General features: G+C 45.0%; 2 protein-coding genes and 2 non-coding genes across 4 annotated transcripts; 1 reads left to right on the forward strand and 3 right to left on the reverse strand.

The window, feature by feature from the left end:
• Nucleotides 1-4,582: 4,582 nt before the first annotated feature.
• TRNAV-AAC (transfer RNA valine (anticodon AAC)) lies at nucleotides 4,583-4,655 on the forward strand. Its single transcript has one exon. It is a non-coding gene; the product is annotated as a tRNA-Val (tRNA).
• A 19,375-nt stretch (nucleotides 4,656-24,030) lies between these two features.
• LOC142202718 (hepatic lectin-like) lies at nucleotides 24,031-39,315 on the reverse strand. Its single transcript, XM_075272994.1, has 8 exons — nucleotides 38,978-39,315; nucleotides 34,253-34,344; nucleotides 30,464-30,574; nucleotides 29,455-29,514; nucleotides 27,522-27,569; nucleotides 26,169-26,311; nucleotides 24,778-24,899; nucleotides 24,031-24,160 (listed from the first exon to the last, which is right to left on the reverse strand). The coding sequence occupies exons 1-8, from the start codon at nucleotides 39,313-39,315 to the stop codon at nucleotides 24,031-24,033; spliced, it is 1,044 nt and encodes a 347-aa protein (XP_075129095.1).
• A 5,011-nt stretch (nucleotides 39,316-44,326) lies between these two features.
• Nucleotides 44,327-61,089, reverse strand: LOC142202512 (hepatic lectin-like). Its single transcript, XM_075272660.1, has 7 exons — nucleotides 60,947-61,089; nucleotides 58,013-58,117; nucleotides 56,339-56,398; nucleotides 53,518-53,565; nucleotides 50,987-51,129; nucleotides 49,287-49,408; nucleotides 44,327-45,683 (listed from the first exon to the last, which is right to left on the reverse strand). Exons 1-7 carry the CDS (start codon nucleotides 61,008-61,010, stop codon nucleotides 45,551-45,553), a joined length of 675 nt encoding a protein of 224 aa, XP_075128761.1. The 5' UTR covers nucleotides 61,011-61,089; the 3' UTR covers nucleotides 44,327-45,550.
• Nucleotides 61,090-70,757: 9,668 nt separating this feature from the next.
• On the reverse strand, nucleotides 70,758-70,830 carry TRNAM-CAU (transfer RNA methionine (anticodon CAU)). The gene has a single exon. It is a non-coding gene; the product is annotated as a tRNA-Met (tRNA).
• Nucleotides 70,831-71,231: the final 401 nt, after the last annotated feature.

A 71,231-nucleotide genomic window follows, 5' to 3' on the forward strand; every position in this document is an offset into this window, starting at 1 on the left:
GAGACGCGTATCTAATTCTCTGGCTTGTGGTACTGTGTGCAGAGGCATGTATCTAATCCTCCAAAGTGTGATACTGTGTGCACACACGTATCTAATCCTCCCCTGTGTGGTACTGTGTGAAGAGGCGCGTATCTAATCCTACTGCATGTGGTACTGTGTGCAGACGCGTGTATCTAATTCTATGGCGTGTACAACTGTGTGCAGACGCGCGTATCTAATCCTCTGGAGTGTGGAACTGTGTGTAGACGTGTGTATCTAATCCTACGGCATGTGGTACTCTGTGCAGACGTGTGTATCTAATCCTACGGCGTGTACAACTGTGTGCAGACGCGCGTATCTAATCCTCTGGAGTGTGGAACTGTGTGTAGACGTGTGTATCTAATCCTACGGCATGTGGTACTCTGTGCAGACGTGTGTATCTAATCCTATGGCGTGTACAACTGTGTGCAGACGCGCGTATCTAATCCTCTGGAGTGTGGAACTGTGTGTAGACGCGCATATCTAATTCTACGGCATGTGGTACTGTGTGCAGACGCGTGTATCTAATCCTATGGCGTGTACAACTGTGTGAAGACACGTGTATCTAATCCTCCCCTGTGTGGTATTGTGTGAAGAGGTGCATATCTAATCCTTCAGTGTGTGAAACTGTGTGTAGAAGCATGTATCCAATCCCCCGGCATGTGGTACTGTGTGCAGACGTGCGTATATAATCCTATGGCATGTGGTACTGTGTGTAGACACGCGTATCTAATCCTCCCCCATGTGGTTCTGTGTGCTGAGACGCGTATCTAATTCTCTGGCTTGTGGTATTGTGTGCAGAGACATGTATCTAATCCTCCAAAGTGTGGTACTGTGTGCACACACACATATCTAATCCTCCCCTGTGTGGTATTGTGTGAAGAGGCGCGTATCTAATCCTTCGGCGTGTGGAACTGTGTGTAGACGCGCGTATGTAATCCTACGGCATGTGGTACTGTGTGCAGACGTGTGTATCTAATCCTATGGCGTGTACAACTGTGTGAAGACACGTGTATCTAATCCTCCCCTGTGTGGTATTGTGTGAAGAGGTGCGTATCTAATCCTTCAGTGTGTGGAACTGTGTGTAGACGCATGTATCCAATCCCCCAGCATGTGGTACTGTGTGCAGACGCGCGTATATAATCCTATGGCATGTGGTACTGTGTGTAGACGCGCGTATCTAATCCTCCCCCATGTGGTACTGTGTGCTGAGACGCGTATCTAATTCTCTGGATTGTGGTAGTGTGTGCAGAGGCATGTATCTAATCCTCCAAAGTGTGGTACTGTGTGCAGACACACGTATCTAATCTTTCCCTGTGTGGTATTGTGTGTAGACGCGTGTATCTAATCCTAAGGCATGTGGTACTCTGTGCAGATGTGTGTATCTAATCCTATGGCGTGTACAAATGTGTGCAGACGCGCGTATCTAATCCTCTGGAGTGTGGAACTGTGTGTAGACGCTTGTATCTAATCCTTCGGTATGTGGAACTGTGTGCACTTAAAATTAGCGGAGAGAAAAGTTTGTACAAGTAGGACTTTCCTTCCGCAGTTTTTTACGTTACCCCAGCAGACCCCATTATAGTCGCATGTAACTGCTTTTTAAGCGGATAGGGCTTCCATGTTTCGGGTCCATAAGAGGACCCAAAGGACTCAAACTCGGACACTAGCATCATAGGAGGCTTATTGTGCATTACTGTTTTATGAGGTGTTTCTGTATGCTATCGACCTAATGTGTGAGGTAACATCTTATTTCCTTCATCATCCTTCAGAAGAATATAGAATTTATAATTAGGGTATATTGACAGCTTTTTTTTCTTATGTGTGTGTAAAAAAAACTAAAACAAAAATACCAATTACATGTGTTCACATTAGCATCACAGATCGTCCGATATCGGTGCCAGTGTTGCTGCTTTTGTTTTCAAAAGATGAAGTCTTGAGGGACTTCAATTTGAGTTTAACCCTTGCACCTAGTGGCGTAACTAGGAATGGCGGGGCCCCGTGGCAAACCTTTGACATGGGACCCCCCCACGACCGACGCCGAAGACCCTGACCAACCCCCCCCCCCCCCGTGATTACTGTGTGCACTATTATGCCCCATAGCTGCCCCTGCACACAACATTATACCCCATAGTGGCCCCTTCACCCAGTATTATGCCCCATAGTGGCCCCTGGACACAACATTATCCCCATAGTGGCCCCTTCACTCAGTATTATGCCGCACAGTGGCCCCATCACCCAATATTATGCCCCATAGTGGCCCCATCACCCAGTATTATGCCCCATAGTGGCCCCATCATCCAGTATTATGCTCCATTGTGGACACCCATTAACAATTATTATACTCTGGGGTCTTTTCAGACCCCAGAGTATAATAATCGGAGACCGAGAGGGGGATACAAACATAAACACTGTTACTTACCTATCCCTGCGCTCTGCGCTGTCGGCTATCTTCAATGACGTCCCGGTCATGTGACGTTTGAGATGTCACACAAGTAGGCCCCGAAGCCTTCGCGGAGCGTGGAGAGGTAAGTAACACTGTTTGTTATGTTCGCTTACTTCTCCCGGGCCTCCGATCATTATACTCGGGGGTCTGAAAAGACCCCTGAGTATAATAATGATGTTTGCGGGGCCCGGTGTCACTTACCGATCCCAGCCCTTGCCATGATCGGTTAATAAGTAGGGCCGGTAACGGCCTATTTAAAAAAGAACAACGCAGCGGTAGCAGCTGTCGCCGGGCCCGTAATGTCCCAGGCCCTGTGGCAGCTGCCTCCGCTGCTTCCCCGGTAGTTACGCCACTGCTTGCACCACAAAACCTATGGAAAAATCGAAACTCGCCATTCAGAAATGTACAACTTTTTTATTTGTGCTTAGGCTTAGGCCCGATGGGACGATCCATAGCGCTAAAGTGCTTTGGGAAAAACCACGGCGCTTTCACAGATTTTTACTTTGCAGACTTTCTGTTACAATTATATCGAGAGGGAAGCTGTTGGCGTTTCCGTAGATATAATTGACATGATGCTATTTCCAAAACCGTGCCAGTTTTGGAAATCGCAGCGTGTTCGCGCTGCAGTTTTTACCGCAGACTGGGCATGGGATTCTCATGAATCCCATCCACTTTGCAGTTACTGTAAAACATCGCGATTTAGGTTGAAGCCCCAGGTTGCAGAAACGCAGCTTTTTTTTTTTTTTTGCAGATTTTGTTGCGTTTTTTTTTAAGTCAAAGCTAAGAGTGGCTACAAAAGGAATAGGAAATATATAGGAAGTTCTTACACTTTTACTTTCTGCTCAATTCAGTCCTGACTGTGGATCAAAAAACCGCAACAAAGAAAAGCTGTTTCCACAACATCGGCCCTCAGACATAGGCAGATTTTGCTGTGTGTTTTTTTGAGCCAAAACCAGGAGTGGATTGAGCAGAAGGGAGAAGTATAAGAACTTTTATATATCTCCCATCCCTTTTGTAGCCATTTTTGGTTTTGGCTCAAAAAACCGCAGCAAAATCTGTAACAAAAAAAGTTGCGTTTCCACAACATAGGTAGCAATTTGAGTTTCTTTGTTTTTATTTTTACAGAGAAAGCTGTAGTTTGTACTCGTATAATTTAAAGATCATATATGTCAGCTGTTAAATGTTATTGAGAGGCGGAACACATAAGTGAAAAAAAAATTGCAGCATGTCAATTATACCTACAAAAACTGGTGTTTTCCTTATAGGTATAGTAAATGCAGAAAGTCTGCAGAGGAAAACGCTGCGGACTTTGGGAGCCTTCACACAGAGTAAACGCTCCGCTCATTCTGAACGTAAACTCGTTCAGAATGAGCGGCGTTAAAACAGATTCCATTGATTTCTACGGGTGCCGGCATACACACGTATCACATTGAAATCAATGGGAGGCTTTTTTCCCTATTGCTTTCAATGTGATACGCGCGTATGCCGGCACCCGTAGAAATCAATGGGATCTGTTTTAACGCCGCTCATTCTGAACGCGTTTACGTTCAGAATGTGCGGAGCGTATACTCCGTGTGAAGGCTCCCTTTCTGTGAAAAATGCTGTGGGGAAAAACGCAATGCGTTTTCACAGCATTTTTTTTTTTTTTTTAGCTGCAGCTCACTATGTGGGACCTTAGACTTTCCTACCCCACAAAGAAAAACTGGAGGTTTTCTCCTTCTCCACATTCAACCTGAGTGCAGCCTGCCAGAATGTGGGCGGGACTAGTGGCGGTCTCATTCACTTCAATGGGACAGCACTGCAGTACCTACATTCTCTGATACGGTCTGTACAGCGAGTGAGCAGCACAGCTACTAGTAATCCGCTGGGGTCCTGGATGTCGGATCTCTGCAAATATTATATTAATAACCATCAGTAGTAGAAAGTGGATAATCCCTTTAACCAGATTGTATGAGGGATCAAGTTACATTTAATCTTTAGCTTCTGGGTGTTGAAAAAGCAGGAAAGAAAACTACCTGTACAGTATTATTTTTTGAAAAACTCTAATCTTTGCTAAATTAATACCTTTATTACAGGTAATGTCATAGGAACTCTAAAGAGGTCGAAAGATTGTTAGTAGGAGTTTCTGTAGTGTAGTGGTTATCACGTTCGCCTAACACGCGAAAGGTCCCCGGTTCGAAACCGGGCAGAAACACACTTTTTTTTTTTTTTTTTTTTAAACATTTCATGATTTTCCAAAACTATTACTATTATCTTTATTATTTTTTTATGATTATTATGTTTATTACATTATCTTTTTTTAGTCTAATCCAGAAAAGCTAGCAGTAGCTAAATCACAGAAAATGGCGGTCTAGCTTTTAGCAAAAGACATAAACCTCATTAATAGAGATGAGCGAGTACTATTTGAAGCTCCCTATTTTGAATAGCACGCACCCATAGGAATGAATGGACGCAGCCAGCACGCAGGGGGTTTAAGCGGCCGGCCGCTTCCATTTATTCCTAAGGGTGAGTGCTATTCGAAACGGCTGTTTCGAATAGTACTCGTTCATTTCTACTCATTAACATTCCCCTCATTTGAGGTTCATACCATAAGACTTTTTCGCCCACTTTTCTTACTCATAGCCGTAATATACCGTCCACCTGGCTCACTCTACCAATTCCTAGATCACTTCGCTTCTTGGCTTCCCCTCTTTTTATCCAGTGAAATTCCTACCCTCATTAGGAGTGACTTTAACATCCCCTTTAACCCCTTCCCGACATGCGCCGTAATAGTACGGCGCGTGTCGGGTCTGTAACTATGGCGACCGCCCGGGAGCCGGGCGGCCGTCATATCCGCCGGGTGTCTACTGCTTTAAGCAGTAGACAACCGGCTCTGATGCCTCCGATTGGTCCCCGGACCGATCGGAGGCATTAACCCCTCCGGCGCTGCTGTCAAAGGCGCCGGAGGCGCCATTTTCCCGGCGGCGCATGGGCGCCGCCATTTTGGCAGGGATCGCCGGCTCCTGGAGCATGCTCCAGGGCCGACCCCCTGTTGCCATGACAGCTGGGAGCCTTGATAAAGGCTCCCAGCCGGTCTGCAAATTCTCTCTTTTGCAGACTGGTGTATACAGCCTGCAAAAGAGATGATGATTTTTTGCAATGCATTGCAATGCATTAGCATTGTAATGCATTGCATTAGTGATCAGACCCCCTGGGGTTCAACACCCCTAGGGGGTCTAATAAATGCAAAAAAAAAAATAAAAAAAAAATATAAAAAAATATAAAAAGTATTAAAAGTTCAAATCACCCCCCTTTCCCTAGAACAAATATAAAAGTAGTTAAAAACTGTGAAACATATACATGTTAGGTATCCCCGCGTCCGAAATCGCCCGCTCTACAAAGCTATAAAAATATTTTTCCTGTTCGGTAAACGCCGTAGCAGGAAAAATAGTCAAAAGTGCCAAACCGCCGTTTTTTCACTGTTTTAATTCTGATAAAAATTTGAATAAAAAGTGATCAAAGCAATAACATTTCCCGAAAATGGTAGAACTAAAAAGTACACCCAGCCCCGCAAAAAAAGACGCCCTATACATCCCCGTACACGCACGTATAAAAAAGTTACGGCCGTCGGAATATGGCGACTTTTAGAAAAAAAAATTTATAACACCGTTTTGGAATTTTTTTTAGGGGTCAAAATGTAAATAAAACCATATAAATTTGGTATCCCTGGAACTGTACTGAAACACAGAATACAGGGGACATGTCATTTTGGCTGCACAGTGAACGCCGTAAAACCAAAGCCTGTAAGAAAGTCGCAGAAATGCATTTTTTCTTCAAATCCACCCCATTCTGAATTTTTTTCCTGCTTCCCAGTACATTATATAGAATAATTAATGGTGGAATCATGAAGAAAAAATTGTCCCGCAAAAATTAAGACCTCATATGGCTCTGGGAGCGGAGAAATAAAAAAGTTATGGGGTTTAGAAGGAGGGGAGTCAAAAACGAAAAACGAAAATCAAAAAATGCCATCGGCGGGAAGGGGTTAATACCCATCTGCCAGCTGCCTCACAGTTTCTCTCAATAACCACTTCTTTTGATATTTCGTAACTTTCCCCTTCCGCCACACATGTAGGTGGCAACACAATTAATCTTGTCTTCCATCGACTCTTCACAGTTTCTAAATTTAAACCAAAATATATAAAAAATCAAGCGTGGCCGCGCTAGTTAGGAATGTAACATGTATTGAACAGTCCACATATGAGTCCTTGTGGATTCCACAGTAGGTTCACTTGTCTTACGCCTTTTTGGTACGTAATCAAGTAATGGTCACCGGATATATCGGGCAGTGTCGTGGGCTTACGAAGTGTATCACTGAAAAGTTTGTTTGTTCTTGAATATGCAAAATAAGCTGCTCTTGTTTGTTTGTGGAACTAATGTTATCCTGTTATGTGTGTAATATTTGCATTTTTAAACTAGATTTGATGAAGGGGTGGTGCTTGTGAAGTATCAAAGAACCCCGAAATGTGTTATCTTAAATAAACTGCTTTGTTGATATATCAGCGTACCAGTATCTCATTTCACCGAAAGGAGCGTGCAATCGGTTCTCCTAGTTAAGGGTGTATCCCTCAAATACTTTCCTGTGAGTTTCTAAATTTACTAACTCTTCTCTGCCCCTCTCTGATCATAACCTTCTGTCTCTCACCTCTCCTTCGCAGGATACACGTACCCATCATACATATAGGAACTTACTAGCTATACCCGCGACTTCGTCCGCGTCCCCCTGACCTTTGCACGAACTACCTGCAGCGCGGGCCGTGGTCCCCCACGCCCCTTTCCTTGCATCCGGCGCGGGCCCCTCCCACACCAGCGGGACCCCCGGCCCCGCTGCTGGCCCCCCATCCTACCTCTTACCCCACTCCTATGGACTCGGCCAGCTCCCTCTCCAACCATCTCCCCGTCCCCAGCTCCATCTACAACCGCCCCAACTCCCTCCCCAGCTTCTTCTCCAACCCCCCCAGCTTCTTCTCCAACTTCCCCCAGCTCCTTCACCAACCCCCCCCAGCTCCTTCAACCCCCCCAGCTCCCTCACCAACCCCCCCATCTCCTTCACCAACTCCCCCAGCTCCTTCACCAACCCCCCAAGCTTCTTCACCGATCCTACAGCTCCTTCTCCGACCCCCCAGTTCCTTCTCCGACCCCACCTCCCAGCTCCGTCTCCGCCCCCCATCTCAGTCTCCGCCCCCGCAGCTCCGTCTCCGAACCCCAGCTCCGTCTCCGACCCCCCCCCCAGCCCCCCATCTCTGTCTACGATCCCCTGGCCCCCCCCCCCAGCTCCATCTACACTTACGCAGGCCACGCCCACATCGCACCGCAAGCCTATGGGGCCGCGGTGCTGGCTCTCTATACCGCCCACACACTGGCATGGACCAATTGGAGTGTCGTGTAAGTTGCTGCGCTGACGTCATGGCAGGGCTGAGAGCAGAGTTGGGGACTACTTTGGACGGGTGCGGTGGCGATTTGGGGTGAGTGACCCACTTTTAAAGTAGCCTATGTATCCTTCCTGGCCAATATGTAGCGGTGGGTGAAATTTCAGAAAAAAACGTTATCATGATTGGGGAACAAACATCCAAACTCACAAACATCTAAACATCCAAACACACAAACTTTCACATTTATAATATTAGTAGGATGTGCTGTTAACACCCAGCACCTCTCAGATACTCTACAGTCCTCTCTGTCCCCCATCTCTTCACTTTCCTGCCCCAATCTGGTGACCAGTCATTATAATGAAATCCTTAAAAGTGCATTGGATGAGATGGCTCCCCCCTCCAATCGAAAAGTTTGACGCATGATGCAGCAACCGTGGAACACGCCACAGACATGTTTTCTTCAGTGGTGCTTCTAGGATTTCTGAACATCTGTGGAAAAAAAATCACGTACACCAGCAGATTTCCTCTACTTAAAATCTATGCTTAAAACCTATAGTTCTACCCGTCACCTCCCTAAACAAGCCTATTCCACCACTCACATCTCTTCTCTCTCCTGTAACCTTAAAAGGCTCTTCAAAACTTTCCACTCCTTACTCACTCCCAAGGTGCAGGCGCTATTCACAGACCTTAGTGCTGAAGATCCGGCCACTTATTTTCATGACAAAATTGATAAAATAACTGCCCAATCCCCAGGTGATATTGATCCCTCCTCTTTCAAACATGCTGTCATAACTCTGCTATTGAAGAAATCCTCCCTTGATCCATCCTGTGTTGCTAGCTATCGACCCGTCTCTAACCTCCCCTTCATCTCCAAAATCTAGGAACGCTTGGTCTATTCTCGTTTAATCCGCTATCTCTCTGCTAACTCTCTTCTTGACCCCTTACAATCTGGTTTCCGCGCTCTGCACTCTACTGAAACGGCTCTCACAGAAGTCTCCAATGATCTCCTAACAGCTAAATTCAATGGTGACTTCTATCTTCTTACTCTTCTGGATTTCTTGGTTATATTTGACACTGTTGACCACCAACTCCTCCTCACTATGCTCCGCTCAGTCGGCCTCAATGACACTGCACTCTCCTGGTTCTCCTCTTATCTCTCAGACCGCACTTTCAGCGTATCATTTGCGGGCTCGGTTTCTTCCCCTCTTTCCCTTGCTGTTGGGGTTCCTCAGGGCTCGGTCCTCGGCCCCCTGCTCTTTTCACTCTACACAGCCCCCATTGGACAAACCATCACCAGATTTGGCTTCCGGCACCATCTTTATGCTAATGACACCCAATTATACACATCTTCCCATGACATCACCCCTGCACTCATACAGAACACCAGCGACTGTCTCTCTACTGTCTGTAATATCTTGTCTTCGCTCTATCTGAAACTAAATCTCTCAAAGACTGAACTACTACTGTTTCCACCAGCTAATAGATCTGTCCCTGATATATCCATTGCAGTCTCAGGCCTTACTATAACTCCTAGGCCGTATGCCCGCTGCCTCAGGGTTATGTTTGACTTAAACCTTTCCTTCACCCCCCATATTCAATCACTCGCATGTTCATGTCATCTCCACCTCAAAAACATCTCCAGAATACACCCTTTCCTTACCAGAAATACACTAAAGACACTTATTGTCTCTCTGATTCATTCTCACCTTGACTACTGTAACTCCTTACTAATCGGTCTTCCCCTCACTAAACTCTCCCCTCTACAATCTATTCTGAATACAGCGGCCAGATCTATCATTTTATACAGAAATTCACAGCATTCCCATTGGTTCCAAGGTTGTCTGATAGGGTTTCATCCCACTCACTTAGGAAAATATTTCAGGCTCTCAAGTTTACATGCAGTTTGTTTTTATTCTACGCAAAATCGTAAAATATTCTATCCACAATAGGTGAAAAGTTTTTCGGCTCTTTTTTATGAGCCTTCATCAGACCAGATTGCCGTAGGAAAGAGGAAACCAAAGGTAAGGGAAGAGCTATAGTTGTAATGAGTGATAACATCACTGAAAATGTCATCACTCATTACTACTGTAGCCCTTGTTAAAGGGGTATTCCCACGTCGCATACTCACCAGTCTTTACTGCTGTAAAATCTTCTTTCTTCCTGGTTTCTTGCATCATTTGATAGGCGGGCTTTCACATGCAACCGGCCGTTTAGCTCCGTCCCCAAATTCCCGTGTAGCTCCGCCCACCCATATTGGACTATGAAGTACAGGCAGCAGCAACTCCATTCTGTGTTACATACAGAGACTGCTTGTCTCTGCCATAATGAACACAATTGAATTAGCTAGCCTGATAACTGGGAGAACAGAAGAAATGAAAGCAGCTCCTCTTCCCTATCTGAGTGCAGGACCTAGGTCACATGGTGTAGACACAGGAATAGCTAGATACACAGGCTCGCTCCCTGCACTTAGCCCCTCCTCCCTCCCCCCTGAGAACAGGCAGCTACATCACTTGACTGTTGAGCAGATAAGTCAAGGGCTGTGTCAACAATGAATCCTATTAATATTATAAATGTGAAAGTTTGTGAGTTTGGATGTTTGTGGGTTTGTGTGTTTGGATGTTTGGATGTTTGTTCCTCAATCACGCAAAACCCGCTCGACCGATTTGGCTGAAATTTTCCAGAAACATAGTCACTACACTCGATTGCGCAATAGGCTACTGTTCGTCACAACAGCGCACATACGTTTGTGCCAGGACCCCCACAAAACCCAAACTCACACCACCATCTCTGCAATCTCACACACTTTGGACCATAGCAAGCCACAAAATTCATATTGCCCTCTACAGCCTCGCCCTTAACCCCACACAATCTCATATACATATACTTTACCACTTTGCCCCTCCCCTTAACGATACTCCAGGAGGCTCTCTTTAACGCTCCGGAGCAGCCATGTTTGCCGACCCCCACCGCTCTGACAATCCGCGACACCGCCCACCCATGTCAATACCCCTAGGAAGTCTAATAAATGCAAAAAAAAAGTTTAAAAAAAAAGTAAAAAAAATATAAAAACAAATAAAAAGGATTAAAAATTCAAATCACCCCCCTTTCCCTAGAACACATATAAAAGTAGTTAAAAACTGTGAAACACATACATGTTAGATATCCCCGCGTCCGAAATCGCCCGCTCTACAAAGCTATACAAATATTTTTCCTGTTCGGTAAACGCCATAGCGGGAAAAATGGTCAAAAGTGCCAAACCGCCGTTTTTTCACTCTTTTGATTCTGATAAAAATTTAAATAAAAAGTGATCAAAGCAATAACATTTCCCGAAAATAGTAGAACTAAAAAGTACACCCAACCCCGCAAAAAAAGACGCCCTATACACCCCCGTACACGGACGTATAAAAAAATTACGGCTGTCGGAATATGACGACTTTTCAAAAAAAAAAAGTTTGAACATAGTTTTGGATTTTTTTAAGGGGTCAAAATGTAAATAAAACCATATAAATTTGGTACCCCCGGAATCGTAACAAAACACAGAATACAGGGGACATGTCATTTTGGTTGCACAGTGAACGCCGTAATACCAAAGCCCCTAAGAAAGTCGCAGAAATGCATTTTTTTTTTGTCAAATCCACCTCATTCAGAATTTTTTCCCTGCTTCCCAGTACATTATCCTATCCTATTAATATTATAAATGTGAAAGTTTGTGAGTTTGTGGGTTTGTGGGTTTGTGTGTTTGGATGTTTGCATGTTCGGATGTTTGTTCCTCAATCACGGAAAAACCGCTCCACCGATTTGGCTGAAATTTTCCACAAACATAGTTAATACACCCGATTAAACAATAGGCTACTTTTCGTCACAATAGCGCACATACGTTTTTCCCAGGACCCCCACAAAACCCAAACTCACACCACTATCTCTGCAATCTCACACACTTTGGACCCCGATTTGGCTGAAATTTTCCACAAACATAGTCCCTACACTCGATTGCGCAATAGGCTACTTTTCGTCACAATAGCTCACATACGTATTTCCCAGGACCCTTTGGATGTTCGGATGTTTGGCGGTCAATCACGCAAAAACCGCTCTACCGATTTGGCTGAAATTTTCCACAAACATAGATAATACACCCGATTAAACAATAGGCTACTTTTCGTCACAATAGCGCACATACGTTTGTGCCAGGACCCCCACAAAACCCAAACTCACACCACCATCTCTGCAATCTCACACACTTTGGACCATAGCAAGCCACAAAATTCATATTGCCCTCTACAGCCTCGCCCCTAACCCCACACAATCACATATACATATACTTTACCACTTTGCCCCTCACCTTAACGATTCTCTAGGAGGCGCTCTTTAACGCTCCGGAGCAGCCATGTTTGCCCCCACCACTCTGACAATCCGTGACACCGCCCACCCATGTCAATTCCCCTAGGCGGTCTAATAAATGCAAAAAAAAAAAAGTTTAAAAAAAGTAAAAAAAATATAAAAAAATAAATAAAAAGGATGAAAAATTCAAATCACCCCCCTTTCCCTAGAACACATATAAAAGTAGTTAAAAACTGTGAAATACATACATGTTAGGTATCCGCGCGTCCTAAATCGCCCACTCTACAAAGTTATACAAATATTTTTCCTGTTCGGTAAACGCCGTAGCGGGAAAAATGGTCAAAAGTGCCAAACTGCCATTTTTTCACTGTTTTGATTCTGCTAAAAATTTGAATAAAAAGTGATCAAAGCAATAACATTTCCCAAAAATTGTAGAACTACAAAGTACACCCGTTCCCGCAAAAAAAGACGCCCTATAAATCCCCGTACACGCAAGTATAAAAAAGTTACGGCTGTCGGAATATGACGAGTTTTCAAAAAATAATTTTTTAACACAGTTTTGGATTTTTTTTAAGGGGTCAAAATGTAAATAAAACCATATAAATTTGGTATCCCCGGAATCGTAACGAAACACAGAATACAAGGGACATGTCATTTTGGTTGCACAGTGAACGCCGTAAAACCAAAGCCCGTAAGAAAGTCGCAGAAATGCATTTTTTCTTCAAATCCACCCCATTTTGAATTTTTTCCCTGCTTCCCAGTACATTATATAGAATAAATAATGGTGGCATCATGAAGAAAAATTTGTCCTGCAAAAATTAAGACCTCATATGGCTCTGAGAGCGGAGAAATAAAAAAGTTATGGGGTTTAGAAGGAGGGGAGTCAAAAACGAAAATAAAAAAATCGGCGGGAAAGGGTTAACTTCAAATACCTCTGTCCCAAAGTCACTATGTAAAGTTTCTCACAACACCGTATATATAGCAGCTGAAATACAAATTAACTTCAACACAAAAGTCTCACATATTCTCAGAATTACAGCAACAACAAGATACAAACTTACATTTCATATCCCATCCCTTATACACAGTACGAAAACCTTACCCCCGCCTGTATATACCCACTTCTACAATCACCGCAGACGAAGTCGCGGGTACCAGCTAGTATACAATAATTAATGGTGGCATCATGAAGAAAAATTTGTCCCAAGAAAAATTAAGACCTCATATGACTCTGGGAGCGGAGAAATAAAAAAGTTATGGGGTTTAGAAGGAGGGGAGTCAAAAATGAAAAACCAAAATCAAAAAATGTCATCGACGGGAAGGGGTTAACTTCAAATCCCTCTGTCCCAAAGTCACTATGTAACGTTTCTCACAACACCGTATATATAGCAGCTCAAATACAAATTACATCCAACACAAAAGTCTCACGTATTCTCTGAATTACAGCAAAAACAAGATACAAAGTTACATTTCATATCCCATCCCTTATACATAGTACGAAAACCTTACCCGCGCCTGTATATACCCACTGCTACAATCACCGCAGACGAAGTCGCGGGTACCAGCTAGTTGGGAATAAAGTAAGATAGTGGACAAACAAAGCAGTTTTGCTGAAGCAGTGTATTTAGGAAAAGTCTTGCATCCACATTAACCAGCTGTATAGATAGGATCCTTGTGATGGGACAACCCCTTTAAGTCCAAACAGCTTTTTTTTGAGCATTCCTCAACTTCCCCAGTCTTTTGCTCCTGTTCCAACTTTTTTGCAACTTGCTTCAGGCATCAAATTCAAAATGAGTGAATATTTGCAAAAAACAATAAAGTTTATCAGTTTGGACAATAAATATCTTGTCTAGGTAGTGTATTCAATTGAATGTAGTTTGAAAAGGATTCTCAAATTATCGTATTCTGTTTTTCTTGTTTTACACAACGTTCCAACTTCATTGGAATTGTGGTTGCTCTTGCTATCTCAAGTTTTAGGCCTTAGCCTTGTCATACTACCTCTACCTGTCATTTGTTATCTGTTGGCCTTAGTACTGCTGTTGAGAACTCTCCATTTAGTATGCAGGTGTTTTTGCTCTTATTTCTTTGTCCCAGGGCGGCCCCTTGACATGCTAGTTATGTATTACATAGCCTATTGCACTTATTTGTTCCCCCTAATTTCTTTTGGGGGTTTCCATGTCCCCCTCACAACTTAGGTGCTCCAGGGTTTACTGAACTCCACTTGATCCCAGAGTGTACATCCTGGTTCTGGGGTTACTGGCACTGTGTTTTTTCCTGTTAATGTTTTTCTCTCCTTACAAAGCTGGTCATTTTCGGTTTATGGTTCCCGCCTAGTCCTATCTCTGATTGTCTGACCTATAATGTCCTCTCTAGACACAAACTGTTTAGCCCTCACTTGAGCCTCATGCGTAAGATTATCACAAATAATGTCAGGGGATTGAAATCCCTCTCTGAAGCATTGTAAGACGTTTCTCCGATATGAAAAGCTGAAACCTGATATTCCCCATACGTCCAACACAGCAGCACAACAGATGGGGGGGTATTCCTGCCCCTGCGTGCAATCAGGACAGGTGGAACTTTTACTCAATCAAAGAACCTCCCCTATAAGAGGTCACCAGACCTCCCCCTCCTCGTGTTTTTTTCTGTCCTGCGGACAGGGACAGGTGGTGAGGAGGCCTGTGGCCTCCTCCAGGATCAGAAGAAGGTGGCTGTTAGCTCCTTCTTCTTTCCCTTTCTTTCCTTCTCTTTCTTTCCTTCTGAGAGAAAGATTTAGGTTTTGTCTTACCTGCTTTGCAGGGTGTCTGATGGTTCAGCTGTGCACAGCTCATTCACTGCCCAATAAGGTAAGCTGAGTCCTAGCTTTCCTCTGTGTTTTCTGAAAACTAAAAGCACTTATTTCTATTGCAATGGCCTGTCTGTGTTACAGTCAGGCATGGAATTTGTGTGGAGCCTTGCTTCCCTTCATGCTTAGTGCATAGTGTGAGCACTTATTTCTATTGCAGTAGCCTGTATGTACCTGTCTGTGTTACAGTCTGGCATGGAATTTGTGTGGGAGCCTTGCTTCCCTTCATGCTTAGTGCATAGTGTGAGCACTTATTTCTATTGCAATGGCCTGTCTGTGTTACAGTCAGGCATGGAATTTGGGTGGAGCCTTTGCTCCATTCATGCATAGTGCATAGTGTAGCACTTATGTCTATTGCAGTAGCCTGTATGTACCTGTCTGTGTTACAGTCAGGCATGGAATTTGTGTGGAGCCTTGCTTCCCTTCATGCTTAGTGCATAGTGTGAGCACTTATGTCTATTGCAGTGGTGTGTATGTACCTGTCTGTGTTACAGTCTGGCATGGAATTTGTGTGGGAGCCTTGCTTCCCTTCATGCTTAGTGCATAGTGTGAGCACTTATTTCTATTGCAATGGCCTGTCTGTGTTACAGTCAGGCATGGAATTTGGGTGGAGCCTTTGCTCCATTCATGCATAGTGCATAGTGTAGCACTTATGTCTATTGCAGTGGTGTGTATGTACCTGTCTGTGTTACAGTCAGGCATGGAATTTGTGTGGAGCCTTTGCTCCCTTCATGCTTAGTGCATAGTGTGAGCACTTATGTCTATTACTGTGGCCTGTAGGTGCCTGGCTGTGTTACAGTTCACAGGCATGGAATTTGTGTGTCAGCTTCTGCTCCCTTTATGCTTAGTGCATAGTTGTGCATGTCTATTGCGATGCCCTGTGCGATTGTTATGGCTTTACCGCACCTATCTGGCCGGGTCTTCCCGCTGCCCTAAAGCGCAGCTAATGGGAACTGCAGCCTATGAGATGGCAGTGAGTTATCCAGCAACTCCCACAGCTCTGGTGAGGTAAGCTAAGGTGCACCAAGACTACTTTTGTGAGTGAACAAGTCCCTTTTAAAAAAAAAAAAAAAAAAAAAAAAGGGGGAGTTTTTTTCGTGTTGCTGTCTGTAAGGAAACAGACTTTTATGTTAAGTGCACCGGGTCTAGAGTTCTATACTGTACGTACTCTACCCGAAGGCTAGATCTGCCTTCTCCATCTGTGCCATCTGCCTGTGGGCTGCCTGACTAATGCCTACTGTGTCGGCGTCACTACAAATTTGATCATTGGGGTCCTCCCCCAAGAGTCGATATGGCTGTCTCTAAATTATCGAGGCGCACGTTAGTGCCATCAGAAGATGGCTCATATCTCCAGGAGGCGATATACAGGCGTGCAGAGGGTTCCCTGCACCGAATTTATACTGCAGCATCTGCGCAGGCCTCCGTGGGAGTTCAACAGGAGAAGTCGTTCAGTTCCTGCGAGGTAATAGATATACTCTGTGTAGAGATATCTATACAGGTGTTCCCTGTGATGATCTTCTGGCGTTCCTATCCTCCACCTCCGTAGCAGTGGATTATTTGGCAGAAGCAGGTTTGTATCAAGTGAAGATTGCGGCGAAGGCTATCTCATTAGCCACGGCCGCAAAACGCCCCCTGTGGATGAAGCCCTGGAGGGCAGATAGTACTTCCAAATACAACTTGTGCGCACTTCCATTTGAGCCGGGCAGGCTCTTTTGGAAAGAGCTGGATACCATTATGGAGGTATAAATTGACACACCATCCGAGAGCCTGAGAAGGAGAAAACTACCTTCTGACGTCTACTCCCCCCTCCCCTTGTATCCGCTTTGCCAGTGGAAGGTCGACTTTCCCACTTCTCGGCGGCGTGGAGCCGTCACATTCAGGACCCATGGGGCCTCCAGCTCGTGTATTCGAGCTACAAAATAAAGTTCACATCTCACCCACCCGACAAATTTGTGTAAACCCGCGTTTTGTGTTCAAAAGCAGATCCTTCTGGAGAACGCTGTTCAGGGATACCTGGACAAAGGCGCTCTAGAGCCAGTGCCTGGCAGAGCAATCGACCGGATTTTACTCTCCAGTGTTTTTGGGACCCAAAACATCGGGAGTCAGAGAATGGTGGTCGATTTAAGATTTCTCAACCAATACGTCCTCAAGACCCATTTCCGGAAGGGAACTATCAGGTCAGTGACACCTTTTCTGCACCGAGGAGACAGGTTTGTCACCCTAGATTTAAGGGACGCATATTTACACGTCCCGATATTTCCGCCACACAGAAGGTTCTTGAGGATCGGGGTTGTGCTGAACGGTACTCTGTGTCATCTGCAGTTCACAGCTCTTCCGTTCGGAATATCCTCGCCCCCCCCACACCTTTACAAAGGTCGTGGCCCCGGTCGTTGCAGCTCTTCGGCTCCAAGGTATATTCATCATACCGTACCTAGACGATTGGCTGTTAAAGGCCCACTCAACAGAGGTTCTCGCGGCCCACCTAAGGATCACTATCGCCTTCCTAGAAGAGTTAGGCGGGCTGATCAATGGTCAAAACTCGGCAGTCGTCCCCACCACCAGAATCCAGTTCTTGGGTTCATTGTGGACTCTCAGAGGATGGAGATATCTCTCCCTCACAGTCAGAAGGAGTAGATTTGTCGGGCGTTGCAACATCTGGCGGATACGCGGGAGGTTCGGGTAAGAACCTCAATGAAGGTCCTAGGTTTAATGTCAGCAGCTGCAGATGCAGTTCCATGGGCACTAGAGCATATGCGTCCACTACAGAGCGAGATCCTCAAGGTTTGGAGCCGCAGCCCCTCAGGGCTGAAGAAGCCTATCCAGTTGTCCATCAGTACCCGTCGATCACTGCAATGGTGGTCCCTATTGAAGGACGGGATGTCCACGGTCCAGCCCGACTGGACCCTGTTGACAACGGATGCCTCCTTCCATGGCTGGGGAGCGCATCGGGGGGAGACCCTGGCACAAGGGACATGGAGCCGACTGGAGACTGCTCAGTCATCGAATTGGCGCGAGTCTGCGCAGTGTATTGAACCCTGCTATACTTCACCCAGGATCTACGCGGCAAGGCGGTCAGAGTCAGGACGGACAACGTCACGGTGGTCCTCTACCTGAACAAGCAGGGAGGGATGAGGTCCCCTCCCTCTTCAAGCTAACAGATCAGATTTTTTTCCTGGGCTGAGGAAAATCTAAGCCACCTCAGTGCGGTGCACATAAGGGGACATCTGAATGTGCTGGCAGACCAGCTCAGCAGGGGAGAAGCAGTGTCGGGCGAGTGGTCCCTCAACCAGGAGGTCTTTCGTCAGTTGACTCGGATGAGGGGTCTCCCCGAGGTGGATCTGATGGCCACCCAGTACAATGCCAAGGTGGAGAGGGTCTGTTCCCTCTACCAGGAGGACAACCCCTTGGCAGTAGATGCCCTATCAATACCTTGGAGGTTCAGGCTGGCATACATCTTCCCTCCACTTCCCATGGTTTCGAAGGTATTGGCCAAGATCAGTCAAGACCAGGTATGGGTGATTGCCATCATACCGTTCTGGCCAAAAAGGGCATGATTTACCCACCTCATACAGATGAGTCGAGGGAATTACTGGAGGCTTCCACTTCTTCACAACCTGGTAACCCGAAACAAGTGGCTATGCCAGGACCTGAAGAGGTTCAACCTGACAGCCTGGAGGTTGACCGCACCCTATACGGACATGGGGGATTGTCACAGGCCATGCGGACAACACTGGCCTGCTCAAGGGCAGATTCTATGAATAGAAGCTACATGAGGATTGGCAGAATTTACCAGCAATGGTGCACAGAGAATCAACGTGCAATACCAGTTATGGAGACGGTATTGGAGTTTTGGTAAAGCGGGCTGGAGAAAGCCCTCACCCCGGTGACATTAAAAGTGCATGTAGCTGCCCTTTCAGCCGTATTAGGGATAAGATTGTCTCAAGATTCGTTGGTAAGTTAATCCTTAAGAGGGGCCGGTGGCTCCGACCCGCAATCCAAGTCCTAATCCCCCAATGGGATTTAGCTACGGTACTGCAGGGGCTCTGTGGGCCCCCCTTTGAACCACTACAAGACATAGGACTAAAGTTCCTCTTCTGCAAAGTGGAATTCCTCTTAGTCGTCACATCAGCTAAGCGTACTGGAGAACTGCAGGCTTTAGCAGCCTCTGAGCCGTATTTACTATTCTTCCAGACAGGGTACAATTAAGATATCTCCCGGGATTTATTCCAAAAAGTCCCGTCGACCCAGAAAACCTTTCTGGTAAGTCTTTTCAGAAAATACAAGGGGTGTAGAGCCTTGAAGGCAACATTGGCGAGATGGATCAAGGAGGCCATCTCTCAAGCATTCAGTACTCAGGGCCTACTTCCGCCTGAGTTTTAAGGGCACATTCTAGTTGTGCAGTTGCCACGACATGTGGGGAGAGATATTCCATCTCCCTGGACCAGATTTGTGCGGCAGCGACCTGGAGTTCTCACTTAACTTTTGTGAGACATGATAGGTTGGACGATTTTAGCGCGGAGGCGGCTGCCTTCGGTCGCTCGGTATTGACATCAGTTTGTCAGGAAGTCCCACCCTAGGGGGGGGTTTCTTGCTACCTCCCCATCTGTTGTGCTGCTGTGTTGGACGTATGGGGAATGGAGGATTATGTAGATAATCTGTTTTCCCATAGTCCAAACAGCAGCACAAAGCTCCCTCCCTGTATGTTTGGCTTGTTAATTTTCTGAAGGGTTTGGAAATCTCTACTTTAGAACTAACACGAGGAGGGGGAGGTCTGGTGACCTCTTATAGGGGAGGTTCTTTGATTGAGTAAAAGTTCCACCTGTCCTGATTGCACGCAGGGGCAGGAATACCCCCCCATCTGTTGTGCTGCTGTTTGGACTATGGGAAAACAGATTATCTACATAATCCTCCATTCTCTGTATTAAAGAATCGCGTTTCACCCCCCACCTTATTGCCTAAGTACTTTCACTCACGTTATACACCGGTTAGCCATGATCCCAATCAATCTAAACATAGTGGAGTGTCAATCTTTCCTAGAATTTTTGTTCCCTTACAGGCTGATAACACGATTGTGGATCCTCAGGGGAAACACTACATGCTCCATTACCGCCTTTATGGCCACCACTTATGCCTTGTTAACTCCTATGCACCCACTGAATCCCATGTAGCCTTCTTTCATGAGTTGTTTGCATTGTTAGACCAATTAGATTTCTCTAAAATAATCTGGTGTGAGGAGTTTAATTTCACTGTTAATGCTATCATAGGTCGCTCCTCCCCTTCTGCCCACAAACTTTCCGCTCTGCCCGAAAATCCATTTATGTCACAGACGCTTGGCATTACAACACACACTCTTAGGGCGGGTTCACACCAGCGCCTGGTCTCCGCTTTAGCCAATCCAACAGGTTTCCATCTTCTGCCCTGAGAAACTGGACAGGGGATGGAAACCCAGCCGTCAGTTTTCAAACCCATTCACTTGAACGTGTTTGCAAAGTGACCGCCCGTGTGCATCTTCTGCCTCTTCGCGGCAAAACCGATTTTTTTAACCAGACACAAAGTCGGACATGCAACACTTTGTGTCCGGTTAAAAAAAAAAACGTTTTCTCCGCGGAGAGGCAGAAGACGCATACGGGCGGTCACTTTGCAAACACATTCAAGTGTATGGGTTTGAAAACTGACCGCCCGGTTTCCGTCTCCTGCCCAGTTTCTCGAGGCAGAAGACGGAAACCCGCCGGAGACTGGGCGCTGGTGTGAACCTGTCTTTTCAGCAAATGGTGGAACGGGCTTTTTATTTTTTGTTTTTCACAGTGTTCAGAAAATTGTTTTACATCACAATGCCATATTTCATGGTAAGGTACAAATTATTTTTGCCATGCACATCAACATGCATTCAATGTTTCTGTCTAGTCTTGGCCTTCGTCAAGCTTGATTTTAGGTTGGATGGAGGCAATGTGATAAGCTCAGCAGAAACCACTCTAAGGGTGCATTCACACTACGTAAACGGCAGCTTATTCTGAACGTAAAACACGTATAAAGCAGTTCCATTCATTTCTATGGGAGCCGGCATATGAGCGCTCCCCATAGAAATGAATGGGCTGCTTTTTTCACTACGAGCAGTCCCATTGAAGTGACGCTGGGTTCACACCTGCGTTCATGTCTCCGTTCTATGGTTTCCGTCTTCTGCATGGCAGAAGACGGAAACCATAGACCGGGTCCGGCCGTGCGCGGCGGTGAGCGTTTTAGGCTCTCCACCGCGAAACCGGATTTTTTTATCCGGACACAGAGTACTGCATGTCCAACTCTGTGTTCGGATTATAAAACCCGGTTTCGCGGCGGAGAGCGCAAAACGCTCACCGCCGCACACGGCCGGACATCTCTCTCACCCATTCAAATGAATGGGTGAGAGAGACTCCTGCAGGTTTCCGTCTCCTGCCTCTGTTTTAGGCAGGAAACGGAAACCTGAACTACGGAGAGGGCGACGCAGATGTGAACGAGCCCTGAATGGGAAGTGCTGGCGTGTACGGCTCGGCATGAGCAGAGCTAGCCGTACACGTGTTTTACGTTCAGAATAAGCTGCCGTATACGTAGTGTGAATGCACCCTAAGGGCTTGTTCACACGGGGCAAGAGGGGGTGGATTCGGACGCTGTCCCGTCCCCCATGTGAACTAGCCCTAACACAAACAGGCCTGTCTCCACAACAGTCAGACACAAACACACCTCAAAAAGGTAATGGGTTAAAAGAGCAACACAAAGTAGCCTTAAATTTAACAATTTAATACCCAGAGGGTTCAGTGCCGTATATAGACAAGACAAGCAAATATGACAAAATAACATAAAATTGCAAGCAGCCCTGAAATAAATTCGATCAAAACATAATAATAGATCTTGGGAATCTGCTGCTGGAAATGGGCACACCCAGCTCTTTCAGTTGACTCCGCAGATGTGACATAAGTTGAAAGGGATCATAGTCTCTTATGCCTTGTTTTTAGCCACACCTTCATGCCAGGGTGCTCCCCTCCCCCTACTCCCAGAGGAAGGGAATGAACAACTTTATCTAGGAAAGAGGAATTTCTTTCTTTACCTTGGAGTGCTGTATCACCTCCTCTTTCTCTCTTTGTATCTACTTGACCAGAACGTTGTAAAACCATAAAGACATCTGGTTGTGCACAGCCAGAGAAAAGCAATTTCCTCTCTGACCCCGCTCCCCCTTATATACACACAAACCATTGAGATTGATAACACAAACATAAACACATCATTCACTAATTCAGGCATATATATATGATCAATATGAATAATAACACATACTATAATACATATAGTTCATTACAATAGAGTGCCATACCCTTCATGTATAATATAGAAACACCGAGAAAGACCTCCAAGAAAGCCTGTCAGTGCTGGAAAAATTCAGCACCACATGGGCCCTACCCATCAACCAGAAGAAGACCAAAATCATGGTATTCCAGAAGAAGGGCCACAATAAAGCCTCCACCACCTCACAATTCACACTGAACGGCTCCACACTGGAGAAAACCAACAGCTACACCTACCTGGGGCTGGAGCTCAGCCAATCAGGAAGCTTCAAAGCAGCAATAGAAACCCTGAAAGCAAAAGCCTGCAGAACCTTCTACGCCATCAGAAGACAACTGTACCACCTCAAACCACCGGTGAGGGTCTGGATGAAGATATTTGACGCTGTCATCTCCCCGATCCTTCTCTATGGCAGTGAGGTTTGGGGCCCAGCCACCTACCCAGACCAGTCAAAATGGGATTCCAGCCCAACAGAGAACTTCCACCTGGAGTTCTGCAAATACCTGCTCCATGTCCATCGCAACACCACCAACATAGCCTGCAGGGCAGAGCTAGGCAGACTCCCCCTATGGCTCACCATACAGAAGAGGGCGCTAGCTTTCCAGGCACACATCCAGGTGAGCAAGTCCGACTCCTACCACCACCAAGCCTGGCTAAGCCACCTGAGCAAACCAGACATTCACCAACCAAACAGCAGCCAACAACCAAACCAAAAACACCAACAGATGATAACCAAGGCCGAAATAAAGGCGACCACAGAGGCAAATAGAGAGCGGTACATTGAAGAATGGAGAAACGAAATAAATAACTCCAAGAAACTCACCGTGTACCAATCCCTACAAAGGGACTACACCATGGCCACCTACCTGGAGAGAATACGCCACCCCAAGCACAGACAGACCCTGAGCCGATACAGACTGAGCGCCCACAACCTAGAGATAGAGACGGGGCGATACAGACAGACGTACAAGCCACGGGAGAAGAGACTGTGCCAGCACTGTGACCAGGGGGCCCTAGAAGACGAGACCCACTTCCTGCTACACTGCACCAAATACTCAGCTATGAGGGCCGCCTACTACCAAAGACTCTCTGCCCACATGCCAGACTTCATATCTGCAGACGAGAAGAGGAAACTCTACATCCTACTGGGAGAAGAAGAGGCCACTGTGGAGATCGCTGCCCAATACGTGTCCAGCTGTCACCAAATAAGAGGAAGATGAGACTCCACGGACTGTTATATTTATCCCAAAACACCCGCCCCACCCACCCCCACCCCCACCTCCCCATATAGCAGCCACCAACGAAGAGGAAGATGAGACTCCATGGACTGTTATATTTATCCCAAAACACCCGCCCCACCCACCCCCACCCCCAACTCCCCATATAGCAGTCACCAACGAAGAGGAAGATGAGACTCCATGGACTGTTATAACCGAACCCCCCCCCCCATACCCACCACCCACCCAACCCAACTCCCCCCCCCACCCACCCACTTTACTAGCTTTGGCAATGCCAAATACCTATTCGGACGTGCCAATAAAGCATTTTTTGATTTGATTTGATTTGATTTGAATATAAGCATTTAAGACATAAATCATGCAGGGATAAATGACGTACAGAACATAATTTATAGGGAGAGCTGTGCTGGGTTCTGGATTTGTAAGACAAGCTCAGAGTTTCTTCTCACAGATTCCATAAGCTTCACTATCACAGGGAGCATCATTCCACTCTCCGGAGCTCCAGAAGTGACCACAGTGTTCATTATCCTGATAATTATTTGGCTCTCCTTTTTTCCAATGCCTGAAAAGAAATTTAACTTAATCAAATATGTTGCTTTACTGATTTATGCCATTCCAGGGGTTCTCCAGGCAAAAAATGTTTTTCCAAAAATGTCTGTAAGTACTATTAATAAGTTTCCTTTTAGCAGAGTTTTGAGTGATTTCTGGGTTTCTCTGTGAGCTCCTGGCATCTTCTGCATTTGTTTACTTGGGCATCTTCCGGTTCTGTTTTCCTACAACTACCTTGATGTATTTTGGTTTACTCAGAGCTACCTCCCTCCCTCTCTTTCTCCCTCACCCTCTCTGTTTTCCTAGCTAGCCTGCCAACTACACCTTCAGCAGCCATCTTTAATCTCCTAGTTCTCACTCACTCAATAACCTTCTCCTTTGGCTTTAATATTGTAATCACCTCTGTAAATCATCATTACAGTCACACAGAGAAAGCTTTAGGACAACAATGAATTCTTTGTTGTTTTTTCAACCTTTGGTAAAAATGGGAGTCGATCGAATGCTACTCGCTCACCTCTGGTAGAGACTCTATTACATAAATGTCTTTTCTCTTTCAGTAAGATGGCAGGATGTACATTTTCTAGTGCGTTACGTATTTTTAATGGTTTATACTTACTTTGGGGTACTTACTTGTAAGAAGTTTCGAAATTTGTTCCATCGACCCATATCCATGTTCCTTCATCTTCCATATCATGGAGTCCAATCCAATACCATTTGGATGAAGAAGCACCAGAATAAGATGAAAGGAAAATCTTTAAAAAAAAGAACGCAGTTAAGAACAAAGGCCAACCATAGAGATGGGCGAATCGGTTTGAAACGAACTGGATTCAATCTAAATATTCCAAACTGTTTTTAATTAACAAGTGTGATTTTGTTCATATCAGTTATTTCGGTTTGGCTATTACATTATTTGTGAGATTCTAAACAGTTTTGTTCAGACCAAACACGTCTGAATCAGAACAGCTATTATTACAAGTATAATGAGGAGAGGTCCAGAAGAGGTGATCAAATGTAAAAAACAAAACAAAACAGTATTACTCACCTCTCCTGTGTTCTGGCGCTTCTGACTGACATCAGGAACCACTGAGAACTGGGATTGGGCCTCAGCGTCATGTGACATGGTGACACATAGATGCCAGGTTCACAACACTGCGTGACAAAAGTGACCGCTGAGGCACAATCACAGACCTCAGTGGTCCCTGACGAACTTCAGAAGTGCAAAAGACAGCAGGGAGTCGTGTCGGAACCCAGGAGACCATTATTACTATTGTTTATTTATATAGCACCATTAATTCCATGGTGCTTTACATTTGGGGGTTACATACAATACACAGAATATACAGGTAGATATAATACTAACAATGACCGACTGGGACAGTGTGGTAGAGGGCCCTGCCCGCGAGGGCTTACAATCTATGGGGGAAGGGGGTAGAGACAGAGGGAGAGGGGGAGATAGTTCAGATGGTGGTGCGGTGATAGTGTTATTGGAGGTTGTATGGACCATGTGACATATGTCTGAGCCTTCTGCTGAAGAAATGCATCAGGGACTCTATACCAGAAAATTAGTGAATATAGGTTAATGAATTGCCCCCATAGAGCCCATCTCTGAGGTGATGTGAATGATGACTAGTGGCGATACTGGCATTTGGAAGATCCCCAATGATCCCTAGAACTGGGAACTAGAATTGTTATGGTCTATCCATAAGTATAGCCTATAAAATCCATATTCCTGGACAATGGAAGCTGAGCTGTCCCATTGATCAGATATTTCTGGGCTATCCTGAGGATGGGCCATTAATTCCATATTCCTGGAGTTTGCGCCTAACAAACTTCACAACCAGGTAAGCAGATTGTATAGATTCAATCTACTGACTTCAATGATAGAAAACCAGAAGACTGATGAGTAATGACTAATCTGAACTACTTTGGTTCTCTGTGCTGTTTTAGCTATGGGATCCATCATTGCATAAGTTCACCATTTACTATTCTACATAGCAATCCATTTTGTACCATTTTCTCACCTGTTCCCGGTCACTGGTGACTACAGCTAGATCCGCTTCTTTTGCAAGACATGTACTTCTGGTTTTGGACCATTCATCTTTAACTATGGTAAGGTAGTAGCAGCTGGTATCAAACTTCTTCCATCCGGCCTCACACGTCTTCTCTAAAACCAAGATAACATTAGATTTACATGTTGAAGGATTTTCTCTTGCCCTTGCAGTCGGTGGGATTGTGTATAGATGGGAGGCCTATGTTCAGGAGCCTCATTTCTTGGCCATAACGAAGGGTGGATCTGGAGGACCTATCTAATCCTGCATTACACAGACAACCCATTGGGTTGACTTGTTGGTGATTAGATCCAAAATGAAGCCTACTATCAAGTTTTTTCTCACAGATTACAGAGGGACTCTTTGTAATTTTCTTATTGTTGAGTGACCCTTTTAGTAGTTAACAACAGACTGGGACCAAAATCTTCAGAAGGTTTGGCAAGGAGAAGCGCTCACCGAATTGGATAACGATATGTTTATTAAGGCACAACGCATTTCAGGCACTTAGGTCCTTTATCAAGTGCAATAAATCACCTTCCCAGAGCAGCCGGGAATCCTAATGGCTCCCAGTTCAGGCTCCTTTTAGTAGTTATGCTCTAGAGTGAGAAACCCTTTTATAGACTTGGACTAGTTAAACGGACCCTGGCACATTCATACATTACAAGGTCAGTCCGTTGATTTCAATGGTTAATACCTTCACATTTTTGGTATGCTTCTTGTGGGGGAACTTGCACATGATAAGGGCTGGACTACACGCTTTATTGAAGACTGACTGAGACTGGGGCACCGACACTATGGCACTTGTCATCAGAACCATAGCTACTGTACAAGTATGTTCATGCAGCAAAAATTGTTCATGAAAATGAGCCATTTGGAGCACTGATAGTGTCTCCGGTGCTCCAGGGTTCTCCGGTTCCCTGCATTTTGACTGGTTGCCTCTCTACTGTTCATATTAGAAGGACAAGGCCAGGCAGAGATGGTGAAATCTTGTCTTGCCCTGTATTCTTGCGGTTGTGTCGTGATTTGCAATTTCGGCACGTACACTACACCTGCTCCATCCTGAAGCAAGAGGAGAGGTTGCGGACGCAAAATAACGCGGCGTATACGATCCTAACTCCCATTGAAATAAATGGGAGCGTTTACAGCGCGCAAACTCTCACACACCGTATACGTGCCATATCATGGGGCACGTTACATCGTGTGAACGCACCCTAAGTGAGCAGAACTCCGAATTGGTACATTTTGTATTTTTGGCCCGATAATTAGCATTTACGAATTTCACTTTAAAACATTCCCTGATGTCATTTCACTTGTTGACTTACTTACTTTTTACTGACATATGTAGATCATCCATATTTGAAGAAAGGTTTTTTACTGCAATGAAAAAAATACTGTAGTTAGGATATTATTGACACGAAGAGCACTGCACAGTGCTGGAACGTTTTTTAAAGCTTTCACAACAATCCAACTCTTTGTATCATTTAATAGGCACCGCACCAATGATTCCAGCACAGTTGGAAATTTTTCTCTAGTCCCCACCACTCCTGATCAATCAGTGCAGTTAGTTTTGATGCCTGATAATAAGGCTCCGTACTGTTGGAGAAGGCTAGCTCCGCCCACCTGATAATACAGAGACTAAATAGCATATCAAGCACCAAAACTAACTGCACTGATTGCTTGGGAACCGTGGGGAGCTTCAGAAAAAAATCCAACTGTTCCTAGCACCTGATGAAAAGAACAGAAGTACATGAAGGTGGTGAAAGGTTCTCTTTAATGGAGCTCTATGAATATTATAACTATGGATGATGTTGAAATCAAAGTTAAACTGCAATCCTTTTGGTAAAGTCTTTTATAGTACATGACACATGACTGAGTGGATGTCCTACTACAGATTTTACACACATCCTTAGGCTAGGGCTACCCGGTGACTATGGCTGTGTTGCATTACTAAATATCACTGGGTCGCCCAGTGACTCTTTAACTAATGTCAATGAATGGAGTTACGCTGGGGCCCCTAGCCTGCCACAACTTTTGGTGGTGAAAAATTTTGAGCAATGTTGGAGTCACAGCATGTCACGATCACAGAACATTGGGTAGGTTACAATGTCCACTAGGTCGGGTCACAAGTGACAGCTGTAGTCTACAGGATTGTGTGCAACTCAAGGAGTACATTTATTATGCCTTGTATGCCAGTTTTCTGGTATAGAAGACCTATAAAGGCTTCTATAAACTATGCACTGCCTTCCCCACTTTTCCTGTCGGCTTTATCATCATTTACACCAAAAATCTTGCGTGAATGATTGGGGAAATGCGCGGCCTGATAGAGGGTGTGCGTCACTTATGAGGAGGCATACATCTCATCATATATAAAGCACGGGCTACGGGGCTATGAAGATTGATGTTAGTTACCCAGTCTTCATAAATGTGTCGTATTGGATTTGGATTGCAGGTTTAACATAGTTACACTTAGTACTACACCCATTCACATGGGGAAAATGGTGAAGAATTTGTTGTGGAATTACAAGGCTGAAAAAAAAGGCTCCCCATTGACTTCAATGGGTTCCTTTTTCTGCAGAGGGAGGCTTTTTTTTTTCAGCGCTGAAATTCCATACCAAATTCCTCTCCATTTTCCTCCATGTAAATGGACCCTAAGGCTAGGTTTACACAATGCTTTTTTTCTCTTAGGAACCGCATGTAAATTTTGATTGCAATTATGAGTAACAAATTTCTACTATGCCAGAGGTTTTTAGTTTAATGGCCATTAAAACAGAGACTTTAGTTTAAATCTGCTGGGCCCCAATGGAAAATATGTAATTGGGTCCCTATGTACCTTGTGCCATTTAGAGCTAGTTCACACAGGGGACGGTATGACGCATCTTGGTCCCGATTATGATGCAGGAAGCCAAAATGCGCGTGCCACGACTGTCGCAGCTTCCAACAGTCACAGCTTCCCCCTCTGGGATAGGGTCAAATGAATGGGCCTAGTCTGGAGGGTGCTGCCGCGAGGCGGACGCTGGGGCTGAATCAGCCGCAGAGTCTGCCTGAAGAAAGGGCAGCTCGCTTCTTTTTTCCGCTAGTTGGAACATGCCGCTCACGGAAAAAAGTAAGCTAGCAGTCTATATAGACCTCTACTGTGAGGGAGCGGATTATGACGTGGATTCAGTGCCAAAATCTGCCCCCTGTTGCCCTGTGTGAAGAGCCCTTACAATAGCATTTATAGTAGATCCCATGTGCTCCAGTCATCATTACATCACCTTACCTTTCCCCCTAAAGTCGTTCATCTCTTTTAACGAGAGGAATTGCTTACTGGATACATTGGCTATTAAAAAAAAAAAAGGAACATTAGTTATAGATACATATACGTGATTCCTAGCTTTGGAAACTTCTTACATCCATCCTCAGTGATCCCCCTACTCAAAGTAAAATTATGCCAATGTCTATGCCATTGCATGAACCAAGACTGAAAATACTACAGGGGCAGTTCATGCAGCTGCTATGGCGAGTCCCAGGTCTGGTTGACACTGCTTCCTTTGCTACTTTGTGGGAAGAACTTGTGCAGAACAAACCTATAGAGCAGGGGTAGGCAACCTTCAGCACTCCAGCTGTTGGAAAACTACAACTCCCATGGAAGTGAATGGAGTATGATGGAGTTGGAGTTTCACAGTAGCTGGAGTGCTGAAGGTTAGTGATACCTGCTATAGAGGAACTGCAATATTTCACAGCAAGTGGATGAGGAATTGGACCCTTTTGTCTAAACTTTGGAAAACCAGTCGCCATCTTGTCTTTGCATACTGTACACTAAACAGCCTGCCATATGGGTGACACTTAAGGGCCTTTTCACATTTGAGTTGATTTTCAAATGGATTCCTCCATGTGAATTAACTCTTAGGCATCACTATAATTCTGATCTGGTCAAAGTACTAAAATTGAAGACACAACCACAATTTTACCATTATTCCCAGATGACTCCCATCAAAATCTACTGAATCAGAAGTTGTGACATTAAAAAGGTTGTCCTGTTATGGACACTTATTCCCTATCAAAGTCCTTCTAAGGCCTCCATGTGGATTGTAATTTCCTGCACCCACATAGATGTGAATAGAGCGCCAGTCAGCAACTGTACTGGAGCTCCATTCACAAGAGGCCACTATGGGACCTGGCGAAGAGGCCCCCAATGATGGGACAATTATCATCTTTTCTGTGGTTTGGGGATAAGTGTCCATAATGGGACAACCCCCTTGAAATGACAATAATAGGAAGAATATTACCTCCAGAAAATACTGTAATAAAAAGAGCCAGGATGAGAACATACAACAGGGCCAGTAGTCCATAAGGAATCCATTCAGTTTTTGGTGTGAAAGAATAAAACCTGCTTCTTCCTGTAATAAATGAAGACTTACATTAGGCAATCTTCATACTGTATGGTATATAACATGCTGGTGGCAGTTGGCTATGCACTGGGGGAGGTGGTAGACTCCCTTTAAGGTTTACATTTATTGATAGGATGCTCCTATTTATACAATGAGACGTCTTTCCAACAAATATGGGTTTTTATTCCCATTTAAAAGGTGCAGTGCAAGATACACAGTCCACAAAGACTGCATGTCCGACTTTGTGTCCAGCTTAAAAAACCGGTTTCACCACGGAGAGGCAGAAGACGCACAGAGGTGGTCACTTTGCAAACCCATTCAAGTGAATGGGTTTGAAAACTGACCGCTGGGTTTCCGTCCACTGTCTAGTTTCTCGGGGCAGAAGATGGAAACCCACCCAATTGGCTAAAGCGGAGACCGGGTGCAGGTGTGAGCCCGCCCTCACTCGCTATAAAAACGGTAGCAGCAGGTGTTAGTACTATAATGCTGCCCCATGTAAACCTTACCAGGAGCCATGTTGTCTCAATACCCATAGCCTTAAGAAAGGCTATTCTTCTCCTACCTTTAGATTTCTTGAACGCGCCGCCTTTTGGTAGAAATCCCGGTTTTCATCTGTATGCAAATGAGTTACATTACAGCAATGGGGGCGGGCCCCAGCACTCAAACAGCACTGGGGGCATCCTCATTGCTGCGAGAGAAATCTCCAGCGCCGCCTCCATCTTCTTTAGGAACGGCCTCTCTGTGCCTCTTCTTCCAGAGCTGGGTTCAAACTTCTAGGCCTTGGGCAGAGCAGACTGCGCATGCCCAAGCCACAAAAAAAATGGCCGCTTACTTACTAAAGCGGAGACTGGGTGCAGGTGTGAACCTGCCCTCACTCGCCATAAAAACGGTAGCAACAGGTTTTAGTACTATAATGCTGCCCCATGTAAACCATACCAGGAGCCATGTTGTCACAATACAGATGATCTACAGGAGTCTCAGGTGTCAAACACCTGCAGATTCAATATTAAAGGGATTCTACCATTAAAATCACATTTTTTCTCAATCACACGTAGGAATAGCCTTAACAAAAGGCTATTCTTCTCCTAACTTTAGATTTCTTCTACGTCTTTCGGTAGAAATCCCCGTTTCCATCTGTATGCAAATGAGTTCTCTCGCAGCACTGGGGGCGGGCCCCAGCGCTCAAACAGCACTGGGGGCATCCCCATTGCTGCGAGAGAAATCTCCAGCGCCGCCTCCATCTTCTTCAGGAACGGCCTCTCTTCCAGAGCTGAGTTCAAACTTCTAGGCCTTGGGCAGAGCAGACTGCGCACGCCCAGGCCACAATAAAAATGGCTGCTTACACAGTAAGTAAGCGGCCATTTTCTTGTGGCCTGTGGGCATGTGCAGTCGGCTCTGCCCGAGGCGTAGAAGTTTGAACCCAGCTCTGGAAGAAGACGCGCAGAGAGGCCATTCCTGAAGAAGATGTAGGGGGCGCTGGAGATTTCTCTCGCAGCATTGGAGACGCCCCCAGTGCTGTTTAAGCGCTGCGGCCCGTCCCCAGTGCTGCAAGAGGACTCATTTGCATACAGACGAAAAACCGGGATTTCTACCAAGCGGCAGCGCGGAGAAGACATCTAAAGGAAGGAGAAGCCTTTCTTAAGGCTACCTTATTCCTACGTGTGATCAAGAAAGAATCCCTTTAATCGCCTATCTTAAGGATGGACATTCAATAGTAGAATCTGGATAACAACTTTAAACAAGTCAGAAATAAAGCTTGAATACCAATTTGGCAAGATAGTGGACTGAATCCCTATTTCTGCATCGGGTTGTAGACAATATGTAGTACAGATAGGGAGCAACACATTCTATTTAATAATTGTAGATGACATTGCAATATACAGGATGTATTAGAAGTAGAGAGTAGTTCAGTATATGACATAAATGGAGATAGTATTTAGTATATATCAGTACGGTACATGTCATATAGGTAGAGTTTTCTTAGGGTGATCCAGTTTCCACCAATATTCCAAAAACATACAGGGGTGAATTTATATTTTAGTCCTGTTTGGGATAGTAAGTCATGACCATGTCTGTAAAGGATTTAGCAGTATGGTACATGTAGTTCTAGAAGAGAATTCTACAGTAAATGAAGCACAGGTAATAAGACAGACATAGAGCAGTACAGGTAGTACAAGCAGAGAACAATACAGTACATACAACACAAGTATATAGAATGGGTAGGACAGGTAGATGGTAGCATGGTACATGTGGTACAGTAGAGAACAGCATAGTGCACATGGTACAAGTACAGAACAATTCAGTATACAGCACGTGTAAACATGGCCGTTTTAACCCATTGATGGGCCTAGTGCAAAGGTTACATAAGTGCCCCCCACCCAATCACCACTTGCTATTATACCCACCTGTAACTTAGCAAAAACTTGGATTTTATATGGTGACATTCAATGGATTACAATGTGTTATCTGACTGATGGGACTTTTCCACCTGATAGAAATGTTTTATACGTCATCTCTAGTGATAATCGGTATTGCTATTATTTTATTGTGTAACTGATATCGCTAGAGAGGTGGTCACTCTATAAAGATCAGGTATGGGCAGGTGAGGGACAGTGAAAAATGTAAACGTTATTGATGACTATGTTTACATTGTGCAATTCTTTTGGCGTTGTGACCTGGACGATGGTAAACGTCTGGGTCACAGCGCCAATAAACTTCCCAGTCATCTTGAGTTCAAAGGAGTATTACATAAGAGTACTACTGGGATTATGATCAGAGGGGTATTACATTATCTAATATATATGTAACAATCAGAGAGAAAAAGTATAGTATGCTCTATGATTGATAGGAGAGGAGATAATGTGGACAGAAGTCCTCACTACCCCTCCCCCTGGGGTCACATACAGGTTACGCTATATTCACACCAGCATTGGGGTTTCCATTTGTGGGGTCTGCTTGGATTTTTCCACCAGAAAAGAACAGAAAAATATGGAGAGAAAAGTCCTGCATAGGTAGTCCTGTATAAGTAGATAGCATAGGACAGTGATGGCGAACATTTTAGATACCAAGTGCCCAAACTGTAACCCAAAACCCACTAATTTATCACAAAGTGCCAACACAGCAATTTAACCTTAATAATGTGTAGATCCACAATTAAAGACCTGCAAAATATGGTCATACGAATGGGGCTTTATAGAGCTTTCTGCTCCACTGTGACCCCCACACAGTACAATCAGCTCCACAGTGACCCCCACACAGTACAATTTGCTCCACAGATGGGTGCCCAAAGAGAGGGCTCTGAGTGCTACCACTGGCACCCGTGCCATAGGTTCGTCATTACGAGCATAGGACATGTGGTATAATCAGAGGACAGTGCAGATGTGTTTATCCAGTGACTATTTCATCAGATGAAAGTACAACTCATCACGCAAAGAATAAGCCCTCACATAGAATATGTAGGTTGGAAAATAAAAAAGTTATGAATTTTAGAAGGAGGGAAAATATGAAAAAAGTCGCCAAGCAATAACATACAAACTACCCTGCATCCTTATGGGGTTAAGACCATGTTTTGAGTTTACAGTATATAGTCTCTGCTGCTTACTAACAATCGTCAGTCACTGACCTGAATAATATAAAATGGCATTAAACCACCAAATACTGAAGAAATACAGTTGTAAAGAATTTTACCTGGATGTCTTTCATGAAGGGTTTCATAAAGTATCTCACGACTGATGTTGTTCTCGGAGTCCATTTTCAGGAATGAATTGCTGACTATAAATCTGTGGTTTTGAGATTAGATTTGTTGTAATGTGGAGGAAGTGCCTGGGTTAAAAAACATGACTGTCCCTATCTTCTGCCAGATAAGTGCACCTCTTAAGTGTCCAGTAACTGTACACATCACGTGAGTATCTTCTGTGGAATTTCTTTAGAATTGGTCCTACAATGTGGGTGGAGGATCACAAGTGGGAACAGCTTTGCAAATGTACTTGTTGACATCCAGTACACACCTACATACTGTATATGGGTTTTTAGTTTAATAATTTTTTATTGCAATATTTTTTTTAGCTAAAAGTTCATGAGCCCTAAGGCAAGAGTTCAGCTTGTTCCTCCCTTCTTCCTTACCACAACCCGACTGCCACCCTCTTGTACCATCTATGTAATAGTATACAATATAGGATTTCTCATCTGAGCTCCTTATACATTAGACTGCTATTATGCCCAGCACAGGGGTGTAACTACCAGAGTAGCAGCGGTAGCGGCTGCCACAGGGCCCGGGACATTAGGGGGCCCGGCGAGCCCTTGATGTATTTTTTTCTTTAATAGCCCGTTACCTGGTTGAGTAACCACAGCAGGTAACAAGCCCTAATTAGTTACCAATCCACGCTTCTGCTCATGGCCACCTGCGTGTCTCCTTCTGCGAAGGCAGCTGTGAACAAGAGTGGGATCGGTAAGTGAGGCTGCGGACCCGTGAACCCCACAAACACTGCTATCATTATACACGAGGGGTCTTTTCAGACTCCCAAGTATAATAATTATTGGGTATGGGGAAGTGACTGTTACTTACCTCTCCTGCGTTCTGGCAGGCTTCGGGCCTGTTAGGTGACATCACAGACGTCATGTGGCCAAGGCCAGCATCATTATGCATCACAATACTGGCCTGGGTCAGGTGACATCTAGTCCAACATTGAAGATGGACAAAATCATTTGGGAGTGTGCCATAGCCAGGGAGAGGTAAGTAACATTGTTTTTTTTGTTTGTAACCTCCTGTGGGTCTTCGATCATTATGCTCTAGGGTCTGAAAAGATCCCAAAGTATAATAATTAGAGATGAGCGAGTAGTGTTCGATCGAGTAGGTGTTCGATGGAATACTACGGTATTCGAGATACTCATACTCGATCGAACACTACTAGCTGTTCGAAGTTTAAGGTTCGATGCAGAACCAGCGTTGATTGGCAGAATGCTATACATTCTGCCAATCAACGCTGGTTCTTCTCTTACCTTTCCGAAGTCTTCTCCTTGCAGCGTCCCCGCGTCTTCTTCTGGGTGGAATTCACTCTGCCTAGGCATCCGGCCTAGGCAGAGCCGACTGCGCATGCGCGGGCATGCTCTCGCATGCGCAGTCGGCTCTGCTCAGGCATTGGGCCGGGCAGAGCCGACCGCGCATGCGCAGTCGGCTCTGCCTAGGCCCCGATGCCTAGGCAGAGTGAATTCCAGCCGGAAGAAGACGCGGGGATGCTGCGCCGGGAGAAGACTTCAAGGAGAATCCAGCCTGACCATCACTTGTAGACTTGGTAAGTATAATTTTATCGAATTTTGCGTACCCCTGAAACGAGCATTTCCCCCCATAGACTATAATGGGGTTCGAAATCCATTCAAACAGTCGAACAGTGTGTGGCTGTTCGAATCGGATTTTGAACCATCTCTAATAATAATTGCATATGGGTGATCCTCTATGGGCATAATACTGTGTGTAGGGGACATTATAGGACATAATTCTGTGTGCAGGGCCTACTATAGGACATAATACTGTGTGTGTGCAGGGGCCACTATGGGGCACAATATTGTGTGTGCAGGGCCTACTATTGCACATAATAGTGTGTGTGTAGGGGCCACCATGGGGCATAATAATATTTGCAGGAATGTGGGTTGTGTGTGGGGATACGGGGGCTGGGGGGGTCAAGGGGCCTCATGTCAAATGTTCACCTTGGGGCCCAGCCATTCTTAGTTACACCACTGACCCAGCAGGAGCCAAGCCCACGGCATAAGCACCTGGAGCAACATTATTAAACATGGGATCTCCCCTCTCTCCAATCTCCAACAATTTGAAATGGGAAGAAAACTAAAAGGTTGAATAAACTACTTACCTATACACCTTTTAGTTTTCTTCCCATTTCAAATCAATTTATTCTTCAGAATTGCTGTGACAGTGATTTCTGGTATTTTATGAATTGACCATTTTCCAGTGTAATTTGTGTTATACACAAAAGGGAAGTATACTTGCTGATGGATCACTTTTTGTGTTGAGTAGTTCAATTGGAGTTACATTCTCATTGCCAATTGTCTCACGTTGCTTTTTGTACAGGAAACTGACACAGGTCAAGAGATGACGGATATAATTTATTGGGAACATTCAATAGTTTCCAAACAAATAAACATTTTTAAGAATGTCTGGCAAATTTCTGCAGTACTGAGAGCCGTGTGGCAATAACCACAATGTCATTGAGTAGAAATGGAAAGTAGATCTCACGTATTATCACAGAAGAGATGAAAATCTAAAGATAGCGAACATTATTAATAGAAATGAGCGAACACTGTTCGGATCAGCCGATCCGAACAGTACACTCCCATAGAAATGAATGGAAGCACCTGTGACGCCGGCCGCCGGCAAAGTCAGTGTCACAGATGCTTCCATTCATTTCTATGGGAGCGTGCTGTTCGGATCGGCTGATCCGAACAGTGTTCGCTCATCTCTAATTATTAAAATATAACTTTTAATAATCCCATAAAAAGCCCAAATACATTATCACCAAAATTTCATAGTAACAGATAATTGTCATGGCACATACGAAAATGGGCTATATAAGGTAAATATTTTTACCTTTTTTTTGGGTTAACACCAGTGCATGAACTATGTTCCATCCCCAAATCCGCTGGAAACCCGACACACTCCATTATAGTCTATGGGGTCTGCGGGTTTCCGTTTTTTTAAGTGGATTCCCCAAGCGGGGGGTCCGCTTGGGGAATGTAAACCCATACGCAGGTGTAAACCTAGTGTAATGTAGGTTGGCAATTCAGACTAGGTGTTGATAGTCCAAGATATAAATGTAAATTAAGACTCCACAAGATAAACATGGTATACAAATCAAAGTACATTCAGTCACATACAGTGGCCTTGCAAAAGTATTCATACCCCTTGAACTTTTTCATATTTTGTCACCCTTACAACCACAAGCTTAAAGGGGCTCTATCAGCAAAATCATGCTGATAGAGCCCCACATTTGCGTGAATAGCCTTTAAAAAGGCTATTCAGGCACCGTAAAAGTTATATTAAACTACCCCCCGTTTTAAAATAATACCCTAAAAAAGAATGTGATCTACTTACGCATCGTGCACGATGGGCGGGCATTCAGGATCCGCTGTCTTCTTCATCCACGCCTCCTCTTCCTCCATTGTCCTCAGGTCCCGTCCTCCTCTGGCGCTCGCGAACTGTCATTGATAAAAAAAAAAATGGCCTGGGCGCATGCGCAGTAACATACATCTTCTACTATGGCTACTACAATGTCAGTTTGCGAGCGCCGGAGGAGGAAGGGACCCGAGGACATTGGAGGAAGAAGAGGCGTGGATGAAGAAGAAGACACACCCTGAATCAGGAAACTGATACGTGAGCTTAAAACCAAATGTCACTTGTCATTGACCTGAAAATAAATCAGATTTACAGTGGTAAATTAAAAAAGGTTCCATATCTGGATTATTTTGTATTGATGCATCCTGCAATTTGGCCCTCAAAGAGTACAGTGCTGTATATAAAAGAAGGATAACAAATGATACACAAGCAAACAGACTTAAAAATCATGGGAGAAACACAGAATAAATATGATACTTATAGTCTTTTTTTGTTTCATGAAGCATTGAGGGTTATCTTCTGATGGAATTGGACACATCCAGTGGCCTTGCTATTTCAAAAGATGTGACATCAGTTGTAGGGTATCATAGACTCTGTGCTTAGCTACACCCCCTGCCAGAATGCCCCCTTCCTCCACCTTGAAGTTGGGGATGAACAACTCTTCTTCATCTGGAAGAAATGAATGTTTTATCTTCTCTCCATAGACTGTGTCACTGCTGACCTCTGAGGTTAACCCCAAGTCACTCACGTTCTATACAACATTACTACTTTTACACCTGAGCCCCCCTGGCCTTTCATCTCTGTGTTCAGGGCTGAATGGAATGAGGCCTTCTCTGTGCTGGGGCCTCCTTTTGGTTTTATAACTTTGTGCTGTAGATGAATTGGAAGTGCTCTGCTCACACTCTTTGGAAAAAGATGAAGGCTGGTTAACCGTTCTATTGCTATACACCTCAGCAACGGACAATTTTGGAGGGTGATAGCCAGGGAACAATGATATGGTATGGAAATTCATCACTCTGTCTAGTATCTCCTTTGGTAGTGGAACATCATCTAAGGGATCCCTATGGATCACCCCTTTTTTCCTGGGGACCCCTGGGTCTAAACTGGACCACAGGCTGCATACCCTCATGAGAGCCTATGCTTTCCAGCTTCCCCTCTCCCTGTCTGCTCCGGAGGGAGTTAAGGAAAGGTGAAGCTTCTCTACTAGGCCATTTCCCTGGCAGGCTGACTGAATTCCCTCCAATGCAGCATTGGTTAAGGACCCTTCTGGGAACCTTGCTATGACATACACTCCAGTCTTCTCTCCTAGGACTGGTTCTGGTGCCGGAACTGCTCCAGGCTCACTGAAACTCTCTCCTACCCCATTTTGAGTAGAGACATTCCTAAGGCTCATGATCTGTTTCCTGCACACTTGGCCACCTCTTCCCCGCTCTGGGCCGTCTTTCTGACCACTGGCATCTCCCAGATTCACACTCAGAACCTCGGGGACTTGAGGTATAGGTTCAGAGACTCTACCTTGGCAGTCTCTCTTGTTCTCTCCAGCACTAATCACTAGTTGAGAGATTTTCTGGAGATTGCTCACCTCTCCCATAGGTTCCTCAACTTGGGACACCCATGGTTCTGGCATAAGGTTAACCTTGCTCCTGTCACCATGTGCTCCCTCCTAGACACATTGTACCCTTGGGCCTATTTCCATTCCCTCATGTAATTGTGTGGTGATGATGATATATCGGGCACCTACACAGAAATCATATTCCCCTAGTCATTCACCAACAACATATCCATCAACAGGTAATGTATTTGACACTCCAACTTCTCTGATCCCAGTACCAGCACCCCAGTGCCTATGAATCTTGGCTACAGGTACTTCTAGATGGCATCCGGCCACCCCTGTCACAGACAAAGTCTTTCCAGGAATAACGTCATCAGAGTCTATCATTTCTGGCTGGACCAGAGAACAACTTGCACCTGAGTCTCTCAATCCCTGGATAACATCCCTCACCCCTTCACAGTCGACATGTTTTTTTGTTTTTTTTTTCAATTGTAATTTTTATTGCGCTTTAACAATTAGGTAAACCCAAAGTCATATCCAATGGTGCGCCATACAGAGAAATACGAGGCAATGACCTGACATACTAAATAAAGAGAAAAGTGCGTGTACCTAGGTACCAAAAATACAGTCAGAACCTACTAAGACAAGTAGTAGAAGGAGAACACAAGACGAGAGACATGGAAGGGAGGAGGTGAGGGAACAGAAAGGAGTACATAACGCAAACCATGATCTCCACTTGTCAAGAGGAATTCAAGAGGAGAGAGGCCTAAAGAGTTCAAATATCATGAAGTGTCCAGAATGTATTCCATGGCTTTTGGATGACCTGGAATCCATCCTTCTTATTATCCAGGAGGGCACTCAGATATTCAAGAGTCCTAGAGTCTCTGAATCTAGTATTTAACTCTTCCAATGATGAGGAAGGGGGGGGGGGTCTGTATCCAGTGATTACTGATGTAAGCCCAGGGGGGTAATATGGATGAAAGAGAAAAGTGGTCATAGAGGAATGTGAGGAGGAGAGGGGAAAGCGAGCAGTGCAGGTGCACCAGACATCTTGTGTGAATACCCTTGGACCTAAGAGGGCAAGTTATGAGGATTGGACTACAAAAGGGAGTTGGGATGGATCGGGGCTAACCGCACTTTTTCTATTTCAAGCCACTTGGAAAGTCCAGCAGGGTTGACGAATCACCCAATAATAGAAAGTCAGAAACTCCCCCCCCCCCCCACCCGCCCACTTTACTAGCTTTGGCAATGCCAAATACCTATTCGGACGTGCCAATAGAGCATTTTTTGATTTGATTTGATTGATTTGATTTGATAGGGAAGCGACAGACCACCCTTATATTTTGATGTCAACTTATCATCTTTTCTTGCTGCAATTGGTTGATAAACTGTAATGTATTTTGCTGCTCTTTCTCTCTCCTTCCCTTTTGTTGTTTATACAGTTTTCCTCCATGTTTATCCATACATGATGTATGTAGCTCCTTGGCACTAGAAGTAAACACTGGTAAGGCTAACATTTGAGAGGTCAAAAGACAACAGTAATGGTCAGTTTGTGCACTTTCACATGTAGTGTCTATGCACTTTTGCAGGTGTGTAAACCATGTATTTTATAGGTTGCTATTAGAGATGAGCGAGTAGTTAAATATTCGATATTCGTTTCGAGTAGCCCCTCAATATCCGACTACTCGAATCGAATAACGAATCCTATTATAGTCTATGGGGGAAAAATGCTCGTTTCAGGGGTAGGCAACATTCGATCAAATTATACTTACCAAGTCCACGAGTGAGGGTCGGGCTGGATTCTCCGAGAAGTCTTCTCTGTGCTGCGTCCCCGCAGCGTCTTCCAGCTCTGAATTCACTCTGCCAGGCATCGGGCCTGGGCAGAGCCAACTGCGCATGCCCGCACTACAAGAAAATGGCCGCTTACAGTCAAAGCGGCCATTTTCTTGTAGTGTAGCATGCGCAGTGAGATCTGCCCAGGCCTGATGCCTGGCAGAGTGAATTTCAAGCCAGATGACACCGCGGGGACGCTGCGCGGAAAAGACTTCTAAAGGTAGGAGAAGAACCAGCGTTGATAGGCCGACTGTATAGCATTCGGCCAATCAACGCTGGTTCTGCATCGAATTTTTCCATTCGAATAGCGAGTGGTACTTGATCGAGTACGAGTATTTCGAATACCGTAGTATTCGATCGAATACCTACTCGATCAAATACTACTCGCTCATCTCTAGTTGCTATATTTTCAACATTTTCATCTTAAAGGGGGTTTCCAACCCCAAAAGGATAGGTCATCCGTATGTGATCTGTGGGGGTCCGACACCCAGGACCTGCACAGATCAGCTGCTCTGGAAGTTACAGCAGTGAACGGGGAGTGTATGCAGTCTGCTCCTGTGGTGGTTCCAGTAAAATGCAGAGCCGCTCCTATTACTTGAATAGGAGGGGCTGGATGTGCTCCCTGTTCACTATAGCTGCTTCCGACATCTAGAGGCTACCAGAACAGCTGATCTCTGTGGAGTCAGGACGGCGGATCCCCACAGATTATATACTACATACGGATGACCTATCCTTTGAATTCGTTTTTTGTAGCAATTTTTTTTTTTTAGTCAATGCCCCTCATGGATTTAGCTCCAGCTAGACATATAAAAGCCTCTTTTATATTTCTTATTCCTTTTAAAGCCACTCTTGGCTTTGGCTCAAAAAATTGCAGCAAAATTGGCAAAGTAATACAATTAAAAACAGTAACTTTTTTGCAACTTGGGTCCTCAAAGTAGAATTTAGTTCTTTCCAGTTCTGGTGATTTATTAGAGATTAGAGATGAGCGAACAGTGTTCTATCGAACACATGTTCGATCGGATATCAGGGTGTTCGCCATGTTCGAATCGAATCGAACACCACGTGGTAAAGTGCGCCAAAATTCGATTCCCCTCCCACCTTCCCTGGCGCCTTTTTTGCACCAATAACAGCGCAGGGGAGGTGGGACAGGAACTACGACACTGGGGGCATTGAAAAAAATTGGAAAAAGTCATTGGCTGCCGAAATCAGGTGACCTCCATTTTAGACGAATAGTGGATTTCAAATCCGGGTCATATGAGAATGTGAACTTTGTGACTATGAGACAGGGATAGCTGTACAGGCAGGGATAGCTAGGGATAACCTTTATTTAGGGGGGAATGTTATTAAAAATAACTTTTTGGGGCTCTATCGGGTGTGTAATTGTGATTTTTGTGAGATAAACTTTTTCCCATAGGGATGCATTGGCCAGCGCTGATTGGCCGAATTCCGTACTCTGGCCAATCAGTGCTGGCCAATGCATTCTATTAGCTTGATGAAGCAGAGTGTGCACAAGGGTTCAAGCGCACCCTCGGCTCTGATGTAGCAGAGCCGAGGCTGCACAAGGGTTCAAGCGCACCCTCGGCTCTGATGTAGGAGAGCCGAGGGTGCACTTGAACCCTTGTGCACCCTCAGCTCTGCTACATCAGAGCCGAGGGTGCGCTTGAACCCTTGTGCACACTCTGCTTCATCAAGCTAATAGAATGCATTGGCCAGCGCTGATTGGCCAATGTATTCTATTAGCCTGATGAAGTAGAGCTGAATGTGTGTGCTAAGCACACACATTCAGCTCTACTTCATCGGGCTAATAGAATGCATTGGCCAGCGCTGATTGGCCAGAGTACGGAACTCGACCAATCAGCGCTGGCTCTGCTGGAGGAGGCGGAGTCTAAGATCGCTCCACACCAGTCTCCATTCAGGTCCGACCTTAGACTCCGCCTCCTCCGGCAGAGCCAGCGCTGATTGGCCGAAGGCTGGCCAATGCATTCCTATGCGAATGCAGAGACTTAGCAGTGCTGAGTCAGTTTTGCTCAACTACACATCTGATGCACACTCGGCACTGCTACATCAGATGTAGCAATCTGATGTAGCAGAGCCGAGGGTGCACTAGAACCCCTGTGCAAACTCAGTTCACGCTAATAGAATGCATTGGCCAGCGCTGATTGGCCAATGCATTCTATTAGCCCGATGAAGTAGAGCTGAATGTGTGTGCTAAGCACACACATTCAGCACTGCTTCATCACGCCAATACAATGCATTAGCCAGTGCTGATTGGCCAGAGTACGGAATTCGGCCAATCAGCGCTGGCTCTGCTGGAGGAGGCGGAGTCTAAGATCGCTCCACACCAGTCTCCATTCAGGTTCGACCTTAGACTCCGCCTCCTCCAGCAGAGCCAGCGCTGATTGGCCGAATTCCGTACTCTGGCCAATCAGCACTGGCTAATGCATTGTATTGGCTTGATGAAGCAGTGCTGAATGTGTGTGCTTAGCACACACATTCAGCTCTACTTCATCGGGCTAATAGAATGCATTGGCCAATCAGCGCTGGCCAATGCATTCTATTAGCGTGAACTGAGTTTGCACAGGGGTTCTAGTGCACCCTCGGCTCTGCTACATCAGATTGCTACATCTGATGTAGCAGTGCCGAGTGTGCATCAGATGTGTAGTTGAGCAAAACTGACTCAGCACTGCTAAGTCTGCATTCGCATAGGAATGCATTGGCCAGCCTTCGGCCAATCAGCGCTGGCTCTGCCGGAGGAGGCGGAGTCTAAGGTCGGACCTGAATGGAGACTGGTGTGGAGCTATCTTAGACTCCGCCTCCTCCAGCAGAGCCAGCGCTGATTGGTCGAGTTCCGTACTCTGGCCAATCAGCACTGGCCAATGCATTTCTATGGGGAAAAGTTAGCTTGCGAAAATCGCAAACTGACAGGGATTTCCATGAAATAAAGTGACTTTTATGCCCCCAGACATGCTTCCCCTGCTGTCCCAGTGTCATTCCAGGGTGTTGGTATCATTTCCTGGGGTGTCATAGTGGACTTGGTGACCCTCCAGACACGAATTTGGGTTTCCCCCTTAACGAGTTTATGTTCCCCATAGACTATAATGGGGTTCGAAACCCATTCGAACACTCGAACAGTGAGCGGCTGTTCGAATCGAATTTCGAACCTCGAACATTTTAGTGTTCGCTCATCTCTATTAGAGATATATTGATGTAGACATATGCTGAAATGATATGCATGATTTATTAACCCATGTGCATAATTCAGGCATAGAATAACAGATAAAACATGAATTAAAGAGAATAATGTCACAAACGTTTTGTAAGTCCTGATCTTTATCAATGGGTACCAGTAAGTGAGGAACAAAGAGGAACAAATCCTTCATGTTTCTACCTTTGGCTTAAGGACATCAAAAGATATAGTGATATAATGAGGTCATGTGATCATATCTTGCAGGTCCTTCAACAACAGAATACTTGTGTTTTGGGATTATTACATATTGCAGTTGTGTCAACTTTTTTGCCTCAATTCATGGAAAAAACACAGCAAAACTGCATTGAGAAATTGTTTCTACATACAAAGCCAACAATGATTATTGATGGTTAAAACATTTTACCAATTCCAACTTTTTGATGACATAAGTGACCAGGTTGGTAGCCTACTAGCCAGGTGGCAACCCTATATGGCACCCTGGTTGGCGTCAGAATGATGTGTAATGATACTGGTTTCAAAACAGCATAAGACAATCTAGAAAAGTTTTAGGCCAGGACATTTTATTTAACCTTCACTTCTACAAGAGGCAAATTTAGGAATTAGAGTTTTTAGGCTCGGACTGAACAACAGGTGAATCCCCCTATGGTCCCTGACCAGACCCTACACTTAAAGGGGTTGTCCCATCACAAGGATCCTATCTATACTGCTAGTTTATGTGGATTTAAGACTTTTCCTAAATGCATTGCTTTATCAAAACTGCTTTGTTTGGCCGCTATCTTAATTTATTCACTTCATTGTTTACACTCTTTTTCTATGGCCCTTGGGATTATCTGCTCATTTGTCAAGTGATGTAGCTGCCTGCTCTCAGGGGGGAGGGAGGCTGTTTGTGTCTTTTGAGTAGCGGAGCTTCTCAGAGAGCTCCGGGATTTCTGAGCTCTTATCAGTCGGTTTAATTGGATTTGGCTGATAAGGGCTGAGATAGAGAGTCTGTTACCTCTGTATGTAATGCAATCTGACTCAAATCCAGCTCTGCTACATCAGCTTCACACTGTGGTAATTCATTTACAACCAAACCCGTGCAAGTGAAACCCCACCCACCAATGTGCAGAGAAAAGCAGGAAGTGAAGAGAGCACAACAGCCTGAAGGTTAGTGAACAAGCGTCATACGAATATCCCTTTAATGTAAAACATAAACTTATAGACGCCATGAATCCTGCAGGGGTATGATATGGAGCAGAATTCAGAGTTAGCTGTGTTTCTACGCTGAGCTCAGAGTTTCTTCTCACAGATCCCATAAGCATTATCATAGTCACAATGAACATCATTCCACTCCCCAAAGCTCCACATGTGGACACAATCTTCATTTCCATCATTATCGTTTGGTTCTCCTTTTTTCCAACTTCTGAAAAGAAAATGAACATTGTTAGATATGTTAGAGAGCAAAATTATATCGGTAACCTACCTGGGATGGCCACTTTATTAGAGACACACAGAAGTAGTTATTTGGGCATCCATTGGCCTACGAAACTGCACCAATTTGTCATGGCATACATAGACTTCATCCACAGGTATTAGAAATCTGGATTCATCTTACCAGGGTTGCTTTAACCATAGGTCCAATGGTGCAGCTGCACGGGGCCCTATGGTTGCGGGGTCCCATCAGCCACTCTGGATCAAGCGGGACAGTCCCATATTTCGGGTGATGTCCCACTCTTTGGGTGGCAGACAGTGATTTCACATCTATCTGTGTCCTTAGGAATACTATAGTGGAGTATGAAGGTATTAGCTCCGTGCTGCATTATTCAGCCTTCAGCTGATAATGTCTAAAGTAGGGAAGTGAAATGAGCGCCAAGCCGCAGACCTTACTGTTTTTTTTTTTTTTAACACTGTCAGTTCAGGGAGGTAGGGGAAATTAAATTATGGGGGGTATTGGGGGGCTCACTCTCAAAGAGTTTGCACAAGGACCAGGGGTGAACCATGGCTTTCTGCCACCTGAAGCAGACGTCAGCCTCCCCAATCCACCGCTCAGTGATGGTGACCCTAAGCCAGTCCAGGACAGCTTGTCCTGGACTGGCTTAGGTCAGCAAAAATGCCGCCCTCCCCGTGGCCCTGGCATGGTCGCTTCAGGTCGCCTCATGGGAGGTGCGGCGCTGACAAGGACCCCAATACACTAAAACATTCCTGCATCTGTCCAGATATTTTTTCACTGCTCAGTGATCCTATTTTTGCCTACTGGAATATGTTCCTTTCTGGTTCACCCCATTGTGGATAATGACCTTTTTTGTTACAGCTTTTGCTTCTGTTTTTTTGAGCCAAAGCCATGAGTGGATTGAGCAGAAGGGATAAGTATAAGATAAGAACTTTCTATATATTTGCATTTCCTATCGTAGCCACTCTTGGCTTTGGTTCACCAAAAAAATGCATCAAAATCTGCCACAGCTTTTTGGTAAACGTGGGATCTTAGCCTTGGATAGTAATGGTGTTCAAAAGGGTTGTGTCCTATTCTGGCCCATTTGTTTTAAGGAACAATAACTTTTTTCTTTTTTTTTTTCCTATCGGTATGTCTTTGTAAGAGTGGGAAGAAATCCACGCAAACACAGGGAGAACATACAAACTCCTTGCAGATGTTGTTCCTGGCGGGATTCAAACCAAGGACTCAAGCGCTGCAGTGCTAACCACTGAGCCACTGTGTTGCCACTTAAAGGGGCTCTATCAGCAAAATCATGCTGATAGAGCCCCACATATGCGTGCATAGCCTTTAAAAAGGCTATTCAGGCACCGTAAAAGTTATATTAAACTACCCCCCCGTTTTAAAATAATAACCTAAAAAAGAATGTTCTCTACTTACGGAACGTGCACGCTGGGCGGACATTCAGGGTGTGTCTTCATCTTCTTCCCCGCCTCTTCTTCCGCCGATGTCCTCCGGTCCCGTCCTCCTCCGGCGCTCGCGGACACCGATATAAAAAAAACGGCCTGGGCGCATGCGCAGTAGCTACTACTACTACTACTGCGCATGCGCCCAGGCTATCACTGTATGTTCGCGAGCGCTGGAGGAAGACGGGACCGGAGGACATCGGAGGAAGAAGAGGCGGGGAAGAAGATGAAGACACACCCTGAATGCCCCCCAGGGTGCACGTTCGGTAAGTAGAGCACATTCTTTTTTAGTTTATTATTTTAAAACGGGGGGTAGTGTAATATAACTTTTATGGTGCCTGAATAGCCTTTTTAAAGGCTATGCACGCATATGTGGGGCTCTATCAGCATGATTTTGCTGATAGAGCCCCTTTAAGGAACAATAATTTGTGCATTTGGATATGTTCGTTGTACCAGTGGCATTGTGTTGGTCTAAGAGTTGACTGTCTGAATACCGCCTGTTTATCAAAGTCATTCTTTACTCCTTTGATCCTTTTATCAGAAATTCTTGGCATACTCTCCAAAGTGCAGTATAAGAAAACTACACAAGGTTGACAGTGTATGAAATATTGACACTAGTCTAGCACTGATGACCAGGCCTCGGTATATTTGATGATTCTAATATGGCTTCACGCTGGAACATGTTGCATCCATTTATGTCTGTTTTTGATGGCATGGCGTCTTCCATCTGTGATATGTGGTCTTCCACTTGTGCAAAGTCTGGAGGTCCTGGCGAAGTAGTACAACATCAATTTTGACCTCTACTATTTTCCCATTAAAGAAGAGGTACTGGTTTGTATGGCTGTTTGATCATTGGACATGTTTATAGGAGCGTACAGGTGATCGTTACCTCCAGAAAAGGCACTTTACAATTTCCTAAAATACCAACAGCCTGTAAATACTAAGGGTTCATGCACACTCCTATATCACAGGTCCATATTGGACACATGTTCACCATATAGTGCCCATAGACTGTAATCGAATCAATGGTTAGCTTACGGATTCTGTATGATAGAAAACTGTGGCAGCTATAATACATATGATATGACATAGGTATTCTGTCTCAGCAACATTGCTTCTATGACAAAATATGGTGCCTTGGAAAGTCAACTTTTGGTCATGCCATATGCATGGACTATAATAGTGCAATGTACCAGGGGAATCCTGCAGACATTTCAGCAGTAGGGTTGAGCCAATCTTCAGATTTCAGGATCGATTTTAAAATCCGATTTCCAATCACTTTCCAGTTGATCCCGATTGTGAAATTTGCTCGAAAGCCGATCAGAATCCAATCTTTTCCAATCCCGATCCTCAACCCTAGTCAATGCTTCTCTATGGGAAAAGTCACTTTTAGGGTTGAGCCGATCTTGAGATAACCTCTGACCTCAATCCTGCTGGAAAAGATCGGGATCGGAATTCCGATCGCAATCGTGAAATCCGGTCTTTTCCGATCCCGATCGCTCAACCCTATTCAGCAGCCCTATAGACCCTGGACATACATACTGTAGGAAAGGAGGTGAAATAAGAACTTCTTATTGTCACGCTCTTGAATTTATCCAGAACTTTGCAAATTGGCAAATGCAAAAGGTACTGTCCCAGATTTACAATACTAATAGTAAACAGTATAGGTGGGTGAACTTCTGAAGATTCATTCTGTTTCAAGTTAGGATGGTATGGTCAAAATATTCATTTTTGGCTGAAATTGTACGGATAGTCCCGAAAGAGAAATTATTATACTCTATGGACTCTTCAGAACACTTCAGAGTATAGTAGTTGGAAGCTGGGAGAAAAAAAACAAGGCAGTTATTCTCCCCTGCCCTCACTACTTCTGGGCCTCCTTGCGGCATTTGGTCCTCTCTTTCTGGGTCCACTTCTGGCCTAGTCCACTCTACTGGGTGATGTCATACATACCTGTGATTGGGCCTCTGTGGTTCGCCGAGCATCAATACATCATGAATTTCTTACACAATTTTGACACATTTTTTTCACATCGTAGTCCATTTACGCCACAGTAGAAAATCTGGGCCATTATTTGGTATGAAAAAGCATGGTTCCTTTGTTCAGCCCACCTTTAACACCTTTTGGAACTTACTTGTAAGAATCTTTAAAATTTGTTCCGTCGACCCATATCCAGGTTCCTTCTTCATCCATATCATGGAGTCCAATCCAAAAGCGTTTGGATGAAGAGACACCAGAATAAGATGTTAGGAAAATCTGAAGAAGAGAAGTAGTTGGTAACCAAGTAAGTCCAGACACCAACTTATAAGACCAACCATATTCTTCACACTATAGGCACCATAGGAAAAGGAAAAACTCCAATACAAAAGTAGGTCCCATACAGATGGACGGCCATCCTTTTGTGTTTTGCATCTGTTATACAGATATAAAAACAGTGTTCTGAATGGCGCCTTAAAGAGCTTTCATTGGATTTACTTATCAATGACTTCTTCAAACACCCAATAGAACCATTGCTAAAAACAGTGGGGAAAATTTACTAAGATCTGTACGCAAAAACTGGTGTCAAAAAGTGGTTTGTGTACCGTATATACTCGAGTATAAGCCGAGTTTTTTAGCACAGTTTTTGTGCTGAAAAAATGTGCCTTGGCTTATACTCGCGACAATACAGTAATTGAAAATGTCACATGACTGGTCCGCAGTGAAAGACATCTGTGGGAGGGCGCTGGAGCAGCGCTGCTGCTGATAGGTGAGTGGTGAGGCAGCGCTGCCTCCAGGACCGCCCCAAAATGTTTCCAGAGCATCTTCTCTGCCTTGGAAACATCTTAAGGCAGACCCCCGAGTATAATAATCGGAGCCCCAGGGGAGGTGAGAGAAAATAATAAACAGTTTTACTCACCTCTCCAGGATCCAGACGTCTGGGGCATTATCATACAGGCCCAAAGCTTGATGGTAGCAGTAGCAGCCTGTTACCATACAGACCCAAAGTCTATGCTAACAGTAACAGGCTATTACTACTACCATAGGCTTTGGGCCTATATGGTAATATCCCAGACCACGTGACGTCTGGGATATTACCATATAGGCCTGAAGCTGGCTAGGATTAACATGAGCACAAACAGAACGTCATGCATTTTCCTCCCTCGGCTTATACTCGAGTCAATAAGTTTTCCCTGTTTTTTGTGGTAAAATTAGGGGGGGTCGGCTTATATTCGGGTCGACTTATACTCGAGTATATACGGTATTTTGGATATAGATTTTATCAAACTATCAAGTGTGCAATCTTTTAGAAGTGTGACTTTGATGTAGCCAAATGGCGAACTTTGCCATAGGTCCTCATTTACACAACAGAATCTAGAAGAACGTTCATATGGCCTTTATTAGGAAGGCCTAAGTCGATGGCATGTCTATTAATCTGTATAAGAACACACAGCAGACTTTTCTATATAGTTGGTGCTGTAGACGTTCCTATACAATGATACTTTACTCACCTCTTCTGGGCTCTGGCACATCTTCTTTGGCCCTTTTCCAGCCTCTTGAATGTCAGATTCTGTGGGTCACATCGCTGTTCTGACGTTTGCATCTGTGTGGTGTGACCCATGTGACCACTATGGCTCAATTACAGTTGTTTTGCAAAGTTGGTTTATAATGCGGCAATTGTACAGCTACTTGCCGCTGGGCCTCCTTACAGCCTTGTGCCCCGGGTAACCACACATTTCACCCATTTTATAATCTGCCCCTGAATGGAGTTTTTTTAGCTATAAAAATTGGTCCATCAATGGACACAATAGCCCTTTACTATTCCATAAACACTCCCATTAAGTACCATTTCCTCACCTGTTCCCGGTCACTGGTGACTACAGCTAGGTCCGCCTCTTTCTTGAGACATATATTTCTGGTTTTTGGCCAATCAGCTTTAACTATAGTAAGGTAGTAACAGCTGTCATCAAACTGCTTCCATCCGGCCTCACACGTCTTCTCTGAAACCAAGGTAATATTAGATTTACACGTTGGAGGATTTTGCCTTGCCCTGGTAGTCCATGGGATTGTGTATCAATAGAGGGGAATCTTTTATTCAGAATTCTCATCTCTTGGCCAGATTGGAATGTGTTACAAATAGAGATGAGCGAACAGTAAAATGTTTGAGGTTCGATATACGTTTCGTGTAGCCCCTCAATATTCGACTACTCGAATCGAATATCGAACCCTATTATAGTCTATGGGGGGAAATGCTCGTTTCAGGGGTAGGCAACGTTCGATCAAATTATACTTACCAAGTCCACGAGTGAGGATCGGGCTGGATCCTCCAAGAAGTCTTCTCCGTGCAGCGTCCCCGCGGCATCTTCCGGCTCTAAATTCACTCTGCCAGGCATCAGGCCTGGGCAGAGCCGACTGCGCATGTCCGCACTACAAGTGGACATGTGCAGTTGGCTCTGTCCAGGCCCGATGCCAGGCAGAGTGAATGAAGAGCCGGAAGATGCCGCAGGGACGCTGCACGGAGAAGACTTCTAAAAGTAGGTGAAGAACCAGCGTTGATTGGCCGACTGTATAGCATTCGGCCAATCAATGCTGGTTCTGCATCGAACTTTTCCATTCGAATAGCGAGTGGTACTCGATCGAGTACGAGTATTTTGAATACCGTAGTATTCGATCGAATACCTACTCGATCGAATACTACTCGCTCATCTCTAGTTACAAATTGTGGCTCTCGCTCTGAAGGACCTATTGCGTGGAAAAAACAACTATGTGCATGCGCCCAGTCCACAGTAAAATGGCACGGTAAACGGCAAATGGATGACATCTTTGCAACACCTATGGCTCCATGGAAACAATAATTTCATCTAGTGAGCCTAGGCTGCAAAACAAACAAGCACAGACCCTGTAACTGAGTTTTTTCCTGGGCTCACTGTCACATATGTGGCCCAGTGATTATACACGGACATGTTGAGACAAATGGGTCCATGTGCTAGTCATAAAACAAACACAGCAAGCACAATGAAAAAACACACCGTCATGTGCATAGAGCTTCAAGGAGAGAAAGAGATCTGTCATGAGGCGAGATGAGTATCTCACCTTAGGCAGCTGATTGCCAAATCCCTGATGGGGCGGCATTCAAATTCTTTCTAGGGAAAACCTCATAAAATACATCTTTTGAGGTTTGCCCAGCAGTTTAATTTGGACACAAAACATCCAAAACAGAACTGCTATTGTATTCTGGGGTCTATTAAGACTCCAGAGTGTAATAAGTGAAGGTCCAAGGGAGGGGATTAAACTTAACAAACAGCGTTAGTTACCTCTCCTGGACTTCAGTTCCAATCTTTGGGCCACTTTCTGTCTTAGAGATGTCATGAATGACGTCAGAGACTGCTGAGGCTTGTGATTGGTCCTCAGTCATCTCTGACGTCATCCATGATGTCTCAGAGATAGGAAATTGCTTGAACACTGGCACTGAGGCCCAGGAGAGGTAACTATCACTGTTTGCTATGTTTAATCACTTTCACCTTTTTTTTGGAAAATTCATAATGAAAAATATAGGGGTCACTATGGGATGTTATACTGTGTGGAGGGGGCCATTATTAAATATTGTACTACATGGAGAGGCTCCTGTGAAACATTATGCTATATGGGACATTATACTCAGTAAACTATATTGGACAAACTCCAGAGGGGCCAAGGCAGGTGCAAAAATAAACGTTCTCACCTATCCCCGGTGCTCCGGTGTCCACAGACTATTCAATCAGGCACCATGCCTTGGTCCCTGGAAACCCTGTGCCCTCACATGACTGCTGAGACCAATCAGCAGCCTCAGTGATCGCTGGAGAAGGACTGGTGATGTCACACACATACATCACTGGTCCGTCGTCAGTGAGTGCGCTCATTGACGCAAGGCTTCTGGGGACCGAGGCACGGGCAACCAAATTGGCTGCAGAAGTGTACATCGAGCACCAGGGACAGGCGAGTAATTTTTTTTTTTCTTTGTGTTACACCTTCCCTGAGACACTCTAGAGCTTGACCAATTCCTGAAAAAAACCTTTAAGCTGAGCAATAAGGCTGGGTGTATGTTTCTGACTTCTTACAATAACTACGCATGCATCGGGATCTCAGTGACGATTCTCAGTCAAGCGGCTTGAGTGCTGAGTGGTGCGCATGCGCAGTGATAGTCAAGTCTAATTTTCTAGCTAAATTTTGGGAGGTCACCATTTCCAATTTTCGCCTCAGGCAGCAGTAAAACTGCAATTTTGGGTGCATTGAGTTACATTCTCTAACTGGTTCTCCAAATTGGTACATTTTTAGTTTCTGACACTCGATTAGTATTTATGAATTTCACATTAAAACATTCCCTGATGTCATTTCATTTGTTGACTTACTTTTCACTGATATATGTAGATCATCCATATTTGAGGAAAGGTTTTTTACTGCAGGAAAAAAAAATGTGGTTAGAACTTTATTGACACAAATGGTGCTGCAAGGGGCCTGGACCATTTTTGCTGGCGCCATAGGTGTGGTGTAATTTATATTTGCAGGCCCAACCCTGGTATCTATAGAGGACTGAAGTCTTTTGTACTACATAGTAAATGTCACATGACTTGGTACAGATTATATAATGGGGCCCCTGTATTTTCTATGCCTGTAGGCCCTATGCAAGGAATATTAACTCCCTAATTTCCACATTGCAGCGTTTATTCTTTGGTTATTGAATGGTCATTTAGAATGAAAGTTGAAATGTCCACGTATGCCAAAAAGGTGTCCACTAAGGCTGGTCTTACACGGCTGTAATGTAATTGAGGGTTTTCAATTGCGGACCATTTCCGGATACATGATATTCATTGTGGCCTCTTACACCCCGGATATTTTATCCGTGGTGTGCCGGGCTGCAACCGAGGTTCGCAATTTATAGAGCTGGTCCGCAAAGGCAGGGAATTCATGGCACTGCACGGACTCACCCATAGAACTCTATGGGCGAGTGCGGCAGTTCACGGGCGTCTGCAGTGTCTATGTTGCTGATCAGCAACTTGCGGACCGTAAAATCATTACAGCTGTGTAAGACCAGCCTAAAAGCTAGAGCAACTCAAAGGTGGTCCAATCTCTACCAATTTAGAGAGCTTCTACTTAGTAAGGATAGACAGAAGCTGCCCACAACAATGCTCTTATATAAAATTGTATATGTCAAGGGTGTCCAGGAATCGGCACAACTGAATAAAAAAATATTTTACAAGAGATGTACCACAATTTTGGTGCAAACTAAAAGTAACAAAAGTGGAGTATGCAAATGGGGAAAAATGAATTAGTTTGGATTACAGGTCTAGTTCAATAGTTAAATCTTAATGGTCATGTTATCCTTAGGGTGCATTCACACTGAGTAAACGCTAGCTTATTCTGAACGTAAAACACGTTCAGAATAAGCGGCGTCTAAAGCAGCTCCATTCATTTCTATGGGAGCGGGGATACGAGCGCTCCCCATAGAAATGAATGGGCTGCTTCTTTCACTCCGTGCAGTCCCATTGAAGTGAATGGGAAGTGCCGGCGTATACGGCAAGCTCTGCTCATGCCGGAGCGTACACGCCGGCACTCCCCATTCACTTCAATGGGACTGCACGGAGTGAAAGAAGCAGCCCATTCATTTCTATGGGGAGCGCTCGTATCCCCGCTCCCATAGAAATGAATGGAGCTGCTTTAGACGCCGCTTATTCTGAACGTGTTTTACGTTCAGAATAAGCTAGCGTTTACTCAGTGTGAATTCACCCTTAAAGTGTATCTCCCATTTTATTTCTTCATTTTTCAATTGTGTTGGGGAAAAGGGGAGGTGGGGGTGAACATTTTTATAATATACTTTATTAACCTATCTAACTTCCTTTTAATAGAAAACAGGCTGTAAAGTTCCCATTAGCAATGTTCTAACTAAGCATTGCCAGGGATGTACACATGTACTCAATGTAGTATGGGGATGGTCACTTCAAATGGCTGTATCTCCGGTTTTATACCACCTAGAAAAATGGTTCTGGTATCGCAAGACAGCTGAGGTTGATGTAGAAGCTATAACAGAACTGAAGTATCGCTAGTTAAAAAACACAGTAAGGATTGCGATTAATAATATGGAGAACACTTTAAAGATTGGTGGGGCCCAAAACACGGGACCAACCCGAGTCTGAAGCAGCAGTTGCACTCCATAAGAGATGCTTCCACTTCACAGGCCATGTGACGTTATTTTCATTGGTCACGTGTCCATTTCGTAGCTCACTTCTATTTAAGTGAATGGGCTGAGCTGTGGTACCAAGCACAGCCACTATACAAAGGTAAGGTACTATGCTTGGTAGGTGGTGATGAAATCTCAATATTCACCCAAATACTGCGGCCTCTTCAACCAATTGAACTGTAGGGGTGTGGGGTCTTTGGTGTTGGACCGCTGTCGATCTTCAATTGATGACCTATCGTAAGGATGGGTCATCAATTGTTAAAGGGATTCTACCATTAAAAACTTTTTTTTGTAGATAAGACGTCGGAATAGCCTTTAGAAAGGCTATTCGTCTCTTACCTTTAGATGTGATCTCCACCACGCCGATCCTTAGAAATACAGTTTTTTACCAGTATGCAAATTAGTTCTCTCAAAGCGATGGGGGCGGGCCCCAGCACTGGAAATGCGATGGGGGCGTCCCCACTGCTGTTCGAAAACAGGCTCCAGTGACGCCTCTATCTTCTGCTGGATCCTCCCCTTCTTTCTTCGGCATCACCTCCGACGCCTGCGCAGTTGGCTCTGCCAGTGAGACACTAGTAGAGTTGACTGCGCAGTCGGCTCTACTAGTGTCTCACTGGCAGAGCCAACTGCGCAGGCGTCGGAGGGGACGCCGAAGAAAGAAGGGGAGGATCCAGCAGAAGATAGAGGCGTCGCTGGAGCCTGTTTTTGAACAGCAGTGGGGACGCCCCCATCACAGTGAGAGAACTAATTTGCATACCAGTAAAAACCGGTATTTCTAAGGAACGGCACGGTGGAGATCACATCTAAAGGTAAGAGACGAATAGCCTTTCTAAAGGCTATTCAGACGTCTTATCTACAAAAAAAAGGTTTTAATGGTAGAATCCCTTTAAGCCTGGAAAACCCTCTTTATAAGAGTCCTAAAAATTTCCTAAACTAAAGACCAGCTTTTTTGCTACATGCTATGTGATCACATGCTCTATTCACCATTACCTTACCTTTTTCCCTAAAATTATTCATCTCTTTCAGACTGATGAACTGTTTATTGGGTACATCGGCTGTAAAAAAAAAGCAAAAACAAAAATCAAAACTTAATAGTAAAGTTAAGACAATGATTCCCAAATTGCCATAGGGGAACTTCCTAAGAAATCTCTATCCTCAGAGAACGCCTACACGGGACTCATAAGTCACTGCATGGACCAAGGATACACAAGTAAGAGCGCTCCATGCAGCTGTTATGGGGGACCATGAGAAAAGAAGTCCAGTCCTGGTTGGCTAAGTACAAGCTATGTACAGTTCACACATGGCAGCTCAGGTATGTTGCGGAAAAGCTGATTTTTTGCTTGCAGATTTCTTGAGCCAAAGTCAAAGAGTAGCTTGAAAAGGAATGGGAAGTATAAGGCTAAGACCCCATGGGCCAGAAACGCCGCGCTAAAGCGCCAGGGGAATAACCGTGGCGGGAACGCATTGTGGTTCTTTCTGCAGCGCGTTGATCAGAAAGTTCACAGACTTTTCCTCTGCAGACTTTCTGTTACCATTATATCTACGGGAACGCTGCATGCGTTTCCGTAAATATAAGTGACATGCTGCGATTTCCAAAACCATGCCGGTTTTGGAAATCGCAGCGTGTCTGCGCTGCGGTTTTAAATGCAAAGTGGGCATGGGATTCGCATGAATCCCATCCACTTTGCAAGTACTGTAAAACACTGTGAATTACGGCATATCCGGCCCATGGGACCCCGGCCTTACAGTAGCATTTGTACTTTAGTTTAGTACCGTATATACTCCATTATAAGCCGGCCCGAATATAAGCCGAGGCCCCTAATTTTACCGCAAAAAACTGGGAAAACTTATTGACTCAAGTATAAGCCGAGGGTGGGGGGGGGAATCAGCAGCTACTGGAAAATTTCAAAAATTAAAATGGTCTGTGTTTTTGGGTGCAGTAAGTGCTGGGGAAGGGGAGGGGGTGTTTTGGTTGTCTGTCTGCCCCTTCCCTGAGCTTGAGGACTGGGTTTTTCCCCCCACTTGGAATTCAGCCTGGCTGACTATAGGGTATCTGCAGTGCTCCTATTAACCCCTTCCAGATGGAACAGGAGCACTGCAGATCCCCTATATTCAGTAGACCGGGCACTGTCAGACACAGGGATACCTAATGTGTTTGTGTTTCACAGTCATTCTCTACTTTTATATGTATTCTAGGGAAAGGAGGGATTTACAACTTTTCTTATTCTTTTTTTTTTTTTTTTTTAATTATATTTTTGTAAAAGCTTCTTTTTTTCACTATATTTTGGAAGATTCTATACATTACTATTGCGGCTGGTCATAGATAATTTTTTTTTTTTCTTGACTCAAGTATAAGCCGAAGGGGTTTTTGAGCACAAAAACTGTGTTGAAAAACTCGGCTTATACTCGAGTATATACGGTACTTCAATTTGGCTCAAAAAACCACCGCAAAATCGGCAACCAAAAACGTAACCTTTCTACAACGTTTAGCCTTATCCATAAAAGGATCTTTTTCTGCATTAACCCTTTTTGGGCTAGAAGTAGAAATCATTTTTATCCGATCTTCATTCTATCTTTCATGATTACTGAATCTGCTCCACATTGAGTCTTATGTTGTCACCGCCACACCAAGCACAATACACGGATAGTAAACACATATACACCATTACCTCCAGAAAATACAGTAATAAAGAGGGCCAGGATGAGGACATACAAGAGGGCCAGCAGTCCATACGGAATCCATACAGATTTTGGTGTGAAAGAGTAAAACCTGCCTGTAATGAGAAGACATTATAATGTAATGTATATCGACCAGCCTGCTGTATTGGTATGTGAATTCATAGTCAGGTCAGCTTTGCTGGGAGTTGTAGTACATCAATACCTCCATTAGTACGGTGACTTGTAGTACAAAGATTATAGATGAAAATTTTAACTTGAAACTATTCTACTTTAAGACCTTAATGCTATGACAAAACTAGTCATTGGCCAAAAAATTAAGGTTTACATCTGGCAATGAGCATACTGTATGGGGTCCATGTGGTAGTAAGTAAGATGATTGTTTGGGACATAAAGTCTTCATTGTCAGCAAATATCCCCTGTTTAGTGATGGAGATGTGCTACCAACAAACTATGCTATATGCCCACATTAAAGATGTATTATAAGACTTCCAGACCAAACATGGACACTCACTAAGCATCAACGTCCGGTCTGTAAGTCTTGTACTAGTGCGATAAAGCTTGAATACCGCCATGTGGATGGCGTTACAAGATACAATATGTATTACAAGTAGTTACACAGGTATAGTGCACAGCACAGTACTTGTAATTCAATATAGAGAGGGCAGAACATGCAGTACAGTACAATTGGTGCAGATAGAGTTCAGTATCATACAGGTAGTACAGGGTTGTAGCAGTACAGTATATGTAGTTCTGGTTGAGAATTGTACAATACATGTAATACAGGTAGGACAGGTAGTACATACAGAGAAGAATGCAGTATAGATAGCAAAGGTAGACTGTAGTATTGGTAGATAGTAACACAATATATGTGTTACACGTAGAGTGCAGTATAGTACAGGTACTATAGGTATTTAGTACAGTACACATGGTACAGGTAGAGCGCAGTATAGTACAGGTACTATAGGTATTCAGTACAGTACACATGGTACAGGTAGCGTGCAGTATAGTACAGGTACTATAGGTATTTAGTACAGTACACATGGTACAGGTAGAGCGCAGTATAGTACAGGTACTATAGGTATTCAGTACAGTACACATGGTACAGGTAGCGTGCAGTATAGTACAGGTACTATAGGTATTCAGTACAGTACACATGGTACAGGTAGCGTGCAGTATAGTACAGGTACTATAGGTATTTAGTACAGTACACATGGTACAGGTAGAGCGCAGTATAGTACAGGTACTATAGGTATTCAGTACAGTACACATGGTACAGGTAGAGCGCAGTATAGTACAGGTACTATAGGTATTCAGTACAGTACACATGGTACAGGTAGAGCGCAGTATAGTACAGGTACTATAGGTATTCAGTACAGTACACATGGTACAGGTAGCGTGCAGTATAGTACAGGTACTATAGGTATTCAGTACAGTACACATGGTACAGGTAGCGTGCAGTATAGTACAGGTACTATAGGTATTTAGTACAGTACACATGGTACAGGTAGAGCGCAGTATAGTACAGGTACTATAGGTATTCAGTACAGTACACATGGTACAGGTAGCATGCAGTATAGTACAGGTACTATAGGTATTCAGTACAGTACACATGGTACAGGTAGAGCGCAGTATAGTACAGGTACTATAGGTATTCAGTACAGTACACATGGTACAGGTAGCGTGCAGTATAGTACAGGTACTATAGGTATTCAGTACAGTACACATGGTACAGGTAGCGTGCAGTATAGTACAGGTACTATAGGTATTTAGTACAGTACACATGGTACAGGTAGCATGCAGTATAGTACAGGTACTATAGGTATTCAGTACAGTACACATGGTACAGGTAGCGTGCAGTATAGTACAGGTACTATAGGTATTTAGTACAGTACACATGGTACAGGTAGCATGCAGTATAGTACAGGTACTATAGGTATTCAGTACAGTACACATGGTACAGGTAGAGCGCAGTATAGTACAGGTACTATAGGTATTCAGTACAGTACACATGGTACAGGTAGAGCGCAGTATAGTACAGGTACTATAGGTATTCAGTACAGTACACATGGTACAGGTAGCGTGCAGTATAGTACAGGTACTATAGGTATTCAGTACAGTACACATGGTACAGGTAGCGTGCAGTATAGTACAGGTACTATAGGTATTTAGTACAGTACACATGGTACAGGTAGCGTGCAGTATAGTACAGGTACTATAGGTATTTAGTACAGTACACATGGTACAAGTAGCGTACAGGACAGGTACCATAGCTAGATAGTAGTACAGTACATAAAGCACAGGTAGCCTGCAGTACAGTAGCTATACCTCCCAAGTGTCCCGGATTCAGCGGGCAGTCCCGGATTCCGGTTGCTGTCCCACTGGCCCAGTCATCAAGAGGTACATCCCAGCTTCAACTCATCTGCGTCTGGAGGACACAGATGAATTGGATACAATGATATAGCAGGGGCATTCTAGTGACATAATTTTACCTCTAAAACATATTTTTAAAAAAACCAAGATGGCTGTGAACGTAAGGGGTTAAAATGGCATATCACAAGATGCAGCATTACTACATGGTACCACTTAAGTCCTGCCTTGGACCCTCCCTCCGAACAGAAGCCTATAGCCTATTCAGCCAGTGATGTATCCTATGTAGAAATTTCCCCTATACAAGCTATGACCGACAGCTTCTTCACTGTGGTAAATCGCTGGTAGGACCTGACTCCTCTCCCGTGCCCGCTTACTGAAATTTAGGGGTTTTTTGCAAGAAAATCAAGATTTAATTCAATAATTGTCCATAAACTTTTTTTGGGAGGCAAAACGCCCAGTCCTTCTCTCTGCGACTACAGCTTACTAAGAGTTGTCAGTCACTGAGCCGGATCAATACATAAAATGCTGAAAGATATAGTTATAAGAAGTTTTACCTGAATATCTTCCAGGATCATTTTCAAAAAGTTTCTCATGTGGGATATCGCTCTCAGCGTCCATCTTCAGGAATAAAGGGATTTCTAGAATCTAGAGGTTTTGTGCTTAGGTTTGCTGAATCAGAGAGGAAGTTCTGGGGATGAAAACATGTTTGTTCCATTCTGCCACCAGCTATAGTTACTGCGATTATGTAATACAGAAAGTCACTATTCACTCTACGTCAGAAAGATGGCATAGATGGCAATAGTTGCGGGTACATCTTTGACACAGGGATTTTTTCTTGTGACAAACAGGCACCATTTCCCTCTTTCGGAGCCATGTCCGCCACTTTTTGCAGAAGTTTGTGGAGCAGGGCGGAGGCCCAGGCAGGCTCGGGTGTGGACGCACACGTGAGCTATATAGGAAATTTACACCGGTTCCTGACCATAGCAACAAGTGATTGGCGCCAAAGTCACCCTGAAACTGTTCATACAGTGCATAAGTACAAGTGTTAAATGTTGGCGCTCGTGATGGCGGGATGTAGCTATTGGGGGTGCAGTGCTAGCAGTCACTACTGGGCCCTGGATCCTAAGGTAGGCCTGAAAGGTCTATAGACGATGTAAAATATACCACTATTTTAAATGGTACAATGTAAGTACAGTAGAGGGCCCATTGCAGGAGATCCAAGTGACACCTCTGTGTGGTGGAGACTTGTGTTATGGATTACTGTAGTCGTAACCCCTAAAATAAATTGACTGTGTTATTTATTCTACATGATAAACGTGTTGATGGAGGTAGTAATGGCAGGGGCAGGGGCGTAACTACCGTAGAGGCAGCGGAGGCGGCTGCCACAGGGCCCGGGCCAATAGGGGGCCCGGTGACAGCCGCTACCGCTGCGTTTTTTTTTTTTTTTAATAGGCCGTTACAGGCCCAATTCACTTGCCGATCCTGGCTGGGCCGGGATCGGCAAGTGACACCGTGGGCCCCACAAATACTATCATTATACTCGGGGTCTTTGCAGACCCCCGAGAATAATGATCGGCGGACCGGGAGAGGTGAGGGAACGTAACAAACACTGTTACTTACCTCTCCACGATCCTGCCAGGCCTCCTTCCTGACGTCCTCTCTGACGTCACATGAACCCAGCCTGCATCCCGGGTCATGTGACGTCTGACGTCATTGCAGAAGTACAGCAGCAGAGGCCGACAGCATAGGAGCTGGGGGACAGGTAAGTAACAGTAATTTTTTATGTTTTTATTCCCCCGGGTCTCCGATTATTATACTCTGGGGTCTGAAAAGACCCCAGAGTATAATAATTGTTTATGGGTGTCCACTATGAGGTATAATACTGTGTGCAGGGGCCACTATGGGGCATAATACTGTGTGCAGGGGCCACTAAGGGACATAATACTGTATGCAGGGGCCACTATGGGGCATAATGCTGTGTGCAGGGGCCACTATGGGGGATAATACTGTGTACTGGGGACACTATGGGGGATAATACTGTGTGCAGGGGCCACTATGGGGCATAATACTGTGTGCAGGGGCCACTATGGGGGATAATACTGTGTACAGGGGCCACTATGGGGCATAACACTGTGTGCAGGGGCCACTATGGGGGATAATACTGTGTGCAGGGGCCACTATGGGGCATAATACTGTGTGCAGGGGACACTATGGGGGATAATACTGTGTGCAGGGGCCACTATGGGGCATAATACTGTGTGCAGGGGCCACTATGGGGGATAATACTGTGTGCAGGGGCCACTATGGGGGATAATACTGTGTGCAGGGGCCACTATGAGGAATAATACTGTGTGCAGGGGACACTATGGGACATAATACTGTGTGCAGGGGTCACTATGGGGGATAATACTGTGTGCAGGGGCCACTATGGGGGATAATACTGAGTACAGGGGCCACTATGGGGGATAATATTATGTTCAGGGGCCACTATGGAGGATAATATGCTCCATATTAGTGGAGAAAGTTGTCCAACTCACATAATGGGAAAAGTATAGGTGTAGTGCCAAGAAAACAGCACCAACCTCGATGCACGTTTCTTCTGTCAAGACTTCGCTGTTTTCTTGGAGTTACACCTACACTTTTTCTGTTATGTCTATGGGTAAGTTGAAGGACTTTAGCCGTTATTTTTGTTGCGGCCATTACTTTATCACTAACTGTGGGTTTATTTGCTGTGTGATTTCTTAGACACATATGACATTGGGTCTGTGATATATTTTAGATACTGTTGGTAGCTTCTACCTCTTGCTCCATTTGTGTCTTTTTGTTTAATTTTTTGGTTATTTTAACACAAATTTCTATAACTGGTATAGTTCACCTCAGTGGCGTAACTAGGAATGGCGGGGCCCCATGGCGAACTTTTGACATGGGAACCCCCCCAAGACTGATGCCAAAGATCTCAATCAACTGACCACTACCCCCCCCACACACACACACATTTCTGCGCACCCTATAATGGCCCCTGCACACAGTATTATCCCCATAGTGGCCCTTGTATTATGCTCCATTGTGGCGACCCATAAACAATCTTTTCAGATCCCAGAGTATAATAATCGAAAACCCAGGGGGATAAAAAAAAAAACAAAAAAAAAACACTGTCTATCTCTTGGCTCCGCTGCATTCTCCGGCACTGTCGGCCATCTTCAATGATGGCCGGGATGACATGTGACTGGGGGCCTGCGTCGCAACGCATAAGGACGCAGGCCCGGTCATGTGACGTCACGCAAGTAGGCCCCAAAGCATGCCCAGAGCATGGAGAGGTAAGTAACACAGATTTTTATGTTCTGTAACCTCTCCTGGGCCTCCACTCATTATACTCGCGGGTCCGAAAAGACTCCCGAGTATAATACTGCTTGTGGCACTCACGGCGTCACTTACCGATCCCAACCCCTGCCAGGATCGGTAAGTAAGTAGGGCCCATTACCGTCTGGAGTAACTCCAGCCGGTAACGGCCTATTAAAAAAACAAAAAAAACTCAGCGCTAATGTCCTGGGCCCTGTAGCAGCCGCTACCGCTGCTACCCCGGTAGCTACGCCTCTGATTCATCTGATTACTGATTATAAGTATGGTGTTCTACCTGGTTGTATTTCCCTTCTTGTGTTTCCAGGGGCTGTATTTTGTATGTGTGTGTGTGGGGGGAGTGGGGTATGTATTTTACATCCTCCTGCACAGCCGGTGTTTGTGTTGTTGCAATATTTCACCTTTATTATGAATTTTTGTATTTTGTGATGCATTAATAAATTATTATTTATATTGTATAAAATCTTTTTGGCTCTTGGCGAGTGTTTGTTGTTTATATAGATATTTTTTTATTTCACATCTGCTTCCATAATGGGAAACATTTTGGTGTTTTTTTTTTGTTTTTTGAAAAGCCAATTCTTCATCACAGCCACAAATTTGTTTCCCAAATAACACTAAGCCATTGCAGCACTTACAAGCCATCAAAGCTGAATACATTTATACTAAATCATTGCTTTCTGTGCTATAAGTGCCATTTGTGGCAAACGAAGAGTAATTTTTGGAGTGTTGTAATTGTTAAATGCGTAAAAGCGTGTGTCAGTGCGGTGTATGGTTAAACTCTGAGTTTGTATCCATTGCTTACCATTTGTCTTTTCCATAGACATACATGTCACATTCACTTTGCAATAACTTTCGGTGTGTTTGCCTTAGAGCAGAGATTCTCAACAAACGGCCATGGATCACCTGGTACTGGGCCATAGGTTCTGTCAGGTGACCCCCCCCCCCCCCATGCTATGAAATATAATTATTGTGATTACAGAGCAGTGATGGGGTGGGTAGGATCTCCTCTTGTATACAGCCTGTCCATCTTGTATTTTCCTCACAGCAGTACCATAGAATGGGGCAGTGAAGGACCAGGGATCCTTGAGCCCACCAGTTATTATTATTCTGAGGGCCTACCCTTCAACCATCGTACCCTTGAATTTACATTGTCTTCTGCTGGACCTTACCTGGTGAACAAGTCCAACACTGAATGGGGGTTAGGGTTCTAGGATAAAAATTGATTATGTAAACAGGCTGTATCCTAGAAGAGGTCCCACACCATCACAGCTCTGTAAGTATAATATAATTACACAATACAACAGAGTATTAAATGGTATGTGGTGGAGGAGGACTATTACCTTTGGGTGACACCATTAGGCCACTATTACTGTAATAGTGCCGCACCATAGGTAACAGCTTTACTTATATGGGGAGTGGAACTATATCCTGTGGTGGTATTAGGCCAGAGCCTCTGCTGTACCACGGGAAGGCGGGCCGGAACCTCTGCATTAGTCTGCAGGGATTCCGGTCTCCTCCTGGGGTCGGTTCCAGCACTTCCGGGGTCAGCAGCGAACCGGAGACTATTTAGGCCTCATTCTGGCTCCAGCCCACCGCTAGTTATTCACTCTACATCCTACTGGGAGAAGAAGAGGCCACTGTGGAGATCGCTGCCCAATACGTGTCCACCTGTCACCAACTGAGAGGAAGATGAGACGCGTGGACTATCAAACCCACCATAGAATATTAAACCCACCACCCAAAAGACCCCACGGACTGTTATACCCCAAACCACCCACCCCACTCGCCCATACCCCCCACAACCCCAACTCCCCCCCCCCCACTATACTAGCTTTGGCAATGCCAAATCTCCACTCGGACGTGCCAATCAAGCTTGTTTGATTTGATTGGCTGGTGACAGCTCCTCCTGCACTATTGTTCCTTTCCTGCCCCCCTGAACCTCCTGTTTGCCCTTCCGTTGTTCCTGTGTATGACCTCGGCATGCCTTCCAGACTACCTCTCCTTGACCTCCTGATTTGGCTACCTTCTGACCTGTTGTGAATGACCTTGGCCAGTTGGCACAGCAAGAGGTTCCCTCTAGGCCTGCCCATATTCTCCACTTCCATCCCCCATTTCCTTTGTCTAGGGGTTTATCATTGTAGTTTATCATTGTTCCTGCTGTTTTTGTCTTTAGCTTGTGACTTCCCTCGAAGTGTTTGTAATGTGATAGAATGGTTTCCGCCTTGTTACTCGTGAATCAGTTTAGTATAGAGACAATAGGGAAGTTTATTTGCTGATGGATCAGTTTTCTGTATTGAGCAATTCCATGGAAATATATTATCTTATTTCACGATGTTATTAAAACTTTGTACAAGAAACCAACAGATCACAAAATGTACATTTCTATATATAATTCTCCACTAAAATGTCAGCATTTTTTTTCTATTAGGCTATATTCCGACAATGGAGTAGTGCGGAGAACCGTCTGGTAAAAACCACACAATTACCTACGTTTTTTAATGGGAGCAGATTTATTGCAGAAAATTGGTTTCCTTAATCTGAGCGGGGTTCCCATCAGCCTTGGTTGTCTCCATTGGAGGCTCTGCTACAGAAACCGCCAGAAATCAGTAGATAGAAAAGTCCGGAACCAACGTTTCCTGTATGAGAACAATGGACACCTGGTAGATCCCATTATAGTCAATGGGGTTTCCTGGTGTTTGCGGGTAACCGTTGTTTGCGTGCCCAGCACAGATATGAATCTACCCTTAGCGACATGGAACAGTCTCAGAAATTTCTGCATTTTCCTGTGCCGTACGGCTGGGCATTGTGTCACACGGCAAACACATTTACATTTTATATAAATGATGTAAATTGCATCTAAATTGTGTTATTGTACAGTCTGATGGGCCTAGCCATTGTAATTGTAATGCATTATTACTGTTGAAGGACCCTAGGGTCACATGATCAGTCTTTCATGCCCTAAATCAGGACTAAGGATGTATGTAGTATAGGGGCTAGTTCACATGGGGCTCTGCGTGAAGGGGGCGGATTTTGAGGTGGATTCGGCGTCAAAATCCACCCTCTCTTGCCCCGTGTGAATGAGCCCTAAAGCCAAAGGTATGTATGAGGCGGACATAAAATTGGTGCAACCACCTTCAGGAGACAGCGTTATGTTGGTTTCTTCCTTAATTCCTTTATTTTTGGTAAATTAATGTTATATTTATTTTCTTCTTAAAAAAAAAAAAAAATTTGGTGAACGGGGGAGGCTGGTGTTCGGCAGAGACCTAGGGTCAGGGGCTGCTTCTGATCATGTGACCCTTCGTCAGAACCTCCCTGTCCAGAATGAAGAAACCGCAGGAGGAAAGCAGGTAAGTTTATCTCCCTGGACAACTCCTTGCATTCACCCTGTTCTTCTATTTAGAGAGCCGAAACTAACGGCTCTGATATCTCCAGCAGGGGGGCACAGAATGGGAAAGACAACAGTGTGCTCAATTCGTCTTTCTAGCGGTATATAAAACTGCATGTGCAGGAGGACATAAGAGGTCCTCTTTAACATCTAAAGGACAGAATGGCCATGCCTTGTACATGCCTTTTCACATTTTTAAAAAATATTTTGTAACAATGCCTGAGACCAGTGGTGTAGCTACCGGGGTATTTGCGGTAGCGGCTGCCACAGGGCCCGGGACATTAGGGGGCCCGGCGACAGCCGCTACCACTGCAGATTTTCTTTTTTTTTTTTAATAGGTCATTACCTGCTGGAGTTACTCCTGCAGGTAGCGGGCCCTATTTACTTATGGATTCAGGCTCCTGCTCAGGGGCACTGGCGCTTCCCCTTCTGCGGAGGTGACTGTGAGCAGGAGCGGGGGATTGGTAAGTGAGGATACAGGCCCGCGAACCCCACAAACACCACTATCATTATATCCAAGGGTCTTTTCAAACTCCTGAGTATAATGATCGGAGGGCCAGAAGCAGTGAGGGAACCTAAAAAACACTGCTACTTACCTCTCCTGGCTCCAGAAGGCTTCAGGCCTACTAGGTGAAGTCACGTAGACTGGGGCTTACAGCCTTATGCGTCATGACACAAGCCTCTGCTCACCTGACATCCCATACATCATTGAAGATGGCCGACATCAGCGGGTAGCTTAGGAGAGGTAAGTAACATTGTTCTTATTCCGCTTTTTTCCCAGTGCTGGGCAATCCTGCCTTTCCACCTGGAATGTTTGATCGAGTTTTCCGTAATTGGCGCCGTCATGGGATTTTTCGTGCCTGTCACTTCCAGGACGCAGGGGGATGGAATACACTTTTGAACTCCCAGGCCCCTCCTGAGTTGCCCCCTTTGGATGCTTGGCGGGGGATGCAACTTCATCACTTTTTGCATTCTCTCCCTGCTCCTACTGAGTTCCGTGTCGAACCTACCCCCTTGGAGAAGATTTGTGTTGGCGCTGGCCCCCTCCGCCACTCCCTCTCGCTCACTTACCAGATCCTGGTTGAACCTCCGGAGGACTTTGTTCCGCCGTTCTTGCTGAAATGGGAATCTGACTTATCCCTTTCCCTCTCTCAGGAACAGCGTAGGCGTATTTTTTGCCTTTCTCATACTGCCTCCATCAGCTCTCGCCACCAGGAGGCCAGCTACAAAATCTTGTCCCGATGGTATAGGGTTCCTACGAGACTCCATGCTATGTTTCCTCAGGTCTCCCCACTATGTTGGCGCTGTGGCGACGAGGAAGGCACGTTGCTACACATTTTTTGGTCCTGTCCTGCCCTTTCGTCCTTCTGGGAGGGGGTCAAACGGATAACCCTCCAGCTTACTGAAACTTCTCACCATTTGGGCCCTGCCTTGTTCCTCCTTAATCATTGTGAGTCTTCTGTAAAGGTCTTTAAGCGTTCCCTGCTTAGATTCCTGATCCTCGCTGCCCGGGCTTGTATCCCCCTTTTTTGGAAACGAGTGGATCCTCCTCCTCTCTCCCTCTGGATTTCGAAGGTCAACGAGATAATGCGCATGGAAAATCTCACGTCTTTCCTGCATGGTACGACTGAGGCGTACATCAAAACCTGGTTCTACTGGTTTAGGTTCCAACAGTCTGCAGAGTACCGGACGCTCCTGGGCTCTGACCCCTCCTCTGATTGATACTCTTGTTGTTCATTTCAAGTATTTGACCGGTGGTTGCTCCAGAGCCCTTCCTAACTGGCTGTGGTATGGTTGACCTGACGAGCGCTCTCACTGGTTTCCTGACTGCTCACACTCACCCCTACCTACCCTTTCATCCTCTATGTTTAGTCCTCTCCCCCACCCACCTGTCACACTAACCCACTCCCTCCTCCCCCCCCCTTTTTGTTTTGTTTTTTCTCTATGTTGCTTTCTTTGTTTTTATTTTTTCTTGTGTTGCACTGTGTGCTTTTTTGTTCGCAGGGCGGGTGTTCGCCTTGTTACTTGTAATTGTCTTTTCTTATTGTATAAAACAGAAAAATTTTTCAATAAAAATTTGAGTTACAAAAAAAAACAAAAAACATTGTTCTTTATGTTTATATCCTCCCTTGGATCTCTGATAATTATATTCTGGGTCTGAAAAGACCCCAGAGTATAATAATTGTTCATGGGTGTCCACAATGGGGCATAATACTGTGTGCAAGGGCCACTATGGGTCACAATGCTGTGTGCAGGGGCCATTATGGGGCATAATGCTGTGTGCAGGGGCCATTATTGGGCATAATGCTGTGTGCAGGGGCCATTATTGGGCATAATGCTGTGTGCAGGGGCCACTGTGGGGCATAATACTGTGTGCAGGGGCCACTATGGGGGATAATACTGTGCGCAGGGGCCACTATGGGCTATAATACTGTGTGCAGGGGCCACTATGGGGCATAATACTGTGTGCAGGGGCCGCTATGGGGGATAATACTGTGTGCAGGGGCCACTATGGGCTATAATACTGTGTGCAGGGGCCACTATGGGGCATAATACTGTGTGCAGGGGCCATTATTGGGCATAATGCTGTGTGCAGGGGCCACTGTGGGGCATAATACTGTGTGCAGGGGCCACTATGGGGGATAATACTGTGTGCAGGGGCCACTATGGGCTATAATACTGTGTGCAGGGGCCACTATGGGGCATAATACTGTGTGCAGGGGCCGCTATGGGGGATAATACTGTGTGCAGGGGCCACTATGGGCTATAATACTGTGTGCAGGGGCCACTATGGGGCATAATACTGTGTGCAGGGGCCACTATGGGGGATAATACTGTGTGCAGGGGCAGCGCCGCACCTCTCATGAGGCGACCTGAAGCGACCGCTTCAGGCGGCGCTATGCCGGGGCTCCGGGGAGGGGCGGCATTTTTGCTGTCCTAAGCCAGTCCAGGACAAGCTGTCCTGGACTGGCTTAGCGTCACCAGCACCGAGCAGTGGATTGGGGCGGCCCTGTAGACACAGCGCTGCTCCAGCGGTCGCCCCTCACGCTTAGCAGAGAGCAGGTCTTCTCCCTGCCTGCTGTCTGCCTGCTAACACCACCTACTCCGCCCCCCTCCGCTCCGCCCCCTCCACTCTGCTCGGCTCCGCCCCCTCCTCCGGGGGAAGGGGGGGGCGGCTTTCTGATGTCCGCCTCAGGCAGCACAAAGACTAGGTTCACCCCTGGCTATGGGGTATAATACTGTGTGGAGGGGCTACTATGGGGCATAATACTGTGTGCAGGGGCCACTATGGGGAATAATACTGTGTGCAGGGGCCACTATGGGGTATAATACTGTGTGCAGGGGCCACTATGGGGGATAATACTGTGTGCAGGGGACACTAATGGACATAATACTGTGTGCAGGGGCTACTATGGGGCATAATAGTGTGTGCATGAATTCATGGGGTCATAGGTCTGTCGGCGTCTTCAGGGGGAGGGGGGGCATGTCAAATCTTTGCCTTGAGGCCCTGCCATTTCTAGTTACGCCAGTGCCTGAGACCTTGATTCTAAGTGACTCTTGGATTATATTTATTCCTTCTACTCACATTAAAAACAATAGGGAAGGGGGAAAAAAGAAAATCTTGCCCCGTGTGAGGATCGAACTCACGACCTTCAGATTATGAGACTGACGCGCTACCTACTGCGCTAACGAGGCAGTTGAGACTGTGTGGTTGACGTGTCACATTACATGTGTCAATATTACTGAAGAATCAATACCAAAGACCAAGCGACCTTTGCTATCAGCTGCAGTAACACATGTGATTTCTCTTTGGCGGGAAGCACATGGCAACGATCATATGTTCTCAACTGGGTTCACACAGGGTGTTTTGTTTGCTTTTTTTTTATGGTGTTTTCTTAATGTGCATGAAAAACACATAACATAATGACACATGTAGAATGCTGAAGGGTGAATTCACTGTTTTTGCAAAGTCTGCCTCAAAAAAACACCTTCCATTCATTTTAATGGGAGTCAGTATCTGTTTTTCCCTCTAGCTGAAAAAAAATGGATAAAACCTATCAGGTGGATTCTACCTTGAAAAACCCATCGGAGCACAT

This window comes from Leptodactylus fuscus, chromosome 5 (assembly GCF_031893055.1).
Source record: "Leptodactylus fuscus isolate aLepFus1 chromosome 5, aLepFus1.hap2, whole genome shotgun sequence".
NCBI classification, from domain to species: domain Eukaryota; kingdom Metazoa; phylum Chordata; class Amphibia; order Anura; family Leptodactylidae; genus Leptodactylus; species Leptodactylus fuscus.

Excerpts from the sequence above, each read along its gene's own strand:
- LOC142202718 (XM_075272994.1), bottom strand. The coding sequence starts at position 39,315 with ATGCCAGAACCATGGGTGTCCCAAGTTGAGGAACCTATGGGAGAGGTG. Across the intron at positions 29,515-30,463 it reads TATTACAGTATTTTCTGGAG|CCAATGTATCCAGTAAGCAA; the intron begins GTAATATTCTTC and ends TTTTTTTAATAG. Across the intron at positions 26,312-27,521 it reads TCTACATATGTCAGTAAAAA|AGAAGACGTGTGAGGCCGGA; the intron begins GTAAGTAAGTCA and ends TCTTGGTTTTAG.
- LOC142202512 (XM_075272660.1), bottom strand. The coding sequence starts at position 61,010 with ATGGACGCTGAGAGCGATATCCCACATGAGAAACTTTTTGAAAATGAT. Across the intron at positions 53,566-56,338 it reads GAATAATTTTAGGGAAAAAG|TAAAAAACCTTTCCTCAAAT; the intron begins GTAAGGTAATGG and ends TTTTTCCTGCAG. Across the intron at positions 49,409-50,986 it reads TCACCAGTGACCGGGAACAG|ATTTTCCTAACATCTTATTC; the intron begins GTGAGGAAATGG and ends TCTCTTCTTCAG.